The 72,089-nt window shown below is 39.2% G+C and overlaps 3 protein-coding genes and 1 pseudogene across 5 annotated transcripts; 3 read left to right on the top strand and 1 right to left on the bottom strand.

Annotated features, from left to right (window-relative positions):
* The first annotated feature begins 30,987 nt into the window (after nt 1-30,987).
* Nucleotides 30,988-36,177, top strand: LOC140310007 (arrestin domain-containing protein 3-like). The gene is made up of 6 exons (XM_072388118.1): nt 30,988-31,363; nt 31,840-31,897; nt 32,049-32,196; nt 32,819-32,915; nt 34,608-34,864; nt 35,051-36,177. The coding sequence occupies exons 1-6, from the start codon at nt 31,003-31,005 to the stop codon at nt 35,618-35,620; spliced, it is 1,491 nt and encodes a 496-aa protein (XP_072244219.1). The 5' UTR covers nt 30,988-31,002; the 3' UTR covers nt 35,621-36,177.
* An 8,459-nt stretch (nt 36,178-44,636) lies between these two features.
* Nucleotides 44,637-48,240, top strand: LOC140309244 (arrestin domain-containing protein 3-like; annotated as a pseudogene).
* A 3,033-nt stretch (nt 48,241-51,273) lies between these two features.
* Nucleotides 51,274-56,882, top strand: LOC140310010 (uncharacterized). 3 transcript variants are annotated; one of them, XM_072388120.1, is made up of 6 exons: nt 51,274-51,432; nt 52,848-53,230; nt 53,428-53,581; nt 54,896-55,015; nt 55,326-55,416; nt 55,839-56,882. In XM_072388120.1, exons 1-6 carry the CDS (start codon nt 51,279-51,281, stop codon nt 56,035-56,037), a joined length of 1,101 nt encoding a protein of 366 aa, XP_072244221.1. In that variant the 5' UTR covers nt 51,274-51,278; the 3' UTR covers nt 56,038-56,882. The 3 variants fall into 3 exon arrangements, with proteins under 3 accessions (XP_072244221.1, XP_072244222.1, XP_072244223.1); XM_072388121.1 differs by having other exon boundaries at nt 53,431-53,581; nt 55,839-56,880; XM_072388122.1 differs by lacking the exons at nt 55,326-55,416; nt 55,839-56,882 and adding an exon at nt 55,127-55,261.
* Nucleotides 56,883-65,910: 9,028 nt separating this feature from the next.
* On the bottom strand, nt 65,911-71,378 carry LOC140310012 (aquaporin-3-like). The gene is made up of 6 exons (XM_072388124.1): nt 71,216-71,378; nt 67,660-67,786; nt 67,223-67,360; nt 66,961-67,076; nt 66,640-66,857; nt 65,911-66,510 (listed from the first exon to the last, which is right to left on the bottom strand). Exons 1-6 carry the CDS (start codon nt 71,321-71,323, stop codon nt 66,312-66,314), a joined length of 906 nt encoding a protein of 301 aa, XP_072244225.1. The 5' UTR covers nt 71,324-71,378; the 3' UTR covers nt 65,911-66,311.
* Between the last annotated feature and the right edge of the window lie 711 nt (nt 71,379-72,089).

The raw sequence follows: 72,089 nt of genomic DNA, 5'->3' as shown, positions 1-72,089 counted from the left end.
CATACTGTAGTTTAAAGTTTAATAATAGCAGGACAAGTAACTATTAAGACAGAAGAAAGAAAGTTCAATCCCAAGATAAATGAAATGACTGAAAAAAACACACAGAGGAAAACATTTAAGAAATATATGAAATAGAGAGAGAGAAGCCTATTGTCCACTCCCAGCTGATAGGCTGCCATTCAAACGCTTTCATAAGCTGCAATAAAGAGCAAGATACTTAAAGGTAATCATTCCTGAGACATGAAAGGGGACAAAACTCTTAATGTGCATCATATAAAACCCTTTCTGTTCAATCACCTAATCTCTGTTTTATCTCTCCTCTTCTTGAACAGGTTCTTTAAAATAACTCACATCCTTATCGTAATACTATGTGGAAAAGGCAAGAAAGATGACCCTGCCTGATAATACTGTCACTACAAAGAATGTACATATTCTCCTTATGCAGACTAGTTGGAAACGATAAAGAGAATGGGGATAGAGGCTAATGAGATGAGGAAGGAGTGTGTCTTATAAAGTTATGAACCACAAGGTTATAATTTGGCATCTCGCACATCCATAGACTTCAATTCACTCCACTTTGACACTATTTTACCCAGCCTGAATGTTGAATAACCTGTCTACAGGGAATTAATATTCAAGCCTATAACTGACCGGCAGTCCTTACAATGGTCAAAGAAACTTGAAAACAAAGTTCCATCCTCCACCTCTTCTTACCTCATATATCACACATCTTCAGCCAGTACCAGTCTACCAAACCAGTGGAACAGGTCTTGAAAGCTGTCAAGTTTGTTCATTACCCACTAGTAAGTGACCTTTATCAAACTAGCTTAGAAAGCCATTTTGGCTCTTACAGTAATTAACAAGTGGTTATGCATGTGAGACAATTAATGGAAGGTCAAGTGTTTGTCTGCTACCCTTTTCTAGACACAACTGGGCCCTTGACACCTAATCTGAAGTTCAGAGACCATCAGTTCCAGAGCTCCACACATGATAAAATGTCACTTCTGTGGTCTGTAGTGTAGGTTTAGACACAGTCTTTGGTTTCTGTCTAGATTTGGCGAAAAGAAAGCATTATATGGCTCTGTAACAAATTAATCTGACAGAGGAAGTGTGGCTGAGACTCTGAAGAAAAACCTGGAGCCTTTGTGATTAAAGATGAATGCCTTTACACCAAGTGTACACCAAGGCCATCGCATTTAGTTGCAGGTTGAATCATAGCTCAAATAAAGACCAGCCATGAACAGCTAGGTCATGTCGGCGAAAGAAAAGAAGATATACTTGACCACACATCCTGAGCTATGCTGGTGCACTGTTGAATTATTCTGCTATCACAGCCTGGTATATTTACCCTATTTTTTACTCTCATAGCATAAAGTCTGATGTTGACTGCTATTAAATTTCCCCTGAGGGCGCACTCCTTCACTGACATGCTCCTATCAAATGAGCCAACAAAGCATATCAGGGTGTCGTGTCTGTGAAACACTGCATCACCTTTGTTCACTCCTCATCAACCCGCCGCCCCCATACTATTACCTTAGGACTATTCCCTATTCCCTTCTTAACCCTTGTCTACAGGGCTGGTGTCACACAGAGCATATTCTCTGCTCTCCATATTCCACAGTCTCTCACCTCTGCTGACATCTAACACTCGCTTGTCGCCTCTGACATGCGCACATGCATACAAACGTGCTTGGAAGCGTAGCAACATACACTAATCGCATGAAAAGACAAATGTACGACTGCAAACACACACAGTGTAAATTAGCAAAACACAATGGCAAATGCACACATGGATGATGAGCCACTAGAGGGGTTGATGTCTCCAGATCTTTGCCCTTCATAATAACAGCAGCACTTGTCATTCCAACTGAACTCTGCCCCCCAGTACTCCTCCCAGCGCACACGCAGGCATGCACATTCACAAATACTGGCTCAGTGGTGATTGAGTTAACGCTAGAAGTGGCAGGAGGAAGTGGCATTGAGAAAGTCTGTGCCAGTTGCCTGCTGACAGCACCTTTGGGATTGGTAAAGTTTGATTTGATGGCTTTCCTTGTTAATTAGGGTTTGGAGGTGACTCCTAAAGAGAAAATGGGCAAAATGTTCAAAAAAAGATGTGCCAATTCCCACATCCCTTCCAACTCCACCTTCCAAAACATGCGACCCATATACGGGAGCACCAAATGAAGAAAGTAGAACAATCAAGTCATTTGAAGTTATAGGCCACTCTGTGTCTTTGTGTTTCTGCCAATGAAGGCAAGGCGTTTGAGTCAAACTAATACTGTGAAATTAGTTAAAACTTGTATGTGAACAAAGTCAACAACAAATAAGAGAACAAAGACAAGATTGTTTCCTCTTTAACTAATTATGCAAACGCATTTGTTCAAGCATATCAGTTTACATTTCAAGTAACACTGTCCCCTGCTGGTCTGGAGAAATTCTGCATGTCCAAAAAAAAAAAAATCTTCAAAGTCTTTCCACATTTATGTCTATCTAATGCAGTGCTGCATAAAGCAGGGTTACGTGAGAGAAGAAAAAGTAAAAAGAAAGGAAAATACAAATGTTAGAAATAAGGGAAGTATGATACAAACAAGAAACACTTAACTTGCAACTTGTCAACTCTAATTTGGTTGTAAAAAAAAAAAAACACCCCATACCTCTTACGAAGCTATGGTCCCCATTGCAAGGCCTTTTTACTGCAGTGTAAGAGTCTAAAAAAAACTTTCCAGTGCATAGTGGCCCAGCCATTACTGATTTACTGTGTACATGCCGTCCTCCATTTTATTTTACAGCAGGCTGGCATGCCACTGGAGAAACATGCTGCAAAGAGCACCAAGGTCAGGCTGCACAGCCATCGAGATGAGACATGCACTCACAGCAACGGATACACATGTTCTTTCTTTATAGTGCCCATTCAACGTCAGTGCTCCATCTCGTTTATACTGGAGGTTGGTTTACCAAATATAAATTTCCTATTTTCAGCACATTTTTTCTTTAGATTCCCTTCAGATTCCCTTTTCTGTAAATGTTGCTCTACATATTGTAAATAAATCTTGCCACATTCTTTTATCAACCCTGAACAGCAGAGAGCTCATGATGACACACTATTTGTGGAATCAATACAAATAAATAAAAAGCAAATATCGCTTAAAAAACTTCAGACTGGTTGTGCCCATGCTGTCAAATTACAACGTGCACACAAAGACTACAAGTGGAGAATCTAGGAGAAGACATACATGAGGTAAGTGCGAGAAAGGAGGGGTTGCTGGAGGTGGAGGTGGGGGGAAAACTAACATTGTGCTGACAGCATGTAGAGCAGTCACCAGATATCTTTAATCAGTGAAATGTATTTCCCTCCTGCTCTGCCCGGGAATTGTTCAGCGGTCAGACCTGCTGGGGCGACACAAATGAATCTTGGCGGAGGTGAGGACAAAGGCGGACGTAAGGTTATGGCATGTAGATGATTGGAACTCTGCCGGTTTCTAAGGGAGCTGCCATGTCCCACAGAGCAGGTGTCACTACCAGATGATAGTGACAAGGTACCCACTCCCCCTACCAACCATTATAAGGGTGAGACTGCAACACTACAGATTCAGAATGTGTGTTTGAGACACACAGAATTAATCATATTAAAACAACAGCCATACTGTATGTTTATAAAAGAAAAGAATAAAATGTATGTGTGAAAATGGAAAAAATGAACATGAGGGCAAGATATAAACATACAAAAATATATTTCCATGTCATCTTAGACATTTTTTATTTTCAGGAATCAATGTTTTTGTGACTTCATCTAAGTTTACTTTTTATTATTTGGAAAACAAAGTGATAGATGAATTAATCAATAAATTGCAATGACGTCCATTTTTCCAAAAGCATTTTTTTCCTTCAAATTATGTTATTCTAACCTTCTTCTGTTTGATTATTAAGTTTAAGTTTATTATTATTATTACTAAGTCCTCTGTTGAAGGCATAGTTGTGCCCAGCTTCACATTGTTAACCAATCAGAATCCAGTGGGTGTGTGCAGAGGTGGTTAGGGGGTTCGGCTTATGATGCCCCATAACCAAAACCCTAAAGGAGGCTTTCTTACACAGATGTCTTGTCTGCCGCACGCTCTTCCTCTATTTATTGTCAATGAGGAAAATTGTATCTAAAAACTAAAAATGCAGAATGGCCTAGAAAGGTGTTGTAGAGCAACGATTCACGAGGTCTTGCTCCTGAAAGGGGAAAAAAAAAAAAAAAACGTAGAGGGAAAAGGGTTGTGCAAAGATCACAGTTTGACAAAAAAGGCCAATGCGCCAGGTGTGGAACTGTGGGATACAGTGGCTGAGCAGGGGAGGATGGATGAATGGAGATTAGGATAAGGTATGTGAGTGAGTGAGATACAGAAAGACAGAGAGAAAGATTTGGTGATTGTGTGCTGAGGCAAGAATGTTTTAAATGGGATACAGGTGACAGCATGCTGACCAGAGCCACTGAACAATGATTACTCAGGGAGCTGGGGGTCCGTGCGTGAATGTCTGTGCGTGAATGTTTGTGTGTGTGTTTGGATGTGTGTGTCACAGAGTGAGAGAAAAAGCTTGGAAACAAACACGTTCACAAATTAAATGTACTGCACCTTCAACTTCATAACAGAGTAAAATCCCCATTAAAAACAAAAAGGACAAAGTGCTCTGAAATTGTGCTATGAGATGAAGCTGCCATCTATAAATACTTAGCTGAAAAACTGCAAGACGTTGGGCAGAAAGGATGACAACATTTCTCCGATATGTCTAGGTCTGTGTGAAAAGTTTTTAGAGTAGTAGATGTTTACATTCTTCCATCACACAACAATTCTGATGAGTCTGATGTTCATTCTGCAGCATCGCTGTGACTGCAAACACAGCTCTAATGTCAAGAACAACCAGTTCAGGACTGCAACGAATGATAATGCCCTTACAGAGCCATCATTTTAGCATCATCTAGTCAGCCTTGTATGAAGGGACAGAAGAGCTGTTGTAAATTTTAAGAGAACCAATGCTATCTAATATATGGTCACACCAAATGCTAATTAAATACTGTTTAAATGTTTACTTTTGTTTAATGATGTTAACCAATCGACAAAAAAATATTATTTATAAATGCACACTCACTTTACTCATAGTGACTTTTTTCAGTAGTTGATAAATCTACTCATGCAGGATATCAGTTGTGGGCAATGTTTTTTTATCCGTATAACTGAACGTTCATGCAAAATCACCTGAGAGAAAGCAGAGACTGAAAAAACATAAAAAATAATAACACATTTCAAGCAATGTAATCTGTTAGATATCTGTACATTTTTAGCGTGCATCTAGTCTATTCAACCACTAAATGATTATGAATATCAAAGGTTGTGGACATGATCGATGAGAAAGTCAAAAGCAAGGTGTAAACATCTATTCTAGAATATTAAATCAATTCCAGAAATTTGTGGGTTAACTATTCAAATCTTGTATTATTAAAATGTATAAATAGATAAATCCATCTGGATAATTCAGTACTGTAATTAGTAATGTAATTCCACATTAAGGAACGGCACTAATGACTACAACAATGCAACTGTTGCAATTCTGTTAGAAAATGAAATTCTCTGAAGCTTCATTTGAAATATTAAACTGAAAAAGTAAACTGAATACATGCGAATAAAGGCTGGGATCAAAAAATGTAAAACTTGTGACATACTCCTTAAAATCAAACAGTTCTCTCTATTCAAATACAATGAATAAATCTGTCAGAGTTCAATCTGATTGGTTAATTGTTTGCTTAGATTTCCCTGCACCTGATGAGAGTGAAAACTATAAAAATCATTGATAACAGATGATCGTTTTCATTAGAATTTCTTTGTGTCTACCTTGACCCTTGCTTCTCCACCAGTCATTTCTCTTGAAAAGAAAATAATTCAATTGATCTAAAACCAAAGTAAATTTATGTAGTATGTCAGAGTGCTTTTGAATTATTCTTAAAAGCTTGTCGAAATTAATTAAAATATTTGTAAAGTAACTTTTAAATTCCTCTTACTTGTGCACATGTTTTGTGGTGTTAAAAGCGCATCATTTATCAGAACAGTTTCCTTTCCAGTGGAAATACAACGTTGTGTAGAACATTGGTGCCCCCTAGTGTTAATTATATGAACTTTTGAGTGGAACAACACAGATTGCCAACTTGTACACAAAATACACTGATCATGTATTCTATTTATTCTACATCTGTTATATTTATTGTCTTGCTATTCTATTTACTCTGTTTTACTTGTTCTATTCACACACTTCATGTGAATTTGAAAAAAGACTTGAGGTTTTTTCCAGCTATTCTTTTCAGTCGACAAGTATTAGAATTGCCTGAATAACACTTGGTGGAAGAGACAAAGCTCTCTTATACATTAAAAACAAAACAAAACACAGAATTATCTTATTTATCTACAACTTATACACATGCATCATTAAATTTAACACCATGCTAAACTGAAATTTAGGTTCATTCCTACGGGCTTATTTTCCACGCCTAAGTTTCTCTCCGAGTGAGTGTTTTTGAAAACTGTGTGAGTATTAGCTGCTGCTGCATGACACTTTTTCCTTTCCTTTTTTTTTTTTTGTTTAGTTGTGAATTGAACAATAGTGGTGACTGTCAAACCTTCTGTAGTAGTCCAAGGCAACAAGGTATAACTCTGTATGTTGAGATACCCTGATACCCTTTTGACTGCTGTCATTATTAGGTGACGGTGAAGAAAACGTCCCACAAAAGAATTTGAAAACCTACGCCTGGGATTTTAAGACAACCCTATATCCTTTCATGTACTCTTGAATAACACATTAAGCTCATGGCCTTAATGAAAACCAAAATGTGTGGTCTGAACAAATAGGACTGTGCAGAAAAAAAAAATGTCACATGAATGGTTTGAATCTGCAAGACTGCATCTTGAACTTATACCCTCAACTCTTCTCTCATCTTGGAGCTTTGGAAATTAAGTTATTCTCATCTGGCAACACTCCCTCTCTCCAATCCCCTTGATCACAAAGAAGCCGTCAAGCTAGAGATATGAAAGCACCCTACAACAACCCCAAACCCCCGTCCAATAAGCATGCCATGTTTCTTATGCAAATGCCAAAGTGAAGCACTTACAAGAGGACTTTAAAAAGTATGGAGACCCCGTCAAGGCAACGGGGCATTATAACGCGTACTCGCTAATTTCTATGGGTCAGCTGTGGAGGAATAGACCTGCCAATCATTTTCACATGTAGCAAAATTTGTCTGTCTACAAACAGGGTTACTTTGCTGTTGCTATGGAGACTAATCCGAGTTCACAACTCCCCCCACGTTTCGTGTCCACATTCTGACAATGTCAGTTTTTGAAACTACCTGATCACACATTCAGCTAGAGGCTGGTGAAGCCACCAGGACGTCCTCAAATAAAGTTCACTGTAGACGAGGTCAGTAAGAGGGCTCTGTCATTCCTTCTCACTTTCATTTTCACATAAAGATGCATGCATGCGTATACACAGAACTCTGAAATTTTGAATACAAATACCCACACACACACACACACACACGGTGCATTTTTTCTTCTTTTAACTCTTGTGACTGTTTTCCAACATAAAAAAATAACAATATCTTTTGGTAAAATTTGCAACCCCTAAAATATCATACCTGATTGAAATAAACTAAAACTGAGCTGCTATTAAAATTTCATAAAACAACAACTTTCATTCCAAGAAAGCACCAAAATCCCCATGAATGTGAACATTTTGCCTTGAAAACATAACAATATTCCCTTTTTTCAACTGTAACAAAGCAATGCATGGATTAATTAAAACAAAACAATTAATTAAAACAAATTTGCATGATGACAAAACTGAGTTTGTATTTCCAAGAGGAGTATTTGAGACTGTCTGTTTAAAATGCTGTGCATAGATCCTATACCTTCTCCTAGCAAATCAAATATTCATGCACTACCTTGTTGTCTCTAGTCCTGAGGGTAGAGATGGAATTACATATGCCTCACACGCATCCTCATGAATCATATATCACTGTATACCTACACACACTCATAGTGGCCATTATGGAGTACATACACACACACACCACAAGATGAAAATATGTATGCTTGCATGCATATCTGCATATGAAAACAACTGTCCACCTCTTAAGGTTTATTTAGAGCCCTAAGAAAAAGAGTTGGGATTTGCTGTTAAACTGGCCTGGTGGATGAAACTGAAACAGTCGTTGCTCTTGAGGATGAATGAGATGAGAACGGGAAACAGTGGGAAAAGAGAAGGAGTAACTTGAGGGTGGGGTGACTTGACTGTAGAGGGGTGTTTTCAGATTCTCAGGGCAGTGGCCTTTCTCAGTGCCAGGATAGGCACTAAGGCACCACTCTACAGCCCCCTTCAATTAAGCAGGAAAATTGATGTGTATCATTAATTATGTCAGTAATATCATAAATCATCACTGGGTGCAGTAATTAATTATTTTCTACTCGTGTGAAGAACATGACAGAGTAGAGATAAATAACAGGAGAGAAAGCTAAAGTGGAATTGTAGGGGGAGACGGGGGTGGGGGGGGGGGGGGGTGGTGGAGGAGGGAAGGGGAGGGATGGGAGGCTATTCGTCCATCAGTAACTGGGGGGTACTCTCACACGCTCTATTTACCGGACCATTGGGATGTGACGGGAACGTGACAGCCCCCCTCCTGCTCTCACTTACCAGCCTTCTCATAGAGGAGCGACAATTAGGCCTGAACGAGACGGGCACTTCCTGGAACAGATGCTGGCGTTCCCTGTGAAAAGCGACCCTGTCCTGCCTCTGAGGTTAAGGTGTGTGTAGCAGAGTTACCATCGCCTCTAAACGAACTAACAGCCTTGTGATGGACCATTTATAATCAAAGGGCAGCCTTAGAGAGAGTATGCCTGTAAGGCCAGTGAAGCTTGTCTGAGGAGCTGAATGTATTTTATTGTTCAAGTCCTGCCCACCATTATGGGGAATGTTTTTGTGGCTTGTATTTGATAGATCCGGGGCTCGCTACTTGCAACCCTACAAAGAGGTTCACACAGACTTTTATGTGGTTAGCAGGTGTTTCAAACAAAACAGACAAATTATTGATGATTTATCAAGTTTTTTGTGAGGATCTTTTGAGCATTTGATCATGTATATCAATATTTTTAATCAATTTCATTTTTTTTTTGCTTGTTTCTTGTCATTAGTGTTTTTTCTCATTTGAACAGTATCTCCCCTTTTTGCCAAAAAGACTAAGTCAAATAAAAACACAGTCAGTACACTACAGGTGACAGGTTGTGTTTGTTTATGGAGAATATGTAGATTTTTGTGAATTTATCTAAATAGTCTACATAGGAATTTGCCTATATTATATATACTCTATATCACATGCTACATAGAACCTATAAAATAAGAGAAAGAGGTGATTGAACACCAGCAGTAGACTGGAAGATTTCATACTCCACTGTCTTTAACTCGGCAAGTGTTGACTGACTCACATGCTCATATGCCTTCTCCCAGACCTTTGTGGATGTAGAGTATTGATCCAGAGGTTGGGGAGGAGATGAGGGGAGGAGAACCTGTGCAGAGAAAAAGTAAACACCGCTCCAGATGACAAAACACTGATCACCCTGGAGACCTGGACCTTCCCTGCTCTCTTTTTCTCTATCATTTTTGTGACCTTTGGCATTCCGAGTTAAAGTCATGATCACCCTTGCAGTTTTTACCCACTTTGTCAATAGCTTTCTGTGTTTTCAGTCGCACATTCATTCGAGCATTTTGGCATTACAGCTGGAAAAAAATAGATGCATTTTAAGATTTTTTCATGTGCTTTTCATGGATAACTAAGGCGTTAGAAATGCAGAGCAAGAGGGGTTTAGGAAACACAGCCATCTAAGCCAGTGTTTAATATAAAGTGTGCGCAGCAGAGTTTAATCAATACCAGGCCGCTTTTGTTCCCAGCCTGCTGAGGAGAGCAACGGCCATTCACTCCAGAAAGGTTAATGCCGAGGGTCAAGTGATTTCACACCCACACCAGGATCTTCCATGTCACCACAACTACCACGCCTCCAGCCGCCATGATACCAGCAACCTGATTTATGGGTTGTGAGAGTGCGATGGGATTGGTGAAGGGGGGCCAGTGTTATCATATGATAATGCTGTCCCTCTGTACTCCCATAAATGAAGGGAAAGAGAGAAAAAGAGAAAGCAAAGGAGAAAACAGAGCAGACTCTACCTGTCTTGTACACATGTGGGTGTGTTTTCTTTTTCTCTGTCTTCTCAGACAACAATCTTGTTTCTGCCAACCTGCAGTAAAAGCAGACCGTAAGTCTTATTGTAATAATTGTTTATAATTTGCAGGTTCACTTGTGAAAGGGCACGGATGCGTTGTGGAAGAGAAGTCATGATAGATTAAAATATTACTTATACCACTTTTAGGTGATTGCAAATATGTTTATAATGATCATCAATACATAAGAGAACATTTTCTTAAATGTTTCTTTGAATAAAAAAGTGAAAAAAAAAATAAAAATAAAGTTAAGAGTAACTGTCACATCTGAGGTCTGCAGAGCTAAAATCTTTAGAAACAGAGTGGAGCAGCTTAGGAGGTGCCAGATAGGGAAGAGGCACAAGAGGAATTAACATGAGGACTTATCTCACACGAGCCATTATTTAAACCCTCACTTTCCTAAACACATCACCCCTCCAATGAGAAGGACAATAAATAATCCTTCCAAATAAAATCTATTCCCTGCAAATTCTCCAGGATACAGCCCATCATTATCAGTATGAGGGGACAGACAGCAATTAATAACAGAGCCAACTGTCTCTCAGAGAGCATCCATCTTATTTTCATTAGGTCTATTGCTGTGTGCATATGTGTGCTGGCCTGTGTGTGGGTATGTGCATGTAAGAGTATGTAAGAGAGTGTGTAACTGCATGCATATTTATGTGTTGTTGAATGGTTCCACTCAGCCACATGCCACATACCATTATAGTGCCGTCTTTACTCTGTGGGCCTGGATTCAGGCTGTTTGAGATAAAAAAAAAAAATTTGTGATCCTGCCTTTAATTTTTCTAATGCCGTATTAATGCTCTACCAGAACTACCTTTGATTCTCTTCTATGGATCTCCTGCATTTTTTATCTCATGTTTGGAAGCAGTATTCTCAGTCCAAAAGGGCAATTGCACTAGCATTAGCATCCTCTGGGTCTCTGGGGGTGACAATAGCAATTAGCTTCAATGACGGAGCGATATGAGAGGCGGCTGATTGACAGTTACCCCCAGAGAAGGGGCTGACTGAGGTGACAGCTGGGCTCTCCACTCTCCCTGGCTGCCCCAGGCTCTGGCCCTGTGTCATCGTGTGCGCCAGCCAAACTCTTCCCCAGCACACAGAATCACACGTGTAGTTACATCATGTGCAGTGGCCAACCCCTTCCCCATCACTCAAGCTTATGTCTTGTTATATCCTGTGTGTCAGTTAAACCCTTTCACCTTCGTCTATGTCTGTTTCTTGTTATTTTAATGCAGCACAATGTGACACTGAACACTAACCTTTCTTTTTCTACCACATTCTCTAACCGTACCATATGCATGTTCACATCCAGATTGTGTGCATCTGTGTAGTGGAGAATGTGTCTATTTTTCCATCTTTTTCTCAAACAGTACAGCCTGGTGGTTTGTATCTTCTTTATGTCAAAGCAACAACTGCCGCAGCTCTGACACATCAGTGAGTGTTTCTTCAGTAGAAGCCTGAGGAAATGAAGCGCTCCCCATCTATTGATCCCCCTACACTCCACTGTGCATCAGGGAGACTTTGTTTTCACTGCCTAACAGAAACATAGCTCCATCAATACTGTACAGTACTCCTCAACACCAGCTTCTCTCCTCACACAGTAGCGTCCCAGGAGGCCTGTGATAGACTCCACTAACTGTACGCAAACTGTAGAGAGAGAAAATACAATATGTTTGTGTGTGTTGTGATGCATTTGTCAAAGCGCAGAGGGGGCCCTGTGATGGCAACGGCAATTTAAGGAGCATAAAAGACATATTGGCAACAATGGTTTGTGAATGATGTATTATGTAATCTGCCCCTGGAGTATATCTCTTCTACTCTATCTTCTTTACTTTTTCTTCCCTTCTGTCTTTCTAGCTGTTTTTCCCATCTTTATCTCCCTCAGTGTGTGAGTGTGTGTTTATGTGTGTCTCTGGCTTTTAAGCCTTGCTTCCACATGCATCAAAATAAGTGCCAATAAACAAATCACTGCACTAAATGGCATCAAGGTCACATCAATCTCAGAACAACAATGCTGACTGGTTTCACTAGAGTCTATTACTTGAGGGGGGAAACAAGCAGGCACTGGGCCAAGCTGTATGCTTGTGTGTGTATATATGGGGAAAGAGACCTCTGTCAGTGCTGATAGAGCTCCACCATCCTTATTTATGGCGCACTGTACTCCATGTTCAGCACTAAGGCTTCAGCCTTCAAATAGGACAATGGCACCAAGGTTTGACCACTGAAAAGTGTGTGTGTGCAGGTGTGCATCAGCTTTATCTAACACATACAATGTGCTTGTCTTGCTCAATCCTCTTTGGCCATTTGACCAGTCCTGAGAAATCACCTTATTTCAGCTGAACAGATCTAAGATGATTCTTGATCGAATGACTCATTTGTAAATGACTGATTTTTTATAATGTAATAAAAGTGTTTTAAAAGCAGCAACGGCAAACAAATTATTCCAGTAAATCAATTATACGGTGTTAATATATGTTAACTAATGATTATATATTCTTATATATATAACATCCTTGTGGTGTATTGTTATAGTTTTATTCTTAACCTACACAGTTTTGAATTTGTGCAACAAGTAAAATTATGGATGCTACTACCTCCTACCTTCAAATGCAGAACTAAAAACAGCTTTCAGTTTCCGGTCAGACCAAACTTATAGTGGATGGGGGTTGACATGCTTTATCAAACCAAGCTTGTTTTTCTTGTTCACAAAATATACTATATTATACATAATATATAACTTTTTTAATAGAATTACATTTTGGTGTTTAAATATTGTGCTCAGTAGGCATTTGTGTATTATGGAAGTCTTGATAGTCTAATGTCTGTTCATTATTACAGAATAAAGGAAATGAGAATTAACAAGGCTGTGCTAATTTACTGTAAATTTGGTAAAGGGTGCATTATGGAGTTTAAGTAATTGTTTGGCTGGGATGCAAACTACTTGATTCCACATCATATCACTTATAATTTATTGCTTCTGGAAGTGAAGTCCAATTAAACACTAAAAAGAATCCTTTTTATGGTTTTCATAACAAACAGCATCAACGACAAATCAATGGTGCATGGTTGCATTTACTAATATACTGATGCTCGGAAAAGCTACTGCACACACTTGAAGATGCTTTGTGTTTCCGTGTGCTTATCCAGTCATTAAAACTATCAACCAATCACAAGTTATTGACTCAATTAAATAAACACCAGGTGCCCTGTTTGTAGTCCATCCATCCAACCCAGAGGGAGCTCTCAATCTCTGATATCACATACATATCCTAACCACAGCAGTGATTCAGCCAGACATATTAAATGGTAGTAATAGCATGCACCTTTATGGATTAATTCCCTCAGTTTTTGTGGAACGAAAGAAAGGAAGGTGCACCAGACGTAGAGAAAGAGACAAAAAAGAGGGAGGTATTAATGGTGGGAGTGAGGTATAGGAAGATGGGGAACAATTTTTCTGTGTGTGGGAGAGGTGCGAGTAGGAAAAAAGCACCTTATTAAATGACAAGCTTTTCCTGGTTTGCTCTAATTAATTGTGCAGTGCCACTGACTGCTAATTTGCTGGGAAAAATGCATCCCAAAAGCAAAGGGGGCTCCTGCTTGAACTTTGCCTCAGACGCACCTAATTCACCAGTGACTGCAGCTGTGTCCCTCTCCTGGACTGCAACACTATTAAATTAGAGCGCCTGGACCATCAATTTAATAAGCGCTGGAGCAGATCATTTGAATAAGGACAGTATTAGTATTCTAGCTGAGCACAACTAAGAGCAGCTGACCTTTTTCACCGCTGCAAAGATCCTTGAACACATCCAGCTGAATCAGAGAACACAGTAATAAGCTTGTCAATGCTTAACATTGTCAAAAGGAAGGATGTTTTTGCTCTCCCTTCCTCAGCCAATCACCACTATCCCCATGGTAGAGCCAGTTACTGTGGTCTATCAAGCACGCTGGGATCTTAGCAATTTAAAACAGAGGGATAAACGAGAGGGAAAATGTAATAAGAGAAGACGAGGCGATAAAAAGATGCTCACAAACTGCCAGTTGAGATTTATGATTAATTATGCTATAGTCTGTGTTGTTCCATTTGTACATGCGTGTGCATCTCCACACATGTTCTCATACACCATGTGCACAAATGCCTACCTTCTCTCCAGATGCAGAATTGATTTATGTGCATGTTGTGGGTGTGGAATTGATCAGTTCACATCAAAATTCCCCATGAACTCCTACATAACAAATCAGATCCCGACCTTTAGCCCCGACATCTTTAGCTGCTGATGCACACCTGGGGGATTGCCTATTATGTAGAGTTTTGACACATATTGTTGCTGTTTTGAACAGTACTACGGTGAATTGGCAGCATAGTGAAACATTAGCAGTGGTAATGCATTGGACTGTGAAATAGATCATCTGCAGTGACAGTTATGGTGACTGTCAGACCGTAGAGAAAGCGATTTAACTAGCCTTTTGTCTGCATGAAATACACATTGCACGGGGGGGTTAAATGCTCCATCATATGACTACTTGGCAACAAATCAAGCACTTTCTAACTATCCACAACAGTAATGAGAATTTGGTAAATAATTCAGAAAATGCAACAATTCTAAGCAAAAAAAAAGGTATAGTTTCTCTGACTTTGAGGTAGTTAATTTCAGGCAAATCCTTTTCCAAAGGATATTTCATTTATATATATACACTACACACATACTGATATATCACATTCATACTGATCCATTCTTTACAATCAATCTCTAAGTGGGACTTCCTTTTGCACAAAAACTTACAAAGTAGTAACATAATAATCGTAAATCAGTAAGTACAACGGCTTCAAGTGTACAATGGAAAACAAGGTCTGTGGCTGGTCATACCAATGCCACTACTTGGGCTTTATCCAAGGATATAATAATTAAACAAAATGGTTTCACATTCACTCACAATGCAGCACTTAAATGCTGAGGACAAGAAAGATCCATAAATAATGGGGGAGTTAGACTGTGGATATATGTTAAGTCTGGGAAACGGTCGGCTCTGTGTTTTATGGGGCTTGTTGCAATGTTGATGAATATTTGCTGGTTCGGAATCATAGCTTAATGTCAGGCCACAATTTGTTGCAATTAGTAGAATGATTTATAGGAATAGTGAGGCCGAGTGCATGGTAACAATTAGCAGAGCTTTCTCTCGGCTTTTTATTAATGGGGTGTCGCACCAAAAGAAGGTTTCAACCAAAGCTTGTACATCTGCAGGCCTCTTGGTGTGTGGCAATGTCCGGCAGCAAAAAGGAGGGACAAAGTAGCCAACTACTAAAAGAACCAAATGGACTATAGACTAATTTTAGTCTCCACTATACCTTTGTTACACTGTTTGTGTCTATGTGTGTGTGAGTGTGTGTGTGTGGGTGTATGTAGTCAGTGATGCTTATCGACATATTCCATGTTGAATTCAAAATTAAACATTTTCAATATACATATGTAAGACATTTGTTTTTTTTCTAAATTCCATGCATGACAATGATGACAATGACAGTGATGACAATTTTGAACAATTATTTTGGCATATTCATTTTAATCTAATGAAATATATATGTGTGTGTATATATATATATATATATATATATATATATATATACACATATGCATCATTTGGCTTTTAAGTATGTAGTTTCTTAAAACTAAGAAATGAGACAAAAGGAACTAAACAGCTGTTCTAGCTGGCAATAACAGGGTTCAAGTGGAGCGATGTGCCCCTAAACGGCTAATAAATGGCACAAAATGAGCCTGCAATTAAATTTATACACTTGATTGCACTGCTGTCATGTCCACTACGGGCTTATCGAACACCTGGGATCTATTTCCTAATAGAACCTTTGGGAGAGTGGGAAAGAGAGAAAGGGGGGGGGGGGGGGGGGGTGAACAAAGCAATCTTTTTTTTCTCTCCCCAGTATTTTTGGCCCGCTTTCTCAGACATTCTTGGTGGATTCGGAGGTTTTAAAGAAAACCTGCCAGAGACGGTTATTTTAATAGAAAATGTTATTTAGTTGAGTCTAACAGGTATTTTATACATTTAAAATGCTGTTTAGATCTGTAGTCATTACTAAGCTGTTTTATGACAAAACTTTCCGAAAGGTATAATTCTATGGATTACATCACAGCGAGAACTAAATCTGAATTATCTGTAAAAATCTATTGCATCCTCTTTTCTTATGTTAAACCTGTCAGAATTACATTTCTTGTCAGATTTTTTAAACAACTATGCGGGAAGAATAGTAGTGAGTAGCATAAATGTCTGTGTTATTTGTGACCTGTCTCGCATGTAACATGCATCAATACATGATAATAAATAATGCTGCAGTTCTATGGAAATGACAGATTCTCTTCTGACTCCGTAAGCGCTGACACCGCACTGCAACACCTCTCAGCCCAGCCTCAACACTCCATTTCATCATGAAAAAAGGTGTCAGCACAGCAAATTATAATCGTTAATAAAGCTTTATTTGATTGAGTTTGACAAAACTGTGACTTTACTGTGAAGATACCCATCTTTTTCTCGTGCCTGGTTACATGTACCGTTCTCACTTTCGTATCTGTCACACTTTTAAAAGCAAAGAAAAAGCACTTCATATTCTTATCAGGCAAGAATACTGATCAAACGATAATAAACATATGTTCTAATGTAAAACTCTGAAAACATACCTTTAACACTGAACTCATAACAACCGGTGAGATTTTGTACAAAATTCAAAATACGTTCACAAACAAAATTTTGATTTTAATCATAATTTTACATTTGACTTATGTGAGTTCAAGATTATATTAAGTTAGAGTTCCATTTCCTCAACATAGAGCAGGACTTTCAACTCCCTCTCCAGAACTTTGATGATAGATCTGAATCTTAGTATGCGCTTACTTCAGTGAGCTGAGACAACAGAGAATTAATAATTAATTCTAGAAGCACGGATCTTCTTCAACCACTGCTACGTCACAAACTATGTGGTAGCAGACCAGTAATAATTTTGCTAAAATGTATATATGTTTTTTTTTTATTGTGAGATGGTCATTCCCAATGCCCAATGGCAAGAATTAGACAATAAACTACAACTCATGCCAGCAGGTTTCCCACAAGCAAGCCAAAAAGTCAAAAAATGAGAAAATGATTAATTCATTAATACTGAAATGAGTATACTAAATTAGCATAGGTTGAGTGATTGTGAAACAGTTGGTATTTAATGTATCTTATACTTTGTCTTGTGCTGAAAGAAGATTTTAATCTAACCTTAATAAAGACTTGTGTGACTTGTAAGCAGGGAACCAAAACCAAATATAAGTCAGTCAGGTGCTCATTTGATTATGTTTTGTGACCTTGTCGAGCAATTATTTAGCAATCTCTGCCTCTTTCTCCACTTACCTGGTTCACTGAGTGGCTAATGGTATTTTAACTTGGCCAAATTTTTAGAGCTTTTCTAAAGCACCACACAGTAATCCAATTAGTTGAGTATGTTTCACTGTTAAGTTTTTTTTCACGGCTAATTTTCCAGAAACTCACACATTTTTCAAAAGGATTCTTCACCAAGAATGCGCAAGTGAAAAATTGTACATTCGCTTTCTCTTTCTCACTCTTGCCTTAAATTACCTTTTTTGACAGCTGACTAACAATTATCATTATAGCTTAAACAGTCACCTGTGAGAATGGCCATAAATCTTGTTAAAACAACCAAAACCGTCTCTTGCGCTTTTCTCCCCACCAGAAGCAACCTGTCTGCAAGCACACACCATCTGTACGTAGTTAGAGCCGTATGCACACAGATGGCAGCCAAACACTCCCAAAGTTGCTCTGTCCGCACGTCTAACCTTACAAAGCAAACTAATTAACAGTAAAATGCGGAGAGAAGGAAGGAGCAATTTGAAAGAGCTGCAGTGACTATAATGAGGAGAGAGAGAGAGAAGAGTCATCTATATAGCAATGCCGGAGGGAATGGAAAGGGGCACTTTTACTGAGGCTTTAGCTTTACGGCTCTCTTTAAGATCCATATTAAATGAGGGCTACTTATCGTCAAGCCTCTTGTCCCAGCACACAAGCCTTTAACGGCATGGCATGGGGCATAGGGCAGGCATCTAAAAGCAGGGACATGAGTGCTGGTGGAGTTGGGAATTTGCCAAATTAGATATTGCTGGAAGCACTTCTTACGTCCTACACCCAAAACATCTAAACCTGGGTTTTACTGGTCAATAATGGGAATGTATGATTTGACCAAAAGAAAAAAGATAGCAGAGAAGGATTCGTGCTAACTGTTCTGGTTGTTTTCCTTTAACAAGACTGCCTACCATAGTGATGAAATTTATTTTGTGAAAAAGGAGGACAACTCCTTGGAAAGTTAATTAGTAGAAAACAAGCGGAGGAAAAAGCAGGAAACAAGAAATGACCCAGCTGCCAAAAGTAATAACATTTTCATTATTTATTTCATTATTCATTTATGGATGTGTTCAGAGAGAATTAATAATAGAAATCCCTCAGAGAAAATGTTTGTGCTGGAACTCTATTACGAGCAGGCCAAGTCCAGTGGCACAGTTAGTTAACATGCACAAATGTACTGCCCCTGACAAATAACATATCAAGTGGAGCACTGGATTATTTTGTTCCTCAACCTCTCTTTCAATTCTATCCCTTTATTTAATTGTTTCATCCAAGGTTAAGGTTGTATTCAGACCGTTACTCTCTGCCACCTTCATGGAAAAATAATACAATTTAAGAAAAGCAAAAGCAATGAAGCAATCATCTGCTACAAAATGCTATAAGAACTGCATCACAATGATCACTATAGCACTCCTTTGATTGTATTTTGCACCGTTTTCATACTGAAGTGAGATGTCCATTTCTTCCTGAGAAAACTCGTAATAAAGCACAGAATCAATTAGAAGTCCCTTTGGTGAGAGGAATTTGTGCTGTTCCATTACAAGTTTCTATTTTTTAAGGCCAAACATTACCCTGCATGATATTCCCTGGTCTGGCCTATGTTTGCTTTTCTCACTGTTTACTGCAACACTTCCAGGCCAACTTAACATTTGATTTCCCCCACTGAGATTCCAAGCACAATCCCAGTGCACACTCTGGAGAAAATGAGTCCAGAAAGGACTAGTGGCAAATCATTCAAGGCTGTCCAAAGATCTCAATTACAAAAGCAAATTTTATTTTCACTTCCAACGCAGACATCTCTGTTAAAAAGTAACACAAAGGCAACTGGGGTAGCTGTTTTTTCTCCAGCCATATTATTTTTCACTTATCAAATGTGTTTCCCTTACCAACCTCTCAACCACAACCCATCCACCCACTGCCTGGCTTTACTATATTAAGTAAAATTGAAAACGGATGGGAAGGGATGGAGTGCCTCTGCCACACTGAATCTATATATCCATTTTTACAGGATGAGATAGTGAGTGTGTCCGTCTGTGTTTGGAAGGGGGTGAAAAGGACAAGTGAAATTAAAAAAATAATAATAATAAAATAACCTTGGCCATGTGTCAGTTGTGCATTTTTACATTGTCCGTACATCAGGCACATTTTCTCGCTCTCAAAGCACCATGGCCACAGCCATGTGTGAATAATCACACAGAGGGCCTCAGAGGTGCCCTCGCCGACTTACAAAAGGCTGGGTGCAAGGGCAGATGGGGGAGGCAGAGGTTGAAGCAGCAGAGAGTTGGGGGGACGTTAACATGTTGAGGATTTGGATATCCTCACAATGTCTCATTAGCTGCTAATTGGCAAGACTTTCCCTCGTCTTTTGTTCTGCGTAACTTGTCTTTTTTAAGAGGGACGCCAAAGAAAAAGAAGGAATGATTAAGGCACCGGAGGGGCCAATACATTTCAAATGCTCTGGGTTTGCTGAGAGTTTAGTCAATATTAAAGTAACATAGACACTTGTGCTTAAAAAAGCAACTGAGTAAAACTAAATGCTCAACCAAATTGCTACATAGATTTAGGAAGGAGGTATGGATCAACAAAATGACAGATTATTTCACCCTTTCTATCCAATTTCTGTTTAGTCCCCTTTCCCAACTGGGGAATCAGAGAAAAACATCAACAGAGCTTCGTGGTAAATTACTAAGCTCTCCACTGAGTCAGACATATTGGAGTTGTCATGCTGGGGATGGTCAATACCTTTTTCGAGAATTATTCTAAGTAGTACAGTCTTTGACAAACATTAAACGGGACAATAAAATACATAGGTAAAGGTGTATTTGCCGACAGGCAAAGATGGTTGCAGAGAAAGACAGGGATAAAGAAAATAAGCAAATAAGTCCCCATATCAACAACACAATGTCCTGACAGTCCAAGTGAATTACACATTTCCAGAAGATCCCCATCCCTTAAGTAGAAAAGGAAGGTTAAGCGTACAGCTTTTTCTGCCATTGTAACATTGTGACTCCATCTGTCCTACTTTGCCCATCTCTTTCTTCTTCCACTATGTTTTTCTTTTTTTTTTAAATTCCTTTCATTCCTCAGGGATAATGCCAATAACGATGAGGTAGATGACAGGTCAATTGTCCATTCTTGTTACTTTAGATTTTTTGTAATATTTCAAAGAGCGTATTGGATTTCTTGAACAAATAATTCAAAGCAAACTATTTCTGCTATACTCAATTTCAATGAATGTCATGAAACTGAATGGAAAGAGCTTTGTGTCTGTTTGTGCAGAGATTTGCAGGATTTTTATGATGACTTGAAGAACAGAGGCTGTATCAGTACTTGCATCTACTGACAAGCAGTACATTATAATGTACTCTAAAAATTCTTCTCTGTCTTCTTTACAACCAATATCCACATAATGTCATAACAGTCCAAAAATATTTTTCAAGTAAGGCTGAGAGAGAAAGTGCATGATCAGATGAGTGAAAAAGCAAAGGATCTGAGGGACACATAAAACTGGTTTGATGCTTATCAACAGCATGCAAAGAAATACGCTGGAAAAAAACTGTGCAAAAGCAATATGATGGCTACAATTACAGTGAGAGCAAGGGCTCTGTTTTATGTAAAGAGAGACATCAGAGAGGAAAAGGGGGTTTTAAGCTGGGTCACAGCCCTCATATGCTGTTTAACACCTGACACCAAAGCCTAACATGGTTAAAGAATCATATGGAAAAAAAGGTGAGGAAAATGCAAGGAGGGTGAGTATGAATCAATACAAAAAAATGAAGAAATAAACTAGCCAGCTCAGTCGCCTATCTTGCCTTTTTCAGACTAACTTTCTGTCAAACATCAAAAGTGTAGGAGCTTGAAAATATGTTGACATAATTTAATCTCTTATTTCACATTTTCTTTTAAGAAACACCTAAATCAACATAAGCATTTATGACTAAAGACATCTGACTGCTCATAGGCCACGAGAGTCACAAGAGCATGGCCTCCAGCAAAAGAATCACAGCAAGAAACAAACGGCCAGCACATGAGTCCTTGGCATCATCCAACATGCAGCAGATCAAGGGCCTTGAACTAAAGCAGTACTGACAGTGACCTCACCAAGACCCAGCAACTGAAACAGTCCTAACAAGGTATTAGCAGGCACCTCTGTATACCCTCCAACTCTCGGCCTGGGTCTAAAGAAACACAGCTGCTCAGAGTGTTTCCCAGGGCGGAGGGCAAACCTGCAAGCAACGTGGTGCCCCTGGCTAAGCTCAAGGGTACAGCTGGGTCAAGATTTCAAAGCAAGGGGGGGAAGCTTTTTTTTTTGGTGCCATTTTGTTTCTATAAAATGACATGTATTCATCTTCAACAAAGGCATATTTTTCTTTCGTTTCAGTTTGAGATATACAGTTGATATATATATATATATACAAATACTGAATAAGTTAATGTTGGCTTTTGCTTATATGTTAACAACTGAAAGACATGTTACCTGGAGCTCGAAATGTGTTCGTTAACCACCGGAAACAGAGAGAACAAATTCAAAAAGACACCTAAGGCTTGACAGACATGCCCACTTGTAATCACTGAGTCATGCAGATGAATGGTCAGAACAGCATCAGATGTTAATTATGTCAATTAGCAAAGTAGCTGCCTGAAAAATTAGGACTGCAGATCTCTGTTCTCTCTGATACCATAATGCAACCAAATATACTCAGTCCACTTCTGCCGTTGTTTAACATTTTTTTGGGTAAGACACGATTTACCATTGTTCCAACATAAGCAAAACACACTGAAAAGCTTCTCCACCTAACCTCTCCATGCAGCTTGTGCTAGCTTCTCATTTAATTGGTGCCTCACGATATATATGCAAATTGTCTGTAAAGTCTAATCCAGTAAGTAGATAGGATTGGTTCCTCTCACCTTCTACATGGAACATATGGGCTGTCTGACCTCGCTTTTGTGAGACTAGGAAGTGCTCTGTAGATTCAAAGCAGAAATCCCCAGCATAGCATTACTGTCAAATTTTGTTTATGATATTAAAAAAAAAAAAAATTAAATAAAAACTTGAAGACGGTAAAAACTTGATTTTATCAGAAGAGAACCTTTAATACAAAAAGAACACCACATCAGATATTAACAGCAAAAGAAAATCTAACATAAACAGTGACATTTAGCTGCTCCACCTAAGAATGGTGACAGTCCCATGCACACAGCAGCAAAATATCATCCACATCGCCCGATGGACAGAGGAGGATCTTCTTAAAAACATAACAAAAAATGTGCAGTTAGTGATGTTCTTCTTCTGTTTCTGTCTGTCATCAAGTTGCTCTTGTTGCTGCTGTGGTCTCACTCTCAATCCCCTGACATATATAACTCTGTCCCTCCCTCAAGGGTCTGTTGAGCCGATTTATCATACATATGTTTCTAAATAATATCTCTGATAAAAAATGTAAAAAATCTGGTGTTTTAAATAGGTAGGGTATTGATTGTTTATCAGTAAATGATCATGTAGCTGATATGAACTGTAAAATAACAGCAATAAACATTGAAGCACTAAACTATATATACATCCTTATCCTTACATAAAACCATATTTAATTATTGTGGTGCATCACAAATTTAAAAAAGTAAGCTGGCTTACGGTCGTGGGTTACAAACATCAAAACTACTGGCTAACAGCTCAAAGCAAGAGATGCTGGCAGACAAATGTTTAGCTAAAGTTTCAAGTTCATAAAATAATTATGGGTAACATAACTTCTAAATTACTGTAAGAGTGTTGCGAGCTGCTGCTGAATGATTTACATTCACAGCATGGCTCACGTAGTCACTTTTTGGTAGCAGCATGTCATTATAGGAGGATGCAACTAACAAATTAGTAATGATTGGGCTTCACTTTTGCATAGTTGTAGAGAGTGTGGAGGTGTTGTCCATCTTTAAATATAGTCTACAGGCTGTATTAGCTCAGTTCATTCTGCATCCAAACATCTTTAAATTAGCATTGCATGGCCCTCACCTACAACAGCGGGACAAAGACCAGACAATACAAGAAAAATGATCCAAAAAAAATCAAGTTGATTGATCTACAGATCCAGAACACCAGCAATGATGGAATGACTCAGATAAGTGGCACTATGAAATTAAATTATCTGTTGGGGGGGGTGACAGAGTACTGAAAAAGTATTTAAAATCAAAATAGCTTCATTAATAGAAGGGACAGAAGTTTCAAAGGATGAGGAAGAACGATAACTTTCTGAAATATATTCATTCAGTTCAATCATATATTTTTGTTCACAAATAAAATAATTGCATTATGGCTTATATATCTGAGGTCAATATATACATTTCAGGTTGTATTAGATCTGAGTTTAGTTTGCCCTCTAAGCGTCAGATACAGCCGTGTTTTTTTGTGTGTGTATGGATGTGCAAGCATGTATGGTGGTTGTCTCTGTGTGACTGTGGGCGTCTGGAGGAGAGAGAAGCCTCATCTGTTACCAAGCCAGCCTGGCCAGCCCGCCACATGAAGTAGAACGACAGGGTGTCACCACCGACGACAGTGATGGATGCCCTAAATTCTGTAGGCAACTTGGGCAATTGGACGCATTAACAACAGGCACCTGCTTTCCCCCGTACAAATCTATTAAAAGATAACAGCAATGGCGGCTCCCACACTATTAGTAAATTATAGCTCTGTCTGAGGGTGAGGAAAGTGTAATCCTCCCCTTTCAAATCTACCCCCACCTCTGCCATAGTTTCTTATTGGTAGTCTAACAGTGCCACCCAGTGGCAATAATTTGTAGCGCTTTTTCTAAAATGTGGAAATATTTCAACTTTGAGAAGAAGAAGAAAGAAAAACAGAGGAAGGAAGGTTGGCCACTTTTATGTGAGGATAAGATGCATGCACTAAGATGCGGTATAAATGGCCATTCACCTTCTATAATTTTGACGATATAAACATACAAGCAAAATCATTTTAACTTTAATTGCTCACATAAGTTTTCACATTTTAATCACGAATATGCTAGTAGTCTGAACACCAATACAATATTCACTTCAAACAAAATATTCTCATACAGTGAATATTTGTAATGGCCCTTTCTCAGAGCAAGTCACTTGAAATTAGTTAACAGCTCATTTTACAATGATGTAGTGTGCGTGTGTGAGAGAGAAAGAGAGAGAGCAGGTTCCACAACGTGTTCTTGCAGCTGAAAGGGACATCGATTGAAGACAATGTGGCCGATAAAAAATCATGATCGCCAACTCAACACCTCCTCTTAAAACATTAACAGAAGACCTGCATTATCCGCATGACACTATCACATAAATTTGTTGTGGATAAATATTTCTGTCTTTGACGGGGGTATGTGTTTGTGAGTTAGCCAAGAATAAAGAGAGGACAAGACTAATAAATACTTTTACAACGGGCAGTTTGTCAGGACGTGTAAATGTCTCCAATTCCCAACAGCACAGGAGTAAAATTTACAGTCACTCTGGAAGTGACAATGCACAAAAAAGCACCACTTTTTACTCTGTCTCATCTCCCTTAGACCACTAAAACCTTCCCATAAATCTCCCCCGGTCCCTCCAGATGTCTGCTGTTGTCAGATATCATGCCTTGACAATGCCTTCCACCATCATTGTCTTGACAGAAATATGATATGTGAAACTGCAATGTCACATCACTTAACATGATTTAGCCTAAGCTAGCCTGCACCACTTTAATCAATCAAAAATGTCACCTTTTTTTCCCCCTGTAATGACGGTAGAGGTATAGGATCGTTGTGTTGGGGTGATCTATAAGACTTATCTAGGCAGCTGATTTATGACTAATGCCAGCTATAGTACTAAAAAAAGCCTCCTCTTTTCCTGTCATCAGGGTTTCTATCAGTTGGCAAATAAGTAGGCCAGTATAACCTCATGGGCAATTCAGAGAAGACGCTTTTCACGTCATGTTTAAACCTTGTTATCTATTATGAATAGAAGCTAAAGTGCCACCAGAAGGAAATATTTTCAGAATCTTATACACACTTGATGAAAGTTACGGCAAGGTAAGGTCTCTTGGATAAACGTATTCATCAGATACCAGACCATACGTATGATTGTGGACAATGAATTCTACCGGATGGATTGCCTTTTCATCTTTTCATTAGATGTCCCTACCCTAACTGTTCTGTAAACATGATTAATAACTGGCTTTCGGTAATTGTAGGTAAGACCATTTATTGCGATTCGCCTCAAGAACTTCCAACTACAGCAAGACTTAAGAGACTTCACATTTGCCAAAACATAACTTAATTGTGTGCATGTATGTGAACATGTATCATAAACATGGTAAATAGCACTATGAGCAACTAAAGTTCTTCATGCAGTTAACAGAAAGAAAGCCATTTTTATCCTTTTTTCCCACTTATCGTGTACCAAAGTACTAACTCTCTACTCATATATAAAATTCCATATCTCATATAATTCCAAAGTCCTGATTAACACTTTCAAAAGAGACACGTTTTGGTGATAAAAAGCAGAGACTGTTTTCAGTCAAAATAGATATTTGAAATCACTGGTCTTCAAGTCAACATCAAGATCACTCAAAACCAATCAGAAGTTCTCAGCTTTATGTGTAGCGACCTGTGCATTACCAATGTGCTGCTTAACATGTTTATTTATAGCCATCCATCTTTGCTAATTAGAATGTGACCCTTCACACACATACAGAAACACATGGAAGCTGGGTGACTGCAAGCAAATACAAAAGCACATTCCCCAAAGCAATATTATCAGCACAATTCCATCCGACAAATATTGGAATTTTCCGAAAGAGCAAACCAATAGATAACCTATTACAAAACTATAAGAAATCAATAGCTAATTTCTTTGCATTGATTACCACTTGGACATTTAACATGCGCCCTGTGGCCACAATGTGTGTTCCACAAGCTTAGATCCCCATTGGCCCTCATGAGTATTAAAATTATCGATTCAGACAGAGGACTAAAAATGTCAAGCTGTTCATTAATCTTAATAAAGACTGGACTTGACCAAGGCAAGCTTTCTCCCAATGCAAGAATACAACCTATGCAACCAGGAGCACATACACAATATGGATTAATGAGCTTTTACTGAGGTTTTTTTGTCTATGTACTTAATAGATCAACTATTTTCAACAAGTAAAAGTATTTTATAATAGCTCTTACTTTTACTTTGAGTGCAAGAAAGTTTCCAAGAAAGAAAATATGCAGTCATGATATATTTGTGTGATATCAATCTGGATTTTTCAGTTATTTGCTGATACAGTTGGTGCTTTGTGGTCCATAATGGACAAGTGTTATCAGGCACCACTTAACAACCAACTGAACCCTCTCGATTGTAGATTAGTTTGAAAGCATGCAAGGCTGTCCTCGGCTTAATAGATGCCCGAAGCTGGATTTGATTTGCTCACTTTTGACTAATTTTATATTTCTTATACTTACAGGCTTATAGGCTACATATTCCATTAACAAGCGATTGTCAGTTAAGTTGTTTTATTTTGCAAAGTGCCCTTTTAAGGGTTCAACATAAAATAATGGATCAAAATCAGATGACTGCTCTTTTGTATAGATACTCAAAGATATTGCTCAATAAATACATTTAAAAAATGCTGACTATGCCCATTTCTTTCAAATTAAGACAGCGACCCCTTGACCAAATTCTGTAGGTAAAAAAAAAAGCTTTACCGTGTATGCAACACCTGACAAAGTGAGACTTGTATTTTCCAAGGGATTTATTGCAAATATCAAAATTAAAAACGAGGCCATACCTCCACAACAAAAAACTAATCTGAAAAACACATTTCCATCAAATAAGTCTAAAAGCAGTAGCAACCAGCTTTGGTTAGTAACCTTACTTACAAAGCATTCCCAAAGACTGTAAATGGAAGAAATTGTTTTAGCAGCACACAGTGACAGTTGTGCTCACTTGAGCCAACTTTAAAACAGAACTTTCTACTTCCTTGTCTTCTTTTATAAGGCTTCATTCTAAACTTTTTTTACATCATTGTTTGGTCCCTTGTTTGTACTGCACTGCTCCCATCGTCTTGTTGCCCTGACTTCATTTTGCCTTCTGTTCACTGCACTCACAGCATAAGAAGAGCGACAGTCTCCAAGGTACTTCTTGTAATTAATAGAGTTGTGCAGAGTGTAGATAAAAAGCCAGTAAAATACTATTTAACATCTAATATCAGCTAATAGTAATCAGCTTATCTAGACTTGGGTAAACCTAGAAAGCAGAACAGGGTATTCCTGACAGGCACACAACAAACACGCAACGTCGATGTGATATTTTCATCAATTCCAATGGGCATTTATAATAGAAACTCCAACTATGAAACAGAATACAAGCTTTGTGGACTCTTACAATTGAATCTGCATATCACCTTTCCATTTATCTAATACATCAACTTTCTCCACCATCATATGTTAACTTCATGGACAACAATTATTTGAAAACTTTCTGTATAACCACAGCCTTGATTCGAAGTACTAAAAATAAAATGCAAGTTAGAATACTTTCACTCAGTTACAAAGAAACATCTTAGTATCAGTTAAATTGTTTATCAGAGGTGGACCGATTCAACTTTCTCAATTAGCTTCCACTGATGGGGCATTTCCAACCTGAACTGCCTGAATCAGAGGAAATGAGCTCTGATGGAGACAGTGGCTGCAGAACAGTTTCCTCTGAATGGAGACTCCATACAAAGGTAACGTTACTGTGTAACAAGTGTGACACATTCAATTAAATACATCTTATAACAACAACTACATTGTTAATACACTTCATAATTATCCATAATGAACATCAGTTCTCTGATTGCACTCTTGGTCAGAGAGGTAGACTATGTCCACCGCTAAAAATAATGTATTTAAAGTATATTATACATAATCACGAAGGTTGCAGTTCTTACCTCCCGCAGTTCTATAAGTCCTTTATTCTACACTTCTTATTTGATGCTAAATTCCTCTTCATTTGGTATTTCACCTGTACTATGCACAACTCTAAAATACGTTGATGCTGTCTAGCATTTGGCATAATTTTTATTGATTCAGTGAGCGTTTAAAAAAATAATAATAATCTAATTTGCTGAATATATCGTTTTTCTTCTGATTCATTCTCTTTTTGACATAAATCAATTAATTCATGTTTGTTTTAATTCAAATTGAATTCAGCTCAGTGTGTCTGTTACTTTGTTCATTTACAGTCACTGTATTCTCTCTCTTCCACTCTGTTCTACGACAACTCCATATATGTAACAAATACAGACTTTGAAGACATCCTTGTACACTAAGATGCCAGAATGTCTTTCCAAAGACTTTTTATAAAATTAATTCTGTTTGCCAAGATGCACATACCTTACTGAAGCTTTCTGACCACCATGCACACAGTGTACAACAGCCCTGTGCACACAAAAAGTCAGACAAATATTTACACTCCGCTGACACAACCACACACACATGAATAAATCTATTCAACCTCTGTCTAGCTCTTTCTCAAAATGCATAAAAGCACCATAATATCAGTTTACCCGTAAATCAGGCTGCTCAGACTTGATTGCCTTTCTTTCATAATTTAAAACATGAGTTACTGAGCATAGTACAGACCTGAAAAAAAAAAAAACAGGACAACCGTTTTCTTGTTGTATAACTAATCTGACAGATACTTAGATTGTGTGGTAGACTTTTCCTTATTCCATGGCTCATTAAAACTTAATATGGAATTATTTATTTGCTTTTTGGGACAAGACATTTCCTTCAATTACAGCATGGATACACCAGAGTTTTAAAATATAAATGGAAATAACAAATAACTCTGTATTTTTAAAACCGTGCTCTAAGGACCCACACTCAACTTTGTTTTTGCTGTTGTCATAGTCAGGAAAGCTAGTCAGGATTCAGTAACGTTACAAGAGTCCCCAGTAAGGAAATCCAACTTCCTGTCAGTGTTTTTGTTGATTTTTCCCAGTAACACCTTGTTGGAAATATCCAAGTTCCCATTTGTTATTGAATGCAGCATCAATAAGCACGTATGAGAGCCACACCTAAATCATACAGACTTAATTTTAAGATCTGCAGTCCATTCTCACCAAGTCGGTAAGTTCTGATGGTCTTTCCTTTCTTGACAGGCTTGCTGTGGAGCCATTGTCATGGCGGGTGTTGAAAATGGATCCAAAGTGCAGACAGATGCTGGAAGTAATCAGGTGAACAATTAAAAGAGGCTTAAGGGAAAGCAACAGAAATCACTTGCACTTTGCAACTTCACCTCTGCTGTTTGACATCAGAAAGTAAGGATCATTATATGAGAGCCTAAACCTAACCAATCCATCCAGTAAAGGCAAATAAAGTCCCAGTCAGTGGCGAGCAGAGAAGGGTTATACAACATTCTCAGAACGTGTGAGACAGCTCATAACAAAAAAAAAAAAAAAAAAAAAAACATCAGTAATCCCGTTCTTTAATAAACTTACCATCAAAGTGGATCTATCTCAGCGGTCCCGACATCCAAACAACGTTGTACAATGTTTTTATTAACAGCCTCCAGGGGGCTCTGTATTCCCAAATTAACTGATGCACCAAGCATGCAATGTACCACTTTACCTCCTTATCCCAGGCTTGCTCCCAGTGAGCCTCTGTCTCACTTGCCCACAGTGGATGGCAGTAGAGATCTTCAGGAAAAACTTTGGTTCATAATGGACTAGTACATGGACTGTCAAGACTGGCTTTGTCCTAATTCAACCACACCTTAGTATACAGACTTCAAATAACAGACGTTACTTACTGCTGGGCCTGTTTTTAGAACTACAGCTCCCATCATCCCAAATTTCTCTAGTACCAGCAGGGACGAGTCTCTAGATAAGTGCATTTGGAAAAGTTTCCTTTCTGCCTTTGGCCTACATACTTTTTTATTTTTATTTTTTAAAGCTAATTGCATTAAGGCACGTGTGACCACGAAGTTGACTGACACAGATTCAAGGTGTCCTGAAAGAGCACCATACTATAAGTCAAATGAAGTAATCCCGTTCTTTAATAAATTTACCATCAAAGTGGATCTATCTCAGCGGTCCCGACATCCAAACAACGTTGTACAATGTTTCTATGAACAGCCTCCAGGGGGCTCTGTATTCCCAAATTAACTGACGCACCAAGCATGCAATGTACCACTTTACCTCCTTATCCCAGGCTTGCTCCCAGTCAGCCTCTGTCTCACTTGCCCACAGTGGATGGCAGTAGAGATCTTCAGGAAAAACTTTGGTTCATGATGGGCGTACCCTGTCCGACTCAGACGTCATGCTTTCCCGACCAGGAAAGACCCTCGGAGTGAGAAAATTAGCAGACGAGCATTCGGCTCGACTTTCTCTTAGTTTGAACGCGCTACAGTCCTCATTCGGGACCATGCCATCTATTAAAGGCTTCACGATCACATACGATGCGCTGAATGAGGCCAGGACGTTTTCAGAGGGAGACGTTATAACGGGGAATGTGACGCTGGCTTTATTTAAGCAAACCAAAGTTGAACGCCTGTTTGTGAAGGCCAAGGGAGACACCGAGGTACGCTGGACAAGAGGGAGTGGCGATAAATCACGCACTTACTCTGCGCACCAGAGATTGTTCAAACTAAAGCAGTTTTTAATCCCAGATGACTATAACGGTAGGCTGCAGACTGTCTTGTTGGTTATGTTTGTCTGTGTTTCTGACTGCTGACATGCCGTTTCATAATAATGAACAGTTATGCCGTGTGTGATGTTTAAATGCTCACTTGTCTAATTAGACTTTAATAACTACAGGGGTTAAAACCAGTTGTGCAACTCGTGCATTTAAAAGTAGGTTATGAAACGCGCTGTCTTTGGAAGAGTTGGAGCCGAGAAGGCTGACGCCGAATGAGGATGCACTTTTATTCAATCATGCTGTTTGTTGGCTCTTTGCTCAGAAAGCAGAGCACCGCTTTCACATTGTATGTAGTGGGCAGAGTGGCTTCTACTGGAATAAAGCCAAGTGGAAAATAATCATATTGTAGATATGAATGGCATTGTTTTACGGTCCTTAGCTGTGTACATTCTATTGTAGTCTAGTGGTAAATAAACATATGACATGTTAAATCACAGTAGTGTTTCTTTTTCTTTTTAGAAATTGCTTTACCTAAAGGGATCCATGTCTATAAATTCAACATGAAGATCCCGACAGGGTAAGTGCTTTACGGTGAGAGAGCTGGCCAGGCCAAAAACCTTGTGTTTGCACTCCTACTTTGTAACTGAGTCTAACAAACCAGAACAACTAGCTTACTTAAAACAGCTATTCCACATCTCGTTTAATAATCTGATGGTTCCCCATTACAGAAGTATGCCTACATCCTTCAGAGGGAGTCATGGAAAAATTGTCTACAAGCTGGAGGCCAAGCTATCCAGGAGTTGGAAGATTGATTCCACGGCAGAACAGGAGATCAATTTTGTCTCTAAGTCTATTTTGAATTTCCACTTGCTAATGGTGTGTGAAGTATCCAACTGTAGACATACACACATCTGATTTGTACATCTGGCACATTTATTTATTTAAATTCTACTTGTATCCAGACACACACACACATGAAGTTTTCTTTGCATCTGTTTCACGTCTGAAATATCAGGCTCTGACACTTTCCCCACTAAGTCATTATCATGGAAATGTATAGCCAGAGAAGCTCCTCTGTAAACAGCTGTAATGTCGCAGGGAGGGCTTAAAATACTTTGTTATGGATTGTTTTCAAAGATACAATCCTCTGCGAAGGTACTTCCACCTGATCGAGATAAACACTCCCTTAAAGCTTTGTTTCATGTTCTATGAGGGAAATATTTGGTTTGTTTAGCTTCTGCATGCTCCCATGCTCATGCACCCTACAGTAAGTCTCTAACTTAATCTGTGGTTTAGATAATCTGAAAAGGTACCGTATTATGTAGTGGGTTTCAGTTAGATTTCTGTACATTGTTTTTACATTTTTTTGAAAGACTGTTAGAGGCAGACGTTAGCTGTAGCCACTTTAAACTATGCATTGTGTTGTGTTAACGATGGAATTGATGGAATCGAAGATGTTTTTGTATTGAAATCGTTTTCTCTTTTTATTACATACAAGTCACAACAAGTTGCTTCAACAACCAAGGAGATGGGGCTGTTCTCTACAGGACATGTGCACATGGATGTCATTACTACAAAGACTGCTTATGCTCAAGGTACTAAAATTCATCTGCAAACCTAGTGGCTTGAAATTCTGGAAGGGAATTTGCTTAAAGCAAATACTGAAAACAATTTATTGTTCAGTAAAATATTTTAAAATTCAGGACTGTGAGAGATTGTACCCTGAGATCAAGGTAATAACAACAAATATTTTTGAATCTAAATGGAAAATGTATACCATGTATTATCACTGTCCATCAGACCCAAATAAGGAATGAATATCGAAGGCTGCTGGGTTACCAATAAATACAGCACAAAAGTTACTAATTATAAATTACAAATTAATACACAAAACAACTTTTACTGCGATACTTGGGCTAGATACTGGTAAAACAATCAGTGAAAACACAGCACAAGATGTGTCGGTAAAAAAGACTTGAATTTGATGTAATAAGGAATGGATATTACCACAAGTGTAAATTTACCAAGAATTTTAAAAAATATATAAGAAAAAAAGAACTTAAACAGTGGAACAACAAACTATTTAAGTTCATTCTCAGAGCTTGTAGAGATTGTTACTACGAGCTCATGAGATGAATCTGGAGAATCAATCAGTGGCTATTGTACAAATGTATGATTTACGCAAGAATTCATGTAAATCAGTTGAGCTGGACCACAGAGATCACAGATGGCCTGTGGAGCATTTCAGCAGACAAGCCTCTCATAATTAAAACACTTGAAACAAATGCATAAATGGATCTGGATGTAAATCAGAACCTGATGATAGATCTGACAGTTCATTATCAGATCAGAGTGTTTTTACAAAATTTTACTAACATTGTCATTGATTACAATTTATGATTTGCAATATCAAACCTCTGATTATTAGAAGGAGAGTCCAAGCGTATCCGAGCCCATGGGAGGATAAATGGTGTAACCAAAAAAAGTCACATTATTAAGCTCACATTTTAATAGAGAAGTGAGAACCGGGAATTTCAACTGTGTTGATCTTGTAAAGCTATTGAACGTCTATTTTCTTTAGGATTATATCCCTTTTTGCTCTGACTAACATCATGGCTATATGGCTCAGAAGAAGCATTCATTCTGTTCATTCTGCAAAACAGCAAACGATAAATGATGCATTTAAATCATGCAGGGATGACAGTAAAGTTCACAGATATCCTTATCCAGCTTTCTAAGTTTGATTACAAGGAATAAGTTGTGCAGGTATGTACTCCAAAGACTTTTTGTCATGAAGGACATTTTAGATTAGCCAGGTGTAACTAACCACATTAATATTCTCTTTAGATTTCCCAGTTTCTTTCCTCCGGTATTGTAGATAATTGCTTCCTTTTTTTAAATCTCTCTCTCTCATCGTGGGACTAATGACATTTGCCTAATTACTGAACACACCTGAGCTTTTGACACCATGAAACATCTGCCATTTTTTGAGAAAATCATAGCAATCTTTAGCATTTTAGTAAAAATTGAAAAAGTGACTTGACACACAACATGATTAATATAATTAGACTAATTGGACTATTCTAATATCATTATAATTTTCAAATTTGAGTCTGACATTACTTTCAAATACTGTACCTTGGAGCAAACAGAGGGTGGTGTTTATCATATTAAAATGAGTAGGTCCTGTTTGAGGTTCATAATACCAAAATACATTGTTTTGTGTGGCAACGGAATTTCAATCAAATTGAATAAAAAAAATGTAACATATGTTTTTCTCCTAATAGGTGAGACAATGGCAATTGTTGCAAAAATCAACAATTCTTCTTCCAGTGAGATGACTCCCAAATTTAGTATAAAACAAGACATTGTGTATCGGGCCAGCGGAGGTACCAAGGAAGAGAGCAAAGTTATATTCAAAATGGTCGAGAACTCCATTCAACCCCAAAGACAGGAAATGGTCCAGTGTGCAATGAAGATTCCAATTGATCTGACGCCAACAATCCAGAATTGTGAGATCATCTCAGTGGAATATCGTCTAAAGGTTTGCAATACTGTAACAAAAACATACCTATCTCCATGGTAAAGCATGTTAAGCTAAATGTCATTTAAATCCATAATGACTGACAAGGATTTTCTACAATTTCAATATTATAAAGACATTTTTTTCCATGTCCTATTTAAAAAGTAAATCACTGTAAACTAACGAAGCAGACGTGTTCTCTCCTAGGTATATCTGGACATCAGCTTTGCTTTTGATCCCGAGGTTGTGTTACCAGTGGTCATTTTACCTGCTAATTTGGCTCCCAGCTATCAGAATAGTGGGGCTGTGGGTCCCCATCAGGTTGGACCTATTGGGGGCCCAAGCAACAGTGATTTCCCTCCTCCGGCAGTATCTGCGGGTCCTTACCCTGCATCTCCACATTCAGGCAGTTATAGATACCGAGGAGTCCAGAGTTATTCAACACCACCCCCTGCATACCCATATCAGCCACCACACATGACCTCGGGCTACAATAACCCAGTGCCACAGCTGCCTTCTAGATATGGATCTCCATATTCATCTTCAGCCTCCTCTCCAGTGCTTCACCCTCCACCTTCTGGCCTTGCATTTTACCCACCTCCACCAGCCCTAACACCATCGGCCCCACAAGTCCCTTCCTTTCAGTCCTCAACAGCTCCCAACTACAACTTGATGCCGAGTGCACCAGCGATGAATACAGACTTTCTGTCTCAAACAGATGAAGCTCCTCCGGCATATTCATTGCTTTTTCCATCTTCTCCTCCTGAAAAAATATGATGTTAAATAATTAAATGAATGCTTTGAGTAAACACCAGTGAAACAATGTTAATTGAACTGGTGAAATCAAAAGTGTGTCTTTTACAAGTGCAATTTTAAATGGAAGAAGCCATAGAGTGCAATACTTACTCATAGCACTTAGGCAACTGTATCTGAAAGCTGTGCTTTTGCAGTGTATATCATAGTGTTGTGGTCAGTTTTGATTGTCAGTTGGCTTTGTCAAGCTTACAATGTAAAGGTCATTATACAAGATGCACTCCATATTAGAGGGTTTGTTCAATTTATTTTGAGCATGTTTGTATATTCATTTATTCGACCTCTCTTTGGTCATTTCAAAACCTTTAAAGCATACTTGAAACATACTTTGTTGAAGAAATATTTTGTATTTATGCATTTCTTTTTTTTAAGCAGTTATTTAAGACTCTTAAATCATCTCTGTTTACTGTACACACTTTTGTGATATGTCGATGTTAATTTTGTCAGACTCACCAAGTGCCAATATTTTCTCCAACCACTAGATTTGAATAAAGATCCGACTCTCTCTGTGAATCTTTAAAGTCTCAGTGTGAGGACTTGTTTTTATCTTCAATGCAACTCCAAATAGACTCGTTAACTTTAATTCAATCTTATGTGCGATTCATTTACCGGTAATTTAAAATCTTACTGCATTTCAAGAGACTTGACCTGAAGTTTAGCCTGTATACAGTATCACTGAATATCATTGGCTTGTTGTTCATTGTTTTGTGTTGATGAATAGATTGTGTAAAACTTCCTAAATACTAATACTATTATTGCTATTATTATTGCTTTGTTAGCTGACCTTTGGGTGGAGCCAGAGAAAGGTGTTACAGTAAACCGGAACTGTGAAGGAAAGGGAGTGAATGATTTGAATGACACATCTGAGATGTCCTTGATAAAGGACTTCAGATCAATTTGTGAAGCACTCAAAGATGCCATTGCTTCAGTGGAAAGATAATATCACAGGCAGGGTACTATGGACCTGCAAGGGAAACGACTGCATTCCCATTAGTCAAAGGGTCGGCAAAATACAGTCACCATAATCAGGTTATTTTAAGAAGCTTTTATGATTTCTCATTTACGAGAGCTGTTTAACTCGTGACAAGTTTTCACTAGCTAAGCTTTTTCTCCCCGTTATCGTCAAAGCTGTTCAACAATATAGTTCAGTAAGAACTCTTACGAAATATTAGATGGACAAAAGAAAGATTAAAAGTGTAGTTTAGGTTGGCTTTATAAATTGCCATCACCACTGACAAGAGAGCCTTTGTTCTCAATGCTTTCGTTGTTTAGTATTACTTGCTGTGAGGCTGATATATATGACTGTTAAAAGTTTTGTCACAACGCTTTGGGACTTTGAAACCATTCTTATAACTGAATTCAGAGCACACCTGGTTTGCTTATATGCACAATCGACATGACTTTTTTCATGTATCCTAAAGACATCAAGAAGAAGGGACTGCACATGAACAATTGTTGGTGCCCTCACGGTTAAAAATGTATGTTTAAATTAGTAGATTATTAATTTAACGAATCCCCATTTAAAAAGCAATATACCAAAAGCAGAACATGATAGCAAAATCAAGTCGCTGTGAACCCACTGATTTATGTTGTGATAGAGGAACTTTTCAATTTCTGCGTTTTTTAGCACTAAGCTTTTTTGACAACAGACCATCAGTTTGAACATACTAATCTGCGTGACAACAGGGACTGTCAATCCAGCCACCCATTACACTTATGGTGTCAGTGAGTGGGGTTGGTTTGCTGGAAAGTTGTCTTTTATGCTCATTGATTAGAGTTATCTACCATAATTTATTAAATAATGACATTAAGTATTAACTTAGATGCAAGACGTGTGAAAACAGTACTTCTCTTATTTCCAGCTATTCCTATTTTTAAGGTAAACACAAGAAATTTGTAATAAAAAAATAAATAAATGAAAATGAATTAATTTTTTTTTTTTTTTTAAATGAACCAGACTCAGTGAATAATTCCCTATAGTCCCTATATAGACCAGTGAGCATTGCTGGCCAACATGTCATTGGTTGTCATCAGATGGGAACCTCCTTTCATCGGTGTTTCAACTAGTTGGGCCCACGACACTTCCAGGAGGTTAGACAGTGATCGCTGACGTCCCAGAGTCACTCCGCTAACGCCAGCCATCACTGCTCCTCAAACCACAACAACCAGCTTCTTTTTTTTTTTCCACAACCACAATCTACCCCAGCCTCTCACCAACTGCACACCAGTCATAGCGGGGTGGGGATACAAACCCTGGTTCGGGTAGGGGGAAGAAATAGAAGAGGCAAATATAAGTCGGAATGGGATACAAACCCTGGTTCGGGTAGGGGGAAGAAATAGAAGAGGCAAAGATAAGTCGGAATGGGATACAAACCCTGGTTCGGGTAGGGGGAAGAAATAGAAGAGGCAAAGATAAGTCGGAATGGGATACAAACCCTGGTTCGGGTAGGGGGTAATTAAAGTAAAGAGGGTGCCAGAGGTGGAGGCAGGACAAGACACACCAGCAGATTTAGCAGACAAATTCAACTCAACAGTCCTACAATCACTGAAAATGCCAGCAAAAAAAGGCCATAGAAGACAACTTACTGAAAATGGCCACCCTGACCAGACCCTCCACTTAAATACATCCTGGATTTCTTCCTTGCTTCTTCCAAGAGTCTGCTTACCCTGCTGGGACCCTAGCTACTTCTGCTTCTTCGAATCCAAATCCACTGACTGGACTTTACTGCCTCATCTGACACTTCCTTCACTATTTTCCTCACAATCTGTCCACTTATACACAACTCCCTCAACAATGAGACAACAGACTTTACAACAAATCCTCTACAACCTACTTCCACTGGACAGACCCTAACTTTCCATCCTCGCTGCTCTGCTTCTGCCCCCAACTCCACATACCTAAGCTTTTTTTTCCTTTCATATGCTTCTGCCACTAATGCCTCCCAAGGAACAGTTAGCTCTATGAAATAGACTCTCATTCTACTCCTAGACTATATCAGGCCTTAATAGCTTGTAAATTAACTTAGTTTGTATGTTAGCACTTCTCAGAACCAAATGGACCTTACAAGCTCCTTTCCAAGTTTTGATGTAGGAAATGTCACTGTGATCCTGGTGTAGTTAAGTGATTGAAGATTTGTGTTGTGATTTCGTTCTGACAGATGACACCATCTGTTCTTGCAAAAAAAAATAAATAAATAACTCATCCTTCAAGGCCTTATAAGGCCAAAAGTCAGCTTAGTGTACCTTGCCCCCAGTAAAACCAGTGGAATATGATGCAAAACAACATACATTGTTTTGCATACAATAGTATACTATATGGTATACCATACTATTGTATAGGATACCATACAATGGTATGGTATTCTGCGTAAACACGTCCAATATATAAATAACTTTTGGCACAAAATATGAATAATGTAAATTGATTTCATCTTTTAATTTGTCCCTGTTCCTTCAGAGTATTTGGACATTAGTTTAACCTCTGACCCAGAGGTTTGTTCCCTCTAGCTCTACTAAGTTTCATGATAAGGCTGTGTATCTTATTTGGCTGCTGTCATTGTGGCCTCAAGTTACAGTGACTTCCCTATTTTATGCCATTATCAGTGTAGCATCCAGTTCTCGCCCTCCAATATCAGTATAAACAAGGAGAAAAACCCCATCATATGTGTTGAGCTCCCCTTGTGACACCATGGGCAGCAGTGGCTCATGTCACAAAGGCCATGACTATAAAATGCATTGCAAGTAAATCTAAAATATTCAAATATTAAGAGATTCAGAATTCACCCCAGTGATGATTTTGTAAATATGTTTAATATCCAGTGTCCAGATGAAAGGTTAACTCACTAAGTGAGTTATTAAGCTACCAATTTCCCAGGGGTTAATATGCTAAATTAGTTTGGAAAGCGAGTTGTTATGCATCATTTTTATGTAGTAATTATTATACTTACTATAGTACTATACTATAGTTAATGCAGAAGAACATTTTGTCAGTTATTACCGACATCATACGGTAAATTGATGACTGTGGTTAGGGTTGCAGAAAACATGCATTTCCAAGTTTTTTACTTTATCTTTCTTCTTCTTGAGGGAGAGAAAGTGGCCTGGGTGGTTTTAATCAGGTTAGTTTGAGCCTACTTTTTTACAATAACAGCACATTTGGACAAAACATTGCCAGACACAGAGAGTGAGAGACTCTGTATTGATCTCAAACTTCCTTTAAAGTGCATTTAGAAAAAGTTTATGTGGAGGCTAAGCCAATGCTTGAAGCCCCTGAGGTGCTTCACTTGGGTTTAAAATAATTGACACGCCGACAACCTTTACCATTGGTCGATGAAGACAGTCCAAGGCGGTCGATTGCATTTCAATCATTCGTGCATTTATTCTTCTACAGCAATTGTATTCCAATACTACAGTTCACCACAGTGGTCAAAACTGTTTTATTTTCTGGGTGAAACAACAATATGAAGATTGGTTCCTATTTATGTTGTAGCACTAATTGGCTCCTACAGTTTAATTAGAACATTTGTCCTTTCCAAAGAGAGTAAACAAATGTAGTGTCTGATACTTAATTTGACTCATCTGACTTTACTTAACAGAGGTGAGGGCATTAGGTTCAGCCTGTCCAGATAGGGGATGAACAATGGTCACACAAATAGACATTTGGAGCATAACATATCCCTTAACTCTCAGATGAATGAGTGACAGGACCCAACACTATTCCATAAGTGGGTCAAAAATAATCTGTGTTAGAATCAATGGGTTTTTATGTTATTTTGTCATTTTGGTTAAGAATAATAATTTGTAATATATTTTGTATTATAATTTGGTCCACACAAGAATGATTTCATATTGGAATCATTTAACATTTTTAAAACAACTGAAACATTTTGAAAATTGGAAAAGAAAATTGCACAAACAGCATCAATATCCACTTTGTATGTCTGTGTAAGAGAGTTTGTGTGCGTGAGTGTGTATGTGAGACAGTATTTGCATGTGTTTGTATGTCTTGTACCCTCACTGTATGCAGTTGTGGCAGACTCCTTGTTTGGGGCTGAGATCACACACAGGTACACTGCATTTCCCACACTGACTGTTGACCTTATGGTCTTCATTACTTGGACAGATCTGACACTTCTTTCTCTTTGCTTGGCCATGTTTGTGTCTTTCCTGTGGTTGAGTTGTGGCTCTTGTCACCTTCCCATTGCTTCAGCGATCGGGCTTTGCAGTTGACTTTCCAGTCGACTTCTCATGTGGGGTGTGACAAGCTCCTTTGAGAGCTCAGTGAGGGAGAGCCGTCGTGCATTAATAATACTATTCCTGAATTCAGGGTGCTGAGTTGTGAAAAAGGTGTATGCTAAGAATGTTTTACCACAGCACCATGGGCAACCTCTGCGTTTGGCGCTTGCAGGTGTAGGTGCCAACTATCTGGTCCATGGTGTCTAAACCTCCTTTGGTCTTTTTGTAGTATTTGAGGACTTCAGTTTCTGTAGAAACTTGCACCTCCCTTGAATAGCACAAGCTGTTTTTGTACAGTTAGACAATTACCGGCGATGAATTGCTGTCTGCAGTTGACCAGGAACAGCTCCCATGTAGCGGAAGCCATGTGGTCTGTTTCAAGTCAAACGGCTCTGATCCTCTTGGACCTCGAGGGACACGGTTGAACGCCTTCTCCAAGTCCACAAAACACATGTAGACCGGTTGGACGAATTCCCATGCACCCTTAAGGACTCTGCTGAGGGTGTAGAGTTGGTCCACTGTTCCACGGCCAGGACGAAAACCACACTGCATCTCCTGAATGCGAGATTCGTCTACTCCTCTCCGTTACCCCCGAATAGACCTTACCAGGGAGGCTGAGGAGTGTGATATCCCTGTAGTTGAATCACACCCTCCGGTCCCCCTTTTTAAAGAAGGAGACCACCACCCCGATCTGCCAGTCCAGAGACACTCTCCCCGACGTCCATGTGATGTTGCAGAGACGTGTCAATCAAGACAGCCCTATAACATCCAGAGCCTTGAGGAACTCCGGACGGACCTCATCAACCCCCGGGGCCTTGCCACCAAGGAGCTTTTTGACCACCTCTGCAACTTCAGCTCCACATCTGAGCTCCCTGACTCTGCTTCCTCATCGTAGGGCATGTTGTTAGGATTGAGCAGGTCCTCGAAGTATTCCCCTCACCGACTCACAACGTCCCTAGTTGAGGTCAACAAACCTTTGTCCCCTGGTGCTGGTGCGGTCAGGACCCATCCCCCCACCTGAAGACGGAGGGAGGCTACCCTCTTGTCCACCAGGGTAAACCCCAACGTGCAGGCACACAGCTGAGGGGCAATGACTGTACCCACACCCGTTCTGCACGTCTCACCACGGGCAACTCCAGAGTTAAAGGGAGTTCAGCCCCTCTCAAGGAGACTGGATCCGGAGCCTAAGCCGTGCTTCGAGGTGAGTCTGACTATATCAAGCTGGAACCGCTCAGCCTCGAGGACCAGCTCAGGGTCCTTCCCCAACAGAGAGGTGAGGTTCCACGTTTCAAGAGCCAGCTTCAGTAGCCAAGGATCAGAGCAGGTTCTGAAGCTGAAGGCCTTCTCCGCCTTCATCTGCTACCCAGCTCACAAAAAAATTATGCCAAACGTTTTTGGTACAAAACAGTTATTGTAGTATGGTCATGAGGAGAACTCTGATGTGTGAAGTGATTTTAGCGTCTCTATCCTGTACAAGTTACTGATTTGTTTACAGCGTCTTGTGTTGCAATTTGCAGACGGTCCCTGCCCACTAGCACAGCTGCCGGCTGCGCAAATAGATCAGTGTTATCAGTCCAGCTCGCAGGATGGCTTATTTTTCTACAAATCGGGTTTTGTCTATGCTATTACGATGGAACAGAGGCATCATTTGTGTTTCGACAACGTCTGGCTTCAGACTTATTGATCCTGGAAATCCGAATCTGTGAATATCTTTCCAACTTTACTGAAGTGGGTGACAGTGGCTATACCTGCAAGACGTGGCTCTTGATACCTTATCTCAATCCACAACCGGGAGCGCAGTTGAAGTATGACATGTAAGTGATTATGCTTAGCCCTATGCGTAAAAGCATCGTATTGGCTCGTTGTCGCCTGTTATTTTATTTGAATCCATATTTATTATTGTTTACTGTTTACCCAGAGCCAAATGTCCCCTTAATAGTGGCTCTCCTCTCCAGCACAAACTGAGCCAGCAGTAATAATTGGAGCTGGGACCAATCGCTTTCACTTGCGTATGACAGTGTCTTCACTTGTTTAAATGCTGGAAATATGCTAATTGAATAATTGATCATTTGCAGGGTGCAAAGTAATTACCTTGTTGAATTAATGGAATTGTATTTGTATTGTTTGCTTTGTCTCTCTCTCTCTTTAACGTGCATAATGTCATTATCGTATTCTGCTAACTACACTGTCCATAACTATTTGATAGGAGTTCATTTGTAGCCTACGCTATTTCCTCGTTTTTCGTTGATTTAGTGGGCTCGTTTGTGGAATGTTGCAGAAGAGCTTCGCCAAGACCGCCAGCACTCAAACAACCAATCACCGTACTGAGCGCTTCTAAAGTCGTGAACGAGAATCGACGTAATCCATAGCAACGGTGCGTCACTCTTAGTTAACTGTTAGTGATTTATCCTTTGTATGAGTATCAGCGGATTTGTGAATTACTTTTAAGGAAAAACTACATAAAATGTTTCAGCGCGAGTTAGGAGCACTCCAAGCGGTAACATGAAAAGCTTTGTGAATACGTCACTGGTTTCTAGTGTCTTCATCAGATTTGAATGTAATTGCACGTGGTCTGTTTCAAGTGAAAAGTAAGACAAAACTGTCAAGTTAAGACTTATTTTATTTTCGTCAAGCCTCTGCCTTGAGTGTGCTGTTCATTTTTCTTTACTATAAACGCAAGATGTACAACAGGTCCCAAGACACTCCTGTCATGACTTTCATGTGGAATCACTAATGATTTATTTGAAATACTTTGATGGTAAACGGATGTAAAACGCACATACAGTTCTATACATTACAATGTTTTTATTGAACAACTTCTCAAGTTATCCAGAAACAACTTTCAGCAGAACATCATCATATAGCAGAACTGAAGCAACAAACAACAGCACAACACAACACATGAACAGAAGCCAGAGGGATAGAGGGAACGATCTGCCCCAAGGCCGGCAGTACCAGGGCAAGGCCCCACAACTTTCACTCTTGATTAGCAGTTGTGGACTTTTTGTATTGGCTTTTATGTGAGGGAGTCAGGCCAGAGGAGTGCCAGTTTCAGGAAAACAACATGAGACAAAGACTGCAGAGCTTTGATGAACAAAATGGCTCCAGTCTTTCTGTATAAAAACAGAAACGCAAACCTGAAAGGACCTCAGCTAAGGTTGAGGTTTACTGCATCTGCAGGACTTCACACAACAGAGAGGTGATGGTGCGGTGCAGCAACTGCAGTACTTGGTACCACCCCAATAGTGTGTCTGTCCCACACAAAGCTTTGGACACTACTGTAGAAGAGTGGAACTGTGGAAGCCTCACAAATACACACACACACGTAGTGTAAAAACAGAAGGACATCAAGTGAGTAAAAAGCAAAAATGGTGAAATTAAACCACATTCTGCAAAAGGAAAGAATGAGAGTGATAGAGGTGAGGGGATATCACCGATGATTGCAGCATCAGATAATCAGAAAATGATATAGTGAAAGAACTGTGAAATCACCACAGAGGTAGCTGGGGACATGTAGAAGAAGAATCTAGTAGAGTTGGCAGAAAACAGTTTTTTATGCATTTCTTAATCTGCCTATATACATCATGCACTGGGCTCACACGTTTTACCGTACGATGTAAACGGGCACTCGATTTTCAAGTGTAGATAGCACGATCGTGCCTCTCTGAAGCGCAGATGGAGTGACCGCAGTAGCAAAACTGAGGGCTTTTTCTGTGACATCACATTTGGGCGGAGCTGTGCACAATAAAGTAACTGAGGTTTCCTGAAACTACCAATGTTGGACAGGTGTGTTTAATCGATCCAGTCGAGATGTCTCCGATTAAGGACTTTGTTCTAGTTTATGAGGCGCTCAACGTTAGTGGCACTTTTTCTGAGGGAGACCCCATCATAGGCACGGTAACTTTCAAACTGAAAAAAGACACCAAAGTGAAGAGCGTTCTCATTAAAGCCAAAGGTGAGGCGCACGTCCGCTGGTCTGAAGGTGACACTGCGCACTGTGCGCACAAGATTCTTCAAAGTTAAAAAATACTTAGTCGCAGAAAAAGATGAAGGTAGGTCATAGTATGTGTTACACGATCGTCTTACTCATTTAACACCCGTAAAATATCTGCTTTTTTGTGGCACACATGATGCACATATGCAACTTTGATTAACATTAACAAATACATTGACGCAAGCATTTTGATCCCGCTCCGATCGTTTCAACACTGTTAAGTAGAGGGTGGGCACTGTTGCCCATTTCTTCAGTCAACTTGTGCAACGTTCTTCTTTGCGCACTTATGTTCAGGGGCTCCAGAGCCAGCCTTCTTTATCAGTTTGTTCAGCTTCTTTGAGTCTCTGTCTCAGATGCTGCCTCCCCAACAGATGGCTGAAATGCAGATGGCACTCACTGCCATATTTGTATGGGAGACATACAGTACATCTTGGTGCAGATAGCTAAGGATCTATCGAAGCTTCCTTAAAAAGTACAGTCTATTCTTTCCCTTGTCATTGACATCCTCAGTACTGCATTTCCAGTCGTGTCTGTTGTCCAGATAAACTCACAGGTATCTGTATTCCTCCACCACCTCCACCTGTTCTGTCAGGATGGAAATAGTGTTTGGTTTATTCCTGGTCCTTCTAACTATAATCATCCATTTGGTTTTGTTCGTATTCAGGATTAGGGGATTGTTCCTACATCATGCGACAAAGTGATTGACTAGTTTATGTTTATGCATTTGCAGACACTTTTACTCAAAACGACTTACAAATGAGGATATAACATCACAGCTAACATCAAAGCTAACAATAAGCTACGTAGAAGGAAACCACTAGTCAGACTATGTGAGAGGTGACGGGGTGACAGTGTAGAGATAGAGTGCAGGCATAGAGGGAAGTGCAGAAAGAGAAAGTGCAGTTGAGGGGGTAAGGAAGTACAGGGTATGTGCTATAGCAGATGCTCTCTGAAGAGCTGGGTCTTTATGAGTTTCTTGAAGATAGACAGGGACGCAGTTCTTGTAGCACTTGGTAGGTCATTCCACCTTGTTCCCTTTACTCATCCTCTTGTCCATCACTGATACACCAAACAACTGCAGAGTCATCAGAGTATTTCTGAAGATGACTGGTCTCTGAGTTGTAGAGTAGAGTGAAAATAAATGTTGAGAGTACAGCCTGCTGTGGTGCTGCTGTGCTGCTAACCACCTTCTCAGACGCACAACCTTTTTGTCTCACAAACTGTTGTCTGTGTTAGGTAGTCAATAACCCAGACACCTGTATTATCTGCAGCTTCTTACTAAACAGTACTGGTTGAATTGTATTAAAATTGCTGTACTGTAAAATACTATAAAAGCACTGGGGAAATCAAAGCGTCTCATTTTCACTGTGCTGCCAGCTTTGTCCAGATGAGAGTGGGCTCACTGAAGCAGGTAGATGACGGCATCTTTAACACCAACCATAGGACGATAAGCAAATCCTTCTGGGTCCTGAATGGTGTTCACTTGGTCACTAATGTGATCCAATAATAGTCTCTTAATGACTCTTCTGATGTTTAATGTCAGGGAAACTGGTTTAAAACCTCTCAGGGCAGATGCATGAGATTTTTTTAGATACCATAACAAGACAGGATGTCTTCCACAGCACTTCTGCTTTCTCCTGACTCAGGCTAAGGTTGAAGAGGCACTGTAGAATCCTACATAGCTGTTCCACACAAGTCTTAAGGACCCTGGAGCTGACACCATCTGGACCTGAAGCCTTGTCCAGTCTCTACAGAAATTTCTTGATCAGACTGCTGGAGACAGACAGGCAGGAAGGCGAGATAGCCAAGGTCTCAATCTTTCCAGATGTGGGGAAGATGGTAGTGCGGCACCATGACTAAGGTGCAGGATGACATTATGGAGTTGTGACAGGAAAACTGTGGGAACAGGGAGGGTGTGTGGTCTGTGTATTATATCATCATGTAATTGTAGCTGCATAACAAAGATAATTGGCCTTTAACTTGATCATTTCATCAATGCAAGCTTCACTGATGCAATTCTCATTTCTTCTGCAGGCAGTAAACTTCACCAAGGCGTTCATCATTTTAATTTCAGCCTTACTATCCCAAAGGGGTGAGTGAGAATGTCCCACTTTTAGCATTCGTACATTATCACCATTTCATTTCACAAAAAAAGTTAATTACTGTGTCGGTTCTGTCTAACAGAGACTTCCCATCATCCTTTAATGGGCATCATGGACATATTGTCTACATGCTAGAAGCATAGATATCCAGAAGCTGGCGAAGGCAGACTACGGTACAAAAACAGATCAATTTCGTTTCAAAGTCCTTACCTCACACTGATCAAGCAATGGTGAGTGGAACACTACAATGATAGATATCGTACATTATGAATTTGTTACTTTTAAAGGCGGCATGTCACTGCTAAAATGGAGACTATAGAAAAGGAATATGGCTTTTGATGATGTGTTACAGTCTCCCCAGTCTGGTTCAGTGAAAAAAGAGGTGGGTATTTTCTCCATAGAAGAGGTCCAAATGTCTGCCACTGTTAACAGAAAGGCTTGCTCTCCAGGTAAGTTGACTTCAGCTCTCTGACATGTCCAGGTTTTATGTAGGATGGGAAAAAAAATTGTTTTTTGTTTTACTTATTTTGAGAAATGTTGGCTGTTCAATAGTTACTTACATATGGGGAAATGTACAGTTATTTGTGTTAACAATAATCCAGAAAAATGTGTTCATATACATATTATTTGTTTTGGATAGGGGACACTTTATCCATCTTTGCCCAAATCTGCAATTCCTCCTCCAAAACAATTTGGCCAAAATTCAGTTTAGAACAGTGGACAGTGTACCGAGCTGGTGCCGCCACTACAACCACCATCCAAACTCTATCCAAAAAGGTCGGGGACACCATTGGACCAAAATCTGAGGAAAGAGCCTCTTGCAAATTGAAGGTTCCCACTAATGCCATCTACACCCTCCATAACTGTGACATCCTCTCAGTTGAATATTACATCAAGGTATGTAACAATGTAATAGTGACGGTATATACACTGAGAAAAAATTTTAAAATACTTGCTTGCCAGCATTGGCAGTTAAAAGAATACAGAAAAATTGCTCTCGTCTTAAATTTCAAATAATATCAACCACTGGAATTTAGAAACATAATTTTGAGCACAGAATGAGAATTGTAATACATCTTCCATGAACATGTGCAGTATGACAACAAACAACTGCGACACATTGGTTTATTTTCTTACTAATGTAATATTATTTCATCTTTCAATTTCTCACCATTTTACAGGTGTATTTGGACATCAGGTTTGCCACTGACCCAGCGGTGTTGTTTCCACTGGTCATCACTGGTGTCTTGTGAAGATGCTTTTGGGGTCCCAAGTTACAGGAACTTCCCTGCCCCCGCCTTCCCTGTTGAACTTAATTCTCTCCCCACGGAGCTTCATCATATGCAGACTTTGTCAGGTTACCAGGGGACTCAGGACACAGATGCAGGGTCGTGTGGGTTCCAACAGGGTTTTTATTATTTAAAGGCAGCACACAGAACACAGGAATGCAGGGCGATCTCCTGGCAGCGCAAAAGGAAAAGGCTATGAAAAAACCTAAGCTCTCTCCTCAGTAACCTAGCAGAGGAAGAGCGCAGCTATGAAAGGTACAAACATAAAACTCTCCAACTGGGAGGAAAACAGAAAAGCTATGAACACTAAACAAAACAAAGTCACGCTCTCAAAACGAGGCGGAATAAAACAAAAGACGCACTCTTAACAAAATAGAGGCTCTATGAACTTTAACGATAACTCAAAACTCTCCTTTAACGGAGGTGACTATGAAAAGTTACAACAAAATCACTCCTTGAAAGCGGAGGAAAAAACAAAGCTATGAAACTTACCGTGTCGATAATTAAACTAAGACTATGGAATAAGGAATAAATTACAAAACAAGTGGTAATGATGCTCATGTGGTGAGACAACATACTGGCTCAAGACAAGGAAAATGCAGACTATTTGAACACGAGGGACCAAGGGGGACAGGTGGAAACGCTTGGGAATCAGGGAAGACAATGAGACACTTGACACGGGAGGAAGGGCAAGATACCTGAAACGAGAGGAGAAGGTCAGTGATTTCAAAATAAAACATGAAATGACGAGACAAGACATGGAACAGAAAATAAACCGTGACAGCCTTTGTGCCACCATCAGTGTAGCATCCAGCCCCTGTCAATATCAGGAGGGAGAGCAACCCCCATCCTATACGTGCCTTTACCCCGCCTTACATGAAACGGTTGGAAGTAGTGGCTCAGATCACAAAAGCTTAGCTTTGAAATGATCTTTAAATGCTCACGGATAAAGAAGGGATTCATAGTGCAGTCCAGTGCAAAAACGCCTTCCTTAGTAAGGAGACAGGGCTGACCCCTCTGGTTTGGTAGTTATGACACATTATTTTGAATACAGTTTGTGGTTGTACAAAGAAAAAAAGAACACACCCTTAAAAGCACTCTTATTTATGAACTACTGGAACATTTTTAAATTACACAGACACTTTTTTGCCACATTTCATTGATATTAATTTAGTGGCTGTTAACTTAGTTTTTGATTAACTTGATACTAACAAATAAAATATCCCCTCTCTTTTTTAGCAACACTGCTTTGCTTGAGTGTCTATTTAGCTGCAAGAGGTTAGTTTGATTATTTAAATGTAGGAAACATGGAGATAAATACTAGAAGGACCAGAAAACCCAACTGGACGAAGGAGAAATGTTTCCTTTAAGTTCAGTTTGTTGAGGAGCACAATGGACATTTTACAAGGAAAATCCAGACTGGGTATCATGGCAAGAAGCAGACAAGGGAGGCAGCGGTGCAAAATATCAAAGCTTAATTTCCTCTGGTCGTGTGCATAAGTGAGGACTGTGAAAAAATAATAAAATAAAATAAAATAAAAAAACATGTTACAATCTAAAGACAGACTAGAGATTACAGAACACAAGTGGGAGTCATCAAGAGTTATCATACGCTAACTCTCAGTCAGTCTGGAGCACATCTCTTCTGCCTCTTCTAATCTTTGCTTAAGAAACTCTCATGAAAAAGAAAGTCTCATAAAAATCCTTACTTGCAATAGTTTTTCATCTTAGGAGTGCTTTTACGGGTTAGGATGCTTGATGAATCATGTTCATCTTTGTGCATATCTGCTCCTCAATTTCCTGGGGGATATGCCCTTTATTTGAAGAATTCTCTGAAAATTGTCATCACCAAGAGCAACTATTTCCACTGGGATTTTTTATGAATACAGCCCTGGATCTTTAGTCATAGCAATTCACAGCAAATTATGCTTTTCCCCTGCAACACCTGCAATTTTAATGCTGACCGAAGCTGAACCTTGTTTTGAGCCGTGAATCATACTGTACCTGCAGATGTTTTCATGAACACATTTTTCTCAGGGCTTTTCCGTCCCCCTCTCCTTTATTTCGTTCACATTCTTTGGGAAGTAGAGAATGCTGTGAATACGGCTTTTAAAGAAAAACATCATGTGACCGTGCAGGCCCCCAAAAGCTGTCACATTCCTCTCAATGACAAGTGGGGCGAGCCCATTCAACTGGTTGCACTGTTTTCTTCTTTTGACAGATTTATGCTCTTTAAAACTCATTAGTAGTCCATGGAGTCGTGGCACAGTGGTTGTAAATACTGGCCGAGTGGCAAACAAGGAGTGTGTTTACAGTAACTGACAATGAGTTTCCAATGTAGTACTGTGAGAGAGATGCAGACACTGAATAATATGAATAACATTACAATCTGTTTATTCTAGGGAGATGTCTTTTGTTTATTTTTTTCCAATCATTCTCGATGAGGTCCTTGCTGAATTCCAGTACTGATGTCTTCAATCAACCAGATGGCACAAACAAAATTAAGGAAGAGAGCGACCAGTTGGGAAAGGGTGGGATTATGTATTTGGTTTATTTGTATTGTTCTAGGTTTTATCAAGCAGTCTGGGTGAAATGTAAAGTGGCAATAATTGTTGTCTTTCCCTCACGGCATCCTGGGTGATTTGCAGTTTTGAGGAACGCAGGCTGTGTGTAGATATTTTTTTTTTTCTAAACGCTGTAAAGTTAATTATGCTGAATTGTGAAGCTATTAAAGATATATCTATCAACATTTGAGATTCTGCGTTTTTGTCTGTTGGTTGCGTATCTCAGCAGCTGTTGTCCTCATGAACGTAAGGGACCTCGCGCCCTTTAAAATGTACAAATAAACCCAACTTTTAAATGCGAAACAGTGAGCAAATGAGTAGGCTGTAATACTGGCCCATCTCAGTACTATCATAACCTCACAAGTTAAACGAGGAGAGTGTAGGAAGTGAGGAAATCCACTCGGGAAGAACTACACGCCCCCTTTAATGGATGGATGGATGCGCAGACCTCGGGGAGAGGTTTTGCTCCCTCCCACTTGTTGCTGCTACAAAATAGATGCAAACGCACTGACAAGGGGAAAGCCCAAGGACATCGCCATGGGAAGACGAAGCCTGCCGTCTGTCTGCTTGTTTGTTTTTGTCTTTTTTAAAGGTAAAAGCTGCTGCCGTCTGCAAACTCTGCTAGTTTGTGCAAGTAATGCAACGTTCAAGTTCACGGTGGCGAAAGGACAGACTCATTCGAGCAAAAAGAAAATGGCCTGTAACGTTGTCGTTCATGTCAGTGCGTTTCTGATTTTGCTTAAATTGTTGTTTTCAAAACAGTTTGGAGAAAATGTTCAAGTCGCGAGCCGAGAAAGCTGAGCAACACTTTGGTGTTAACTTCTAAATAGTCACACTGGAATTCGTACCTGTTCAGCCTGCGCCTGTCACCAGAATGAATGTGCTAATCAGTGAGAGCTGTGTCGCCCATTGAGAAAACTGAAATAATATTGGAGAATGTTTGAGAATGGTAACGGACTGCGGCTGTCTCAGTTTATACTGAGTAAATCCTCGTGTCGGAGGACAGATTCTCAATATTTAAGATGTTGCCTTAGTTCCTTTTACGTGCAAGTCCCTCATATTAAGAACACTATAGTCCCAGCTTTCCTCATTTTCCTTGGATGTGAAAGGTTCTGGCTTGAGTCGTTTAATGTCGTGCAACTTTACAGTATCCCAAAAGGGCTTCGGAGTTTGTGAACCTCTGTCTTCTACATTTCTGCATGAGTAAGACCTAAAACATCTGTACACGTCCATAGATGGGTAGATTAAAAAGGGACAATAGTAAAGTAAGTCATAAATTGAAAAGAAAAAAATATTTAAGCAAGTGGCAAATGAGAATTTTATGTCAGTATTTTGTGCATATTTGTGCTCCAACTAACAAACAGCAGCCAAACATTTATTAGTCCCGCACATTATTCCACAGCTTTGAAGAATTTGAGTTCTTTCCTCTTCACAGAACTGCTTCAACTCTGGGATGTTCCTCACATGAACTGCTCGATACGCAAAGCGTCTACACCAAGACTTTGGCTTCATTCTAAAACGTCAACTTTCTCCTGCTGCTTCTATTCTTTAAGAAAAACACCTTTCATGGTCAAGATCTTTGTCATGCATATAACCAATCTTCAGTTGAGATTAAGTTCATAAACAGATATCCTGACATCGTCCTGTTGAATTCACTGGTGTTGCTTAGAACTACCCAGGTACAGCAAAACTAACTCACTACCACCACCACCATGTTTCACGGATACTGTTTTTACTCTAGAATGCAAATTTTTCTCTCCATAAAAACAGCGCACTTCTCATTTAGACCAAAAACTTCAGCAGTGGTCTTATTTCTCCGCTAAACACCCCTTTCGGTAACTTTCTGGATTCTTCATGTGACCTTTGGCAATCTACAGATGGACAGATCAGTTAGTTTTGGAGAGCAGTGGCTAAAGATTTCAGAAACTCTCAAGCGCTCCTGTACACAGCATCATAGATTAGTCGACAGCTTTCTAACACAATGCCTTTTGTACGTTCCCTTCACAGAGGCGTCTGGGTTAAAGATTCGGAACAAGCTGCTGGGGAAGTGCCTGCAAGTGCAAGATGGAACTACAGGAGGCAGAGTGTCACTCGGAGAATGCAGCCCACACTCACCTTCACAGGAATGGCTCTGGCTGCCAGCGGGCCATGCCCTCAGCAGCCACCACACTGGAGAGTGTCTAACTGCACCGAGGGGCGAGTATGAAGGTGTCCATCTGCAGCCCTGCATCTTTAAAGCTGGAGTGGCTGCGGTGGGTATGGAAAGAGAAGCAAGCAGCCAGACATGGGCCTGCTCGAAGAAAGGCCATCTCACTTTGATAGGGACGGGGTTACACCTCACTGCTACACAACAATCCACTTTGGTCTTCCTGTCAAGGGAACATAAGCAGGTAACAGTATTTCACTGGAAAACTAAACGGGCCTTCTCCTTGTTGTTTAATGTCTGACGGTGCCTTCAAAGGATTTTGAATACATCCTCAAACCAGGGTGTAAATGTACATTGCAGAATATTTTTTATCCGTTTAAAACTAAGTTTAAAATGTCTTGATCTATCCCGAATTGTGTTATTGCCCCTCTTCTTTACAAGCAGGGCAGTAGATGGCGGACACTTGATAACCAGACTCTGTGCAATGGGAGAGAGAGCAAACATGAACAAAACCAACTCCGCCACCAACTGGAGGAAATGGAAAGCAAGGTTTCTCCAAGTGATAGCTCTGATATAAACAGACGGGATGAAACATGTAAGGAACAAAGTGCATCTCACTCATAGTGTACTCTTATCGTCTCCCTCCTCTCTGTTACAGTACTTAAAGCTCCCAGATTACAATGTCATTCAAACACAAGGTGATTGCTTGAAATTATTGACCACATACTGACCACATTTCTTCAAACTTGGAGATTTTAAGGTCAATTTATAGCATTTGCTGTCACCCAGGCTCAGCTATTTAATGTCTGAGAATGAGAACTGACCTTAGAAGAAAGCAACATTTTAAGCTTTATGCTGGTAATTATTTGTTTATTATTGTCAGTATTACCTTAGAATGCTGACTAACTGTAGATTTTCTGCAGTTGCAAGAAGGGATCATTTTCAAAGTCTTTTTTTTTGTGTTTGTGTGACTAATGTCGGTAGCAGATCCTCAACACTGGAATTGCTCATTTATTTTTTTTCAAATTCAGGAAGAAAGCACTTTTTCTGATGTATTTCCCCCTGATTTCCCAATAAATATTTTCCCTAGTGAAATTAACCATAACTGACCTTTTAATTGGAAATGTGTCCAAACTGTAATTTGCTTTAAAACATAAAAAACTACAATCATGTCTATGTGATGTATTCTGATGTGGCACACAGGCTCAATTACAGCAGTCTTGTATGTATTCATGTAGTCTGAGAGTCAAATTCAATTAAGTACACGTTTGACCAGCTTTTTTTCATCCTAGAAGGCAGCCGGCCATTCATGTGTCAGCAATACTGATTCATACCAGTTCTTTATAGCAGGCTGGTCCCTCTTCAGCTGAATTCCTTTTCGCTGTTGAGGGTGGACAAGCACAGCTTGTTGGGATGAGGTAAAAACTGTGCCGAAATGCAGAGCAAACAGGAGGCCGGCAGGTGAAGAACCAAAAGTGTCCAGTTGTTTCAACTTGCATAAGAATGAAAGATACTTTTGTAAATGATGCAGGGAATCCAGACGTCTGAGTGAAAATCTAAACAAAGAACAGAGTCAGCAGGCTTAAGAACAAGGCTGGAAAAAAGAGAAGAGGAAGAGACTATGTACACACACAAGACTAACAACCAGTTAGAAGAGAATAAAACAGAAAACACTGAAAATAACCAAAACTCGCTAAATTGAATCCAACTCATGGTCCTAGCACAGCTACTCCGTCCTTTAACCCTCTGAGGTCTATAATCTCGCCGGCGTGATCAGATCGCATGACGTCATTAATGGGCTCAGACCCCAGAGGGTTTATATAAGATTTGAACTGGCTAAGATCAGAACTTTCGATCATCACCTCAAGATGACTTTTTCGACCTGTATCTTTTTTTTCTTCAATTCCAGTTGAAGGCATAATGGGCGACGGCCGTACAGAACCATTTCCCATTAAAGATGCTACGAATTACTCCTTAAGCACCAAATCCCCCGCAGATCCGACCATGGTTTTTTTCAGTATGGACTACGGTAAGTATAGCTAACTGTGATTTATAACAGACCGAATGTATACATTTTTGATCAGCGGATATGTTTTATTAGATTATTCATGTACATGTAATGACCCTTTTATGCCACTAGGTGGGAACAGATTCATGAGAAACGGTGAGCAAAGATTTGGGAGGATGTGCTACAACATCTGTAAAAGCAGATCAAAAGACTTGTATTGATAGGCTCAGTGTTGACTTACAATAAGTAAATGTGGCCTGTAAAGATGTAGGTCTAAGCTGAAATGTGGGTTATGTAAAATGAATGATGTAGCATGTGTAAATGTGTGCAGGCATGGGCTGGAAGATAACGATGCTGGTGCTCAGCTCTTTGGCTCTGGTCCTGGGCACTGTGATTCTTATCTTCAATGTGTACTCTAATAGGTGAGGACCTCAACACACACATACATGCACGCCCACACATTATTTATGTGGACTTGCAAAGGGAAAAAAAAAGTGGATTCATTAGTTAGTTTGCTTACGATTTAATCATTAATCCGGGAGAAAGAAATAATGTTTTGGTCCGAAGAAGTCAGTGATTTTTAAAGATCACAGTGGTGTCTGGAAACTTTATAAAGATATTTGACTCAATTTTTGGAATTTAAGAATGACAAGGTCCTTGAAACATGCATATGGGAAGACAGAAAATGACAACCAGCCAGTTTGTAGCTTCAAACTTATATCATACAACTTCAACAGGGGAGAAAGTGTAAGAAATCTAAGGTACCACAATTATAAAAAAAAACAAACAAAGCAAGTGCCTGTCCACCAATCTTTGTCTCTTATTTTCTGTTTTGCCGTGCCAGAAGGAAGAAAGTGGTTTGTGTTCTGAAGTCGTACACTCCAAGGACAGAGATGAGTGTTCCTGGATCCCCGGTGCCCAGTGAAAGAGCCCCACTTACAGAGCATGCCATGCGCTTCCCACACTCCTCCCCCACCTCACAGCGAGGAGAGATCCTGATTGAGTGGAAAGATGGCACTGTTACTCCACTGTACGAAGCCTGAAGGCCTGTGTTGTTGGTGTCGCTTTAGATGTGGTTGTTTTTGTGGGAGCATCTTGTTCTGGAGCAGGCGTGTTATCCTCCTAATGTGTGTGAAGGGGAGTTTAACGAGAGAAGAGAAAATGAGACAGGAACAGACAAAGGAAGTTTAGGTTTTCTTTTGTTACTGTTGTTGGCAAACTGTTGCTGGTGGACTGTTTTATACAGGTTAACATTTATAAATCATATGTGATTGTGTTTTTGAGGATTAATTGTTGCTATCAGAGGAGAAACAATTGAGTATGAGGCGGACAACGAGTTTTCAAAGAAACTGAGTCCTTACTTCTAGTGAGGGTTTGGTGGAGTGTTTGTAGGATGAAAGGAGTGAAACATGAGTTCCTAAGATTTCAGCTTATGTTTGTTGAGTTGTGATAACCACCATTTAAGGGCTCAAGAAAGCAACCACAGCTTAAGCCTTTAGCTGTATAAATACATAGGATTTACATAGAACTAATCTTTGTTTAAACTATGGTGACCTGCTGATCTAGTCCCTGTTTTATAACGGACACTGCTGCAGATGTCTTCTCACATATTTGCATAGATTTATAGGATTACTGTTTTGAGACGGTGTCAGCAGTCCTTTAAACTGTTCCTAACAACAAGTAGAAAACACAGCTTGCCTACTGTTGAAAGCGTAGCATATTTGGATTTTTTTTTTTCTGCCTATTTTGGGACAATCTAATTACAGTTGCTTTGCAGCTTAGTTGTTTTGCAGGAAACAGCGGAGGCTGTTTGTGGAAAGTTGGTTTTATAACAGAAGTATTTCAGTATTATGTAACTTGTACTACATCTCTCATTCTTTAAGGTTATTAAAAAAAAACTAACTTTAGCATGAAAGTGCTAATATCTTCAATTCAGTTCATTTCAGTCTGTTGATTTTTTTTTTTTTTTTTTTTTTAACATTTTTTTAACATTTTTTCATTCATCTTTGATACTGACATTAGAACAATCCAATCCATTGAAGTTATAAATAGAGTATTTGCACATGCTTTTGAAGTTTGGAAACATCAGTTGATAAAACAGTCATGTGGATACTGTCCTTGCTTTCCCTAAAGCTTTTTAGGTTTAACCTGTTTGAGTCAACAGATGAAATCCACTCAGCCGTGATGAAATCTTCATTGTTCAGAGTATTTCTAAAATCAGTCTTTCTTAAAAAGTTTTTTATGTGAAATTATTGTATGATATTGTTGAAAGTGTGGCGCACGGGTCAACGCTGCAACGGGACATGAGAAGATTCCTGGCTCAAACCAAGAACCTATATATTTTTGTGAGGTTTGCATGTTGGCCTGCCTGCATGGCTTTACTCCACATGCTTTGGTTTCCTTCCACACTCTAAGAGATGTAAAGTAGTTCATTGGTAATTCTAAATCAGTCCTAGGTTTGACTGTGCATGGTCTCTGTGGTGTTTGCTTAACATCCAGGCTTTAACCCCCCTTTCGCTTCGTGTCAGCTGAGATATGCTCCTCCACCCCGTGACCCTGAACTGGATATAATCAGACATAGAGACCATTTGGATGGTTAAGAGATCTGAAACCAACCTTTTTTTTTTTTTAAACGAAAACTGCAATATCTTGAGCTGCTACCTAATAGTGGCACATTTATTGATTTATTTTTTTACTTGAAACAAGCAAGTAATATGAGCCATATGTGCCTAACTTTTGTTTTCTCACTAACATGATGAATACTGTAAAGCATATGCTTCTCCGTGTTGATCTGACAGCTAACCATGTCTTTCCATAGTCTGATATACTTATTGAGCAGGAAGAGAAGTGCTGACTGTCATTCATTCAAGTTCCATTAAAACAGGTGCATACAGGCAAGGATGCATGTATCACAGCTACAGTAAGTTGATGATGACTATGAAAGGTTACAGAAAACAAAGTATTCCCATGTGGCATGGACATTTCCCAGCAGGAAAAGTCTTGTCTACACTAAAAAAAAAACAAAAGGTGTTTTGCTGATTTTTATTTATTTATTTATTTATTTTTTTTGGTGGGACGGGGGCCGGGCTTGGTTCAGCAGGTTAGTTTGAACTCTGCCCATTTTTAACAATGAAAGTCACATTCATGTCTGGACAAATCATTGCAAGAGGGAGAGGTGACCTGGTAACAGTGATTTACCATGGAAGACGTCTTTGTGAAAGTGCATTTTGAAGTAGTACGAAATGCACTTTCACAAAGACTTTGCAACAGAAATGAACACCAGCCTGACGGCTAACATCCTGTGTCTCACGCTGGTGTTGTTTAATGAGCGGGCTCAGAGTTTACTGAGCAGCAAGCAGGAGCTTTAAAATGCCACAACATTCCACACCCCTTTAAAACACAACCATATGCTAAGATTGAAAACATTTTTTGAAAAAAATAGTTAATTTTTCTTTTCTTTTTTCTAGCAGGCGAAATGTTTTGTTTAATTTGTGCTTAATTGGCCTTGGACTTGAATGTAGCCTCGTCTTCTATCACTTTTTATCTCATGTTTATTGTAGAGCTGCCACCCTTTCTGCGCGGTCCATATTTACAACGTATCCTTCTTCTATGCTACAGTGCCTACTTTTATCTTTATGATAATTTTGATGGTATCCACATAAACGCAGGAAGGGTAGTTTAGAAACAAGAACCCTTTTATATTCTGACTCTACCCTGTACCATACACTATTTATCCAATATGGATTATGTGCATACCTTTAAACAGGTAAAACTGAGCTCTTTCACCAGACTGTCAGCCAATTTCCAGTTGATGTGTATGACTGTGCGTCCAAAATAATGGTAGATGTGTCACTGTCTAAACACAGGCCAAACTGCATGTGCACTGACACGCCGTTTTGCGAGTAAAGAAAAAGTAGATGGGGGGTGACGACTGTATGAATAACGGGTGTGTGAGGGAACTGACTCAGCACTCTGGAGGTTACATATCTGGTTTTAGTCTTTCAATAGATTCTGTAGATCAGGCCAGTTTGAAAACCATAGCAAAATTGCACAAAGTATGTTAGCTATGATTCCAATAAATGGCCATTCAGCGATTGGCAATGAAAAAAAAACCCAACACCATTTTTAAAAACTTGTCTTAATCATCAGAATGTGGGAAAATAAAAAATATCTTGAAATAAAGCCACAGATGAGGTGTTTAATCTCTCCTGAGCATTGCCTCTGTCTGTTTTCTTGTGATTTGATTGCACAAATGACAGTTTAATTACTTCTGTGGAAAGGAGTAATTTATCTGACTTTAATTGTATTTTAACCAAATTTAACTGTAATATAACCACAGTCATATACATCTCATTCCACAGTTATTCCTTATGAGGCATTTACCAGAAGAAGTAGAATTCATGAGATTACTTTTACCCTGACTTGTCATAAATTAATTTGCAGAGATACCGATAAACCAGTAGGAATCATTTAAAAAATTTGCCATTATACTGCAAAGTGGTCCAGGGATAATTTCATTGCATAAGACTTTGGTTAAAGGGAGAAGAAGGCATGATGAAGGAAAAGAGACAACAAATGACAGTTGTGTTCTAAGGACTCTGATTTATGAGTATCCTCTGGTTCCTCACACAAAGTTCTCCTTTCTATTTAATTTCCTGAGATAACTGTGTAATTATCTTGTACGTGCATGAACTTGTTAATCAGAGACTTGTGTATTGTGCGTGTAGAACTAACACTGCACTGCTTCTCTTTGGATGTGTGTTGATGCATTTTGCATAGTCCCGCACCTGTAAGATGAAACTATAAGAGAGTACCTTTATGCTGTCAGAAAGATTCAGTTATCGGTGTACTGTAGGTGCATCCACATGGGTGCAATGCAAAAAAGAACATGTTGAACAATATTTTCAAGAATAATGAATGTTGATGATGTCAAATTCAAATTTTGCAACTCCTTATCCCTCAGAGGAAGTAGCTTGTTTCCTTTTGATACAATACAACTTTACTGACAAAAATGTTAAATTGCACAAACTTCAACATAGGACTACAGATACATGTTGTATGTTTAATTGCGCTCACTTTGTACTCTTTGTGTTGACTTTTGAGGATTTGAGATATAGCATCCCCCTGATATCCAGACCCTTCTAAGCAAAGTGTTAACCACTTTGTGTTGCTGATATTGTATGTGAGCCTTTAAAATTAAAATGGCTCAGCACCTGTGCATGATGTTCAGAACAGAAAAGAGAAGTCTGTTTGTTTACGAAGCACCTGTATCTGATCAAAATCTAGGTGTTTCACAATGAGATGCAATAAGAGACACACTTATATATACTTAAATACTCAGCATTAGTTTTTGTAAATGTGACTGATCAAATTCTTGAAGTAGTTTATATGGCTCATTCATATCACATTCTGGTTCACTTGAGCTTGAGAGTTGAAATAATGTGGGATGACACATGGTTTGCACATGGTGCCAAATTTTCCCTCAAGTGGTTCATGCTCTGTGTAAAAAAAGAAAAAAAAACAGGTTATTAGCATCCCAGTCTGTCCATATAGCTGCATTTTTATAGCTTTATAAAGCACAGGTTTAAAGTTGTCACCAGGAAATTACCGGCCAAGTCACCTCATATTTTCTTTCCTTGTTACTTTACAGTTCTGTCATTTCTTTTTAACATTCTAGTTTACTTGCTTTTAGAATCCCAGCAGACATTATATTATCAGGTTTAAAGAATGCTTGTTTTTTACCACATGCCTGCCTTGATTTTCCAGTGAAAATGTGTTATACAATACTGAAGTCTGGCCAGGTGCAAATGCTTTGCTGAATCTTGGCATAAGCCATCTGTCCTTAGGGATATAATAGAAGTTTTACAGGTATGCACAGCACCAAGTCCTGTTAGAACAAACATATTTGGTATATTGGGTGCTATATTGAAGGTATTATATTGCTGCAGAAAAAAAGCAATCTGTTTTGGCAAGACAAGTTCCTTTTCCAAGCACTTACTTTTTTCCCCCACATCAAGCCTTCATAGGGTCGAAACATGCCCCCTGCCACAGGATGTAATGTTAAAGGCTTATGCGCTCGCCTCTGTGATTAATATTAACTTTCATGTCTTTGTGTTGCTTGAATAACCCAAAAAGGGCCTGCTGAAACAAGCAGCATTTCCCTCTGAGTCAGTTTGGAGCAGTTTGATTACTTGATACTCTGTGTGAGAAACAAACATAACACATTTGCCTTTTCAACAAAGGTAAATGAGCAAACATTTGATCCTCTTTGAAATTCTGGTAAAAGTGGTAAACAAACTGTGTGTAGAATATGTTTCATAGTTGTTTTCATGACGTATAAGAAAAAGCAGGTCAGTGATTCAGGAAAATAAAGTGGAGATTAAGTAACGGCTAAAGATTGGAAGTTCCTTACAAGGCCCTGGGGTGACATATGACCCTGTCTTATCTAAACTTCAGAAATCAGACATCTTAGTGTGCTCTTTGCCATATAAGTGTGTGGTATCATGTCGAAACCTGGAGCTTTTTAAGGGATATGAAATAAAGTACATCACATGCGATAGAGATGTAGATTGCAAATTGTGTTTTTTAAAGTCGATATTGGCCATGGCTTGGGCGGGCATCTACTTTCTGGGAGGTGCCACCATAACACAGTTGGTTTTAACGAAGAACTTGACCTCAGAGGTAACTTCACTAGCATCAAAAAGAGGACATCTGTCATTGTTTTCTATTTTTTGTATTATAGTCTCCTTTCTCCCCCCTACTTTTGTGCCCATTGTCAGATTTGACATTAATATATAGATAAAAGAGTACTTAAAAAAAAAAAAAAAAAAGCAGACCAATGTCAAAAAACAACCAGCAGAAAGCTAAGCTGTTTATGTTTATGCATTTTGGCAGACGCTTTTATCCAAAGCGACTTACAGGTGTGACTGAAGTTTGTGTTATTCACATCCTACTCATGATAGTTAGCAGTCTTCAGGAGATGAACACTGTTCTTATTTAAAATTGTATCATATTATGGTCAATCAACAGCATAACAGTACCTGTATATATCAAACCATCCAACCAAATCTCTATTTTATACAGTTAGATTATGTTCTTGATTTCAGAACATAAATGGTAAATATTTGCCCAGACAATATGTCAAATCTGATCTTATTGTGAAATTTCACTAAAGCCTGAGGCAGGATACTGGCAGCTCATGATAGAAAACACACCTTCACAACCATAAGGTTGCCAAATGCTATTTAAATTAGATCGTTAAAGGACCATACTTTTGGATTTTGCATGTTTAAGTCATTTCACTGTATATTGACAAGATCTCACATCAGTACTCTTCAAGATCAGGTTTAATATTTCTTAGAAGAATTTACATCCATTGAGTCTTTCTCATGTTTAGTCCTCTTCAGTTTTACTGCTGTCTGCTATTTAAGTAAGTGTTGATTAGCTTCATTTGACAAAAGGCCAGGGGCAAAGACAGGAGGTTTCATTTAGAATATAAGGCTTTGAGCTGCTCTATATTCAGTAGCTAACTACCAACATCTGTCTACCAGGTGATGCTGTGCTGTTGGTATACATATTTTTTTCCCACTGAAAACAGCTTCCTACAGAGGGCAGAAATGCTTGTTGTTGCATCTTTATGACTGACTATCTCCATCCACCCATCCATTTTTTCATACCCGCTTAATCCAATTTAGGATTGTTAAGTGGAGCCTATCCCAGCCTAAATGTACTAAATGTAGTACTTTTCATGCATTCACCTACCCATCAACCTATAGTTGATATAAACACTATTACCTTCATGCTTATCGTACAATTGCAGTAAAGTGTTTGTATGTTGAGTAAGCCCTAACCTTGTGCCTCTTGATTAGTCAAATACAAATGGAATTTTAAACGTAAATGTTTTTATCATGACCGACTTTTCTCAGCCAGCCTGCCTGTCTTAACAGCAATGTGATGTACATGTTTAACAGGAAATCTATCAGGTAATCTCTTCCAAACAATCGAGGTGATCTGCTAAAACCTGCCTGTAGGGGTTGCAAAATTATCTGATTCATAGAAGATGTGAACCACTACCCCACACAGTACTCTTGAATTTCTCATGTGTTATAACAAGAAAAGACATGTGAAACTGGAAAAATATCAAGCAATGTTACAACTACCTATCAATTTAAGACAAATAAAAAGTAGGCAAGAATTTTTATGAAAAGGAATGCTTCTCCTGGTCTACTCTGGGTGATTTGATGTATACGTGAATGAATCCTCGTTTTGCTTTGTAAGCACTGCTTGGAAATAGCAATAAAACAGTAGCATCAGAGACCACTGGAATGCACAATTAGTTGTTTGTTTTCATATATATACATTATGTTTATGTGTTTGGCAAACGCTTTTATCCAAAGTAACTCGTATCCCAGGTAGGCAGGAAGTGTAAGGGCGTGGTACCTTTTTATGGTGATATCAAGGTGGGATTTGAACCCCAGGTCACATGAAAGGCAATCTTACCACTGTATGTATGTATGTATGTATGTATGTATGTATGTATGTGTATATATATATATACAGAAACATGCCAGGACAAATAAAAAAGCATCTTGAAGTTAAAGCATAAACTCAAAAGGAACCCTTAATTCAATTCAATTCAATTCAATTCAATTTTATTTATATAGCGCCAAATTACAACAATTGTCATCTCAAGGCACTTAAATAATATAGTCCAATTCAAGCCAATTGGAATTCAATTCATTGTAATCATAATCCAATTCATTCATATAGAGCCAATTCAAAAAATAATATCCTAGCTAAGGAAACCAACAGATTGCACTGAAACTTGTCTTCAGTCCAATCTCCCGTCCTGAGCGTGCCTGAGGCGGCTGTGGAAAGGAACGACTCCCTTTTAACAGGAAGAAACCTCTGGCAGAACCAGACTCAGGAAGGGTGGCCATCTGCCCCAACCAGCTGGGGTTTGAGAAGATAGAAAAGAGGGGGGGGGGGGGGGTTAATAACCACAATAATGTGACATGTACATAAAATCATTTGAGAAATTAAATTGGGGGGAAAAAGAGAGCAAAGTGAGGAAAGGTGTGACAGATGAGGTCCCCCAGCAGTCTAACCCTATAGCAGCTTAACTATGGGATGTTTCAGGATCACCTGAGCCATCCCTAACTATAAGCTTTATCAAAAAGGAAAGTTTTAAGCCTAATCTTAAAAGTGGAAAGGGTGTCTGCTTCCTGGACATTTACTGGCAGCTTATTCCACAAGAGAGGGGCCTGTTAACTGAAGGCTCTACCTCCCATTCTACTTTTAGAAACTCTGGGAACAACAAGTAAACCTGCAGTTTGGGAGCGAAGTGCTCTGTTAGGAAAATATCTTACAATGAGATCTTTAAGATATGATGGAGCTCGGTCAATAAGAGCTTTATATGTGAGAAGAAGAATCTTAAATTCTATGCTGAATTTAACAGGGAGCCAATGAAGAGAAGCTAAAACTGGAGAAACATGATCTCTCCTGTTAGTTCTCATCAGAAGTCTGGCTGCAGCATTTTGGATCAGCTGGAGGCTTTTCAGAGAATATGTGAGACAGCCCAATAATAAGGAATTACAGTAGTCCAATCTTGAAGTAACAAATGCAGGAACTAGTTTATCTGCATTACCCTGAGACATGATGTTTCTGATTTTAGCAATATAACGAAGGTAATAGCAAAAAGTAGTTTATCCAAGTGTACTACGAGTATTCTTATTTTATACTAAAACTGAGATAGTGTACTTGAAGTTTACTTTTTATATACTATATTTTATATACTTAAGAATAGTATAGTGAAGTATGCTTGGCTTATACTGAAAAGTATAAAGAAAAGTCTAAGACTAAGTACATTAATACTAAGACTTACATTTATACTTTAATGCTAAAGCTTGTACTTTAGTATACGTCTTACTTCTTTCTGCCAAGGCTTTTTGTTTTAACGTCGTCTTTAATGATTTAAGCAGGTATGATATCTTTTAAAATGTTCCATACCTTTATCACACTTTTTGCTTGCAGTGGTAACATTGCCACCTTTCATGTGGGGTGCCCTGTGTTCAAATCCCCTGTATGTCAGGCACTATCCCAAGCAGGGTTCCTAAGGAAAGACTCCCTTATCCTACCAGAGTAAGTTGCTTTGGATAAAAGCATCTGTCAAATGCATAAATATAAATAGCATGCCACAAGTAATATGCTAAGTAACTCGCAGAAAGGTTTTAGTAATTCTTAGTTCATAAATGTAGAGTTTTCATTAATGGGCGTGGGTTGACATATCTGCCATATTTTACATCCAGTCTGCACTAAATGTCACACGTGATCACATTCAGCTCTGCTGCTCTTTTCATTACTTGCTCTTCAACACATTCAAAAAAAGATTTCTAACCACAAATTCTATCAAATTGCTTTAAAGCTACTGCTCCACTGTGCCCATCTACCTTCATCTGTTGGTATTATCATGTTGCTCCTCACTAAAAGCTAAGTACCAAAAATTCTTCCTTACTCTCTCTGCATTTTTCAAAGTGAACCCTTCCAAACTACCTCTCCTTGTTGAGATGACATTTATGTAACACAAAGTATGCATGGCAAATTTAGAATTACTGGTTGTTCTATTTATTTGATTTCTGGGTGCACAGGGTGTATTTAAACAACAACTTAAAGTGGATGGTTTAAGAGAGCAATGGCAATGTGGGGAATGTTGTGGGAAGAGCCTGACCACTGCCTGTCAGCTCCAGACAACATGGTTCACATAGTCTAGACGATGGACTATATACACATAAGTGGCTTGATCCTCTAAACTCCGGAGGATCAAGTCTTCTATGTGTATTTATGTTTATATTAAGTGAATTCCCTGAATTGAGATTTTGAAAGGATCTGAACAAAGGTAATGCATAGAAACTGGCAGGTAAAGACATACATCGGTTTATTGCATATAAAGAATATAAAAACATAAAATTCTGTAAAACTACAATGGTACAAAGAATAGAATACTGTTAAAAATTAAGTCATAGAAACAATAAGATCCAAATGGTCATATCTTAAAAGAGAAAGTCTAATTCTGTGTGTCAGAATTTGCTTCTAGTCATACTGTACATAATCATTCCTCTACAATATTATACACTTACACGATAACGTGAAGAAAATGGACTCATGTCAAGAACACTTAACTCTCTTAAGAGAAATTCCAAAAACTGCAAAGTTGTTTAAAAAAAAAAAAAACATGCCAGTGACAGAATGGAAATTTAGCGGTGAGACAGTATTTACATGTGCATGTTTTTGACAGATTAGCTGCAAATTTCTGACAGACTCAGATCATTTCTTTGGTGGACTCTTTAGAGTTGACATTGGAGTTTTCATTAGTTAGTCGGATGCTCTCCTCCTCTGTTTTCTGTCTTTTATCACGTACTTCTCCCTCCACATGGAAGCCAACCATCATCTGGTAGATAATCACACCAATGATAGTACCAAGGAATGGGGCAAAAATAGGCACAAGGAACCAGCCTTTCCTAAATAGAAACAAACAAAGAAAAAGAATTGTAACTAGGCAATCCAGCATAAAAGCATTGTAAAGGAAAATTACATAGAAATAACTAATATGTTGAGGAAAACAAATGCCTAAAAATGGGTGCACTTACACGAAAACGTCAGCCCCCCATCCAGCCATAGCAGTGAAAAGACGTGGTCCAAGGTCTCTGGCAGGATTGACAGCATAGCCAGAATTAAAGCCCATAGACAAGCCAATGACCAGAACCACAAATCCCACAGTGAAGGCCTCCAGCCCTTGGGGGATTGGGTTGTTGTATGGATCCACAATAGCCAGAATGCAAACGATCAAAGCTGCTGTGCCAATAATCTGTGTTTGAGAGAGGTAGATGTGAAGAGACATGGTGAGTTTCATGATCTACAACTCTAAATGTTGCATTCTGTGTATGATAGCCATCCATATTTTAAAGTACCTGATCAAAAAATCCATTGACAAGGGTGAGATGCTTTCCAGGATAGGTAGCAAAGATGCCAGCTGTGGCTTTAGACCCAGTCATGTTGAAAGCTCCAGGAAAGTCCCACAAGGCATCTAAAAGGAAGCGAACAACAAAATGTATATAGCAAAGTTTCTGTTGAGCAGCTAATTAAATGATGTACAATGAAACATAAAACACAAATCTGTTTTAATAGTTTTGCCAGGATAATCTTGGCTCATCAAGGGGAGTCCTCTCTTACCGTAATACATGCCGAAAATGATAGCAGCGCCAAAGAAAGCACCAATTGTCTGAAAGAGGAAGAACGTGGGGAACTTTCTCCAGCGCTCTCTTCCAAGCAGGCACAGGGCAAATGTCACTGCAGGGTTCAGATGTCCACCTGCAACAGTGATGACAGGACGTCAGTAAGCACAGGCAAATATCATGCAGAGTAATAACAGAACCTGAAATAAGAAAATAGGAAAAGTGCTGGAAATCCAGATTTTGTATCCAGATACAGTGTGTGGCACTGCAAGTGTAATCTGTCTGGGAAATGCTTAGAAAATATTTATCACTATGCACATAGAATTAAAAACAAATTTGTAACTTAAAATAAAAAAAAACTAATTTGGAGAACAGGGAACTTGCAGTGCATCACCACCTCAGCTCTCGCCTTGGCAGAGAAATCGATTTACATACCTGATACCTGGCCACAGACCAGGATGCCTAAGGTGGCAGCAAAGCCAAAGGCAAAGTTGACAGTTAGGAACATGCCATGAGAACCACTACTCAGGACTAGTTGGGCCACAGCACCACAGCCAAACATCTGGAAGGAGGGAGGAAAAGCAAGTTAACTCCCTGTCAAAATAAATATACCTACATTGTTTTTCAGTTGTTTCTGTAGCTGAGACAACCAATAACATCATGCTTAATATGTGATGTTATGTTTGTGGGATATTTTCAGTGTGCATTAATAAAATGCATTTTACTTTTAATTACACGCATTTCTGGTAACATGCACCTTGGTAAAGTTTTCATTTTCTTTCTTTAGGTTGAATTTTCTTTAGACCCAGTCCTGATATGCATTTAATTAAAAATTATTTCCCAAATTATATCAACTATATTTGATATGTGTTTTTTTTTTGTTTGTTTTTAAAAAACGTTGTTCTTTGTCAGCCTATCCAGGTCAAGTTCAGGTATGAAGATATGGCACGGTGATCATTATCAGTGAAACCAGTGAAACAAAAACTCATTGAATCACCTCTACTCAGAGTTAAAAGAGCTCTATTGTGTTCATAAAGGCATGCAGTTCTACAATATTCTGTATGTGGGGAAAGGTCACTGTAATGACCTGGAATCAAGGGGGAAATGTCACAGTTTCTCCCCAAATATATGCAAAAAGCAACAACTGAATTTCAGTTTTTTACTTCAAATGATGGAGAAAAAGATTTACAAGTGTGTTGTCCATGACTGCCAGGCAGGTGGCAAACGGTGTGTTCTGCATGGTTTGTAATTATGTGTGTACTCTTTGTATTTGCTTGGTTCAGCATGTATGTGTGGTCCATGCTTAGGCAGCTACTTTCTTAGCCCCCTGATGTGGATGCGTTTCAGTCAGACCACAGGAGTCATATGTTGGGGTTGAATTGAGGAAACCACACTCGGAGCGACTGGCGCCTGAGGGGCGTTCATGATCACTGGGCTCAGTCTAAACTGTTTTCCACCCATGACCTGCCACAATAGGGAAAACGGCACATAAATCAGCCCCATTTTAGAATACTGCTTAGCCGTTTTGGTTTTGGAGAGTAGTGTTAAAATATGATCAAAATTTTACCATAAAAATTCTATAAGTAATGCCTCAGCACCAGAGACTACCATGGCTGGAGTCATTATGTTTAAGAGTTGTCTGTAAGTATGTCTATCTCATATTTATCTCAGGAGAGCCTTGCCACAAATGCTCACTAAGACTGGGGGATGTATGAACTAGATTTTGGTAGTCGAAAGTTACTATGATCTCAAATCAATTCAACTCTCTTAAATAGAAAATTGATTAATAAAACATGAAACAAGAATATACTTACATCTTGCAAAACATTCACTTTGGTTTGCTGTTAAGTAATTAGAAGTTGGTTGTCCGAAAAGTGGAGACATGCAACCACAGGGCAGTAATTTTAGTTCTTAATGTCAGTTGCTTTTGATTACAGAAGTGCCAACTTCTCTACTCAGATCACTTTCCACCAAAAAGGTCTTATTTGAATCTGTGAGCAGTGAATGTTGGTCTCATTACCAATATGCTTACAGTGATCGGTGGGACATGCTATGTTGCCCTTGTAATGTTGTAGTTTAACTTCACCACAGAAACCACCATTGAATTGAAGGATTCAGTCGGTCATGCATCCATGAGTCTACTCCCAATTTTGAGCACTGTAAGGGAGCTTTCAAAAGCCATCACCATGAGCCAGCCCACTGAGACACACACTTGCCAACTGTCTTGGAGCCGAGGGCAAAAAATTCCACCAGCCTGGAACAAATCTCTAAATCAGTACTTGTGAGATCTTTTCAAATTCAGGATGAGAAGCCGACTGGCCCTCTTTCAGCTGCTCTTCAGATCAAAGCACTGAAACACTGACTCAAAGCTGAAAATGCTATCCACTTTAGGAGTGGTTAACAAACCAGCTACAGTCAAGTAGTAGTAGTTTTTTCAGAGCTTACCTCTCACAGAGGTAAATCTCGAGTCAGTGCTGTTACACCCAAACTTACTCAGCCTGTAGCCGAAACAAAAGTTGATGCATGGCACTTTTTTTAGATTTCTTTTGGATGAAATGAACTCCTGACAAGACACCTGCACACACCCTTATGAGTGAGAAAATGGTACGTGAAAACCGGGGCTGTGTCTACTGGCAACTTCTGTAATATCTAGCTGAGGAAGTTAAAAACTATGTTAGACAATACCAGCAATGTGACATCTATTGTTCGGCCACTGTATTTGTCAGTGCTGCCATCAACATGTGTCACGCTTAAAGTGAGAGCACCACACCTTTCTGTCTTTTCAGTCATCATGCCATATGCTTCATAGCCTGACTAAGATTCATAGAGTGCATACAAGGTTTGCCATCACATATCTGTGGCTATACGAAAATGTGTCTTGGGGCATGCTAATTTTACTGATAAAAACAAATAATTGACTTTTTTTCCCCCACATTAATTAGGAATGTGTATGACCCATATACGTTTATTTCAAAATTACTTTGCTAAGTTCAAATGCTTTTGTAAAACACTAAGCAAATACTAAAGGGAGTATCTGCCTCACAGTTGCAAAGTAAATGTTAAGTCATTACTTGAGCTTTTAGGTTGGCCACAAAGCTAGATGTTGTACCAGTATTTAAAGTATTACCAGTAAAATCCATTTTATCCTGAGAGCTATTCAAAACTCACTTCTTAAAGAATTACATTCTCCGATTGGTTACGGTACGAGGCTGTTTATCTGATCTATTTTAGCAGTTTCCCCAGTCTTTTTTTGTCCGATAGCCAGCAAGTAACATGCATGTTCCTGTGCACGCATGCTTCATGAGACATCATGAGGTTTTGGCTACGGGATCCTGGATCCCATCAGATCCGGGAAAACATTAAACATGGACTGCAAATACAGTTTTGTGAACCTGACCAACCTGTTACCTTCTTGTTTGATCTCAACTCAGTTATTTAGTGCTCTACATACATACTTAGTGAGAAATTGTTTGGTCTATACAAAAGGTAGGACTTTACTCCCTTTGAAGTACATGTGATTTATTAATTATATGCATGTTGTCTCACAATCAGTCATCACCCCTTACAATAACAACAAAAAAGTGATAATATTATAAATCATAGATAAAGTGCTGTTTATAGTGAGCAAACAGAAACAACTGAATAGTGAGAGCTTTTTGAGAAAAGAAAAAGATGGGGACAGAGGTCATCTATTATCAGCATCATTGTATGTACATTCTAAAGGATAGACTTTGTAAAGTTTTCATTAGATGATCTACATGTTGCATTTACACACTGTGTACGTGAAAGCATACAGTACGTATGATTTCAGAGGATTTTACATTAATTTCCTGAAGACTTTCCAAAATAATACTTTCTTACTTTAACCTTAATTTTAAAGCATATCTATACACATGCATCTTCATTACCGGAATTTTTGTCCGTTCAAGTTTAACACAATATATTCATTTTTATAGCTTGAGTAGTACACAGACCACATGTATACACTTACCACGAGGATGAGAGTGCCGAGACATTCTGCCAGGGCCTGACGAAGCAGCAGGTTGCGGATCTGGAAGGTGCGGGCCAGTTTTTCCAGAATCATCTTATGTTGACCCATGCTTGTTAGAGGCTAATGAGACTGCACCCACACGCTATGTAGAGTTTCCTGAGTGACTGTGAAGATGAGAGGACAGGACTCCTTTTAAATAGCCGAGATGGGCTTGGACTGGATTGGTGCCAATATTAAACTCTGACCCACCCACTGTAACACGCCTCAATAACTGGTTTGCCTGCTGGGCTTCTCTTCCCCTCCCTCTCTCTTACGCACGACAGACACGCACAAACATACAAATTTGTCTTTTGTGTATAACTACATTTGGCTTAGGTGAGAGAAAAACAAAGAGGTTTTATTTGTGTCTCTGATAGCAGGATTGCACTTGTTTTTAAAGCAAGACCTTTAAAAATTCACTACAGCGCACTGAAAATAACGGACCTGCACGGCAAGAGCATTATGTGTCTGCTGGTGTAGGTATTTCTAAACTTCTTTGCAAAAATCAATATCTGCTGTTGAGAAAGTGATCGACACCCTCCATGGGTAAAACCTGTTGCCTCGTAGCCTCGGTTGGGCCATCGCAAATCAATCAGAGTAATCTGTGAACAGGCGGTCTCTCTCTGACACGACTTTTTGGTTGACTCTCGGTGGGCGGTCTCAGTCAAGTACAATTAGCTAATGTATGAACGGCCGTATCCAATTGTGCGCACAACATAAAATACGGGATTACGCATGAAGCGTCAGCGGAAGCGTAAAACATTCTCGGGTAAAGACTACCGTGTCCACTTGCTACCTACAACCAACTGCTACCTAATACTAAATACAACACCTT

This window comes from Leuresthes tenuis, unplaced genomic scaffold, assembly GCF_036924035.1.
Source record: "Leuresthes tenuis unplaced genomic scaffold, fLeuTen1.0.hap1 SCAF_6, whole genome shotgun sequence".
Classification (NCBI taxonomy): domain Eukaryota; kingdom Metazoa; phylum Chordata; class Actinopteri; order Atheriniformes; family Atherinopsidae; genus Leuresthes; species Leuresthes tenuis.
The sequence above is the reverse complement of the archived record's forward strand: the minus strand, read 5'-3'. Positions and strand labels throughout refer to the sequence as shown.

Coding starts and splice junctions, on each gene's coding strand:
- LOC140310010 (XM_072388120.1), top strand. CDS start 51,279: ATGCGCAGACCTCGGGGAGAGGTTTTGCTCCCTCCCACTTGTTGCTGC. Junction 53,231..53,427: donor TGTCAAGGGAACATAAGCAG/GTAACAGTATTT, acceptor CTTCTTTACAAG/CAGGGCAGTAGATGGCGGAC. Junction 53,582..54,895: donor AAACAGACGGGATGAAACAT/GTAAGGAACAAA, acceptor CTTCAATTCCAG/TTGAAGGCATAATGGGCGAC.
- LOC140310007 (XM_072388118.1), top strand. CDS start 31,003: ATGCTTTCCCGACCAGGAAAGACCCTCGGAGTGAGAAAATTAGCAGAC. Junction 31,898..32,048: donor AACATGAAGATCCCGACAGG/GTAAGTGCTTTA, acceptor TCCCCATTACAG/AAGTATGCCTACATCCTTCA. Junction 32,916..34,607: donor AAAGACTGCTTATGCTCAAG/GTACTAAAATTC, acceptor TTCTCCTAATAG/GTGAGACAATGGCAATTGTT.
- LOC140310012 (XM_072388124.1), bottom strand. CDS start 71,323: ATGGGTCAACATAAGATGATTCTGGAAAAACTGGCCCGCACCTTCCAG. Junction 66,858..66,960: donor TCAATGGATTTTTTGATCAG/GTACTTTAAAAT, acceptor TCTCAAACACAG/ATTATTGGCACAGCAGCTTT. Junction 66,511..66,639: donor TGGGGGGCTGACGTTTTCGT/GTAAGTGCACCC, acceptor GTTTCTATTTAG/GAAAGGCTGGTTCCTTGTGC.